Genomic DNA, 72089 nt, shown 5'->3' with positions numbered 1-72089 from the left:
TTTGATGGTGATTGCATTCTGCCAATAGAATATTTTAAGTAATGTGTTCATCTCCACAACACCAAGGAGCAGAACTTTCTATTTCTTTGTAAATAAGTAGCGTATATGATTACAATGCCAAATATCCATCTTTTCCTAGACTGCTGATTGGAGCATATAAGGCCGTAGTCTGTGTTCATTGACCTGCATTACCATCTGCTGTTACCAGAGTACTATGGGCAGTAACCTGAACGTCTCCAACACCGTTGCATGAGATTCCAACATGAAGAACACCACAGAAGCAACTACATTTGTTCTCAAGGGACTCACAGACAACACTGAACTCCAGATCATTCTCTTTTTTCTCTTTCTAGCAATTTACCTTGTTACTCTAATAGGAAATGTAGGACTTATCATTTTAGTCGTTGCAGATCCTCAACTGCACAACCCGATGTACTGCTTCCTCAGTGTGCTGTCCTCTGTGGATGCCTGCTACTCCTCAGATATCACACCAAATATGCTCGTAGGTTTTCTGTCCAAAACCAAAATCATTTCACTCCATGGTTGTGCGACACAGATGTTCCTAGCTGTTACATTCGGAACCACAGAATGCTTCCTTTTGGCAGCAATGGCGTATGATCGCTACATAGCCATTCACAACCCACTTCTGTATGTAGTAAGCATGTCTCCTAGAGTGTATGTGCCACTCATCATTGCCTCCTATGCTGGTGGAATTCTGCACGCTGTTATCCACACGGCGGCCACGTTCAGCCTGTCTTTCTGTCGGTCCAATGAAATCAGACATATATTTTGTGATATCCCTCCTCTACTTGCTATTTCTTGCTCTGAAACTTATGTAAATGAGCTCCTGCTGTTCTTCTTTGTGAGTTTTATAGAGTTAATCACCATCCTGATTGTTCTGGTCTCCTATGGTTTCATCCTGTTGTCAATTCTAAAGATGAATTCAGCTGAAGGGAGGAAGAAAGTTTTCTCAACATGTGGAGCTCACCTCACTGCTGTGTCCATTTATTATGGAACAATCCTCTTTATGTATGTAAGACCAAGTTCCAACTATTCGTTGGAGCACGACATGATAGTGTCCACTTTCTACACCATTGGAATCCCCATGCTCAACCCCATTATCTACAGTCTGAGGAACAAAGATGTAAAAGAAGCAATGAGAAGAGTATTGAAAAAATTTTCATATTAAACATTGAATTAAAATACTAAACTAATTTTTTAATTGCAAGCTCTTAAAAAGAGTTTCTGATATATTTTCTTATATTTTCAATTGTATTTTCAAAAGTCTTTAATTTATTCAAACATAAGAACAATGTTGCTTTTTACTTCTTATAGAATGTAAACTGGGCTACAATATTGAAGGTAATTGTAATTCTCCTGCCTTCATCCCTCATCTCAGCATCTCAAGCTGGAAGCACTGTGATTAGAGATGTCACTTGTCACCTTTGATTTTGTGTAGGTTCTAGGGATTCTAACTCACAACCCTACACTTGCATAGCAACCACCATATACTGAGCCGTATAACATTGCTTCAAATATTGAGTTTTGATGAACATTTGGCATGTGTAAAAGCTGTGCTCACAGATATTCCAGACAGAGCACTCACATCCAAATATGATGAAGTGGTTTTAGTAGTGTTTTAGATATAGCATAACACTACAACATATGCAAACCTTGTGTTTTTTCTATGTCTGGATATTAAATATCTAAAATCCATAACTCTGCATTGAAAATTGCTCTTAGGCATTTCTGTTTGGATTTCATATGTGAATCTTATTCAATGCCTTCCTTGGAGTTTTCTTTTTTCTGCGTCTTTTTTAAATCAGTTTTTAAGGGAATATTAAGTATATTGCATTAGTACCTAACTAAAGACTTCATTATAACTACATTTAAACGACTGTGTTTCTAAATGCAGATATATTACAAAGCACCAGGCGGTTACTTTTAATATTGAATCCCGTGTGTGTTTGTGTGCATGTGTTCATACAAAAACTTATAAGTATATGATACATATTCATGTGATTTTTGTTTGAAAAACAAAGTGCCTTGCTTCTCCAATGAAAAGAATATTCCGTTTTCTGGGTTGTAATTGAATAGTGTCATGATTGTACTTGACAAGCTTGGTGAAGTTCTGTCTAATAAAAAGGGAAGCAACACACACACACACACACACACACACACACACACACACACTACCTTCATGAAATCCCAGTCTCTGACTCCATTTCCTTTTGTACACTGTGATCTCCCTCACCACACAGGAGACTATACCTCAGGCATTCGTTACACATAGCAATCAGGGGTTTTAAGGCAACGATGCATTCAATGGCAGGAGGTATTCTCTGTCTATCCACAGCGATTAAATTATACCCAATGGTTAGCCACCACAGATAGTGTTTCTGTCTTCTTTAGTCTTCTAAAGTATGACTATGTTTTAAAAATTGTATAATGTAGAATATATACCTCATTCTTTAATTCCTCAGAGAGAAGAAAATCAGACATTAATATTTGTCAGGATTATATTAAACCTCAAAGAATCAAAATTAAAACATGCTTTATAAAATACAACACATGGTAGATTTTGCCCTTCCCTGCATTAGCCTTTTCCCACTTCTGTGCATGGACAATAATCTGGTCCCTGCTCTGGATATAGTCATGTGAGACCCATAGAAGTGGTGTCATCGTTCATTGTCTACATCCAAAGATGAACATACAAAAAGATCATTTAACTATTTTTCTTTTAAATAGATGTCATTTATTTAGCAATGAGATCTCCTCACTCAGAATTTAAAGCAACTGTGCTAAATATGCACATTCTTCTTCCCTCAGTTCCATCTGCCTTACTTTCTTTGATTTTTGTTTAATCATCTTTACTGTATTAATTAAAAGTGTATTCTGCTTTCTTAAAATTTGTGGGGAGTGGTATACATGCAGATTCATACTTAGGTATCTGCAACTGTCCATGGCGGTAAATTTGAATATCACTATGGAGACAACAGGTCAATTTCATGTTTTTTTTCATTTATTTTCTTCATTTTTTTTGTTTTTTTTTTTCAATTTCATGTTTTTTGATAATCACTTTCCACTTTCTTTTTTTTTGAGATAAAATGCTCAATAATTTTCTAGACTCACAGGAGAGTAACTCTCCAGAATCTTTCTGTTTCTCTCTCCTGAGCACTATAATTGCAGGGTTTTCCCACCATACCTAGCTTTTACATTCATGCTGGAGAGCCAGAGCTTCACATGGTTGTAAGTTGTTTTCTTTTTCACCATAGGGATTTTTTATTAAATATTTTTTTTTGCTTTTTACATATATATTTATATTATTACACATACATACAGTAAACTACCTATAGCAAGAAGAACCATGACAAAATCAGGAATTATATAAATGTTATATTATTAGTGTTTCAGCTATTTGTATTTGGCAGCCTTGAAGAAAATATCTTTTGTATCTTGGAGCATCTAAAATTCTGAATGTAAATAAATCTCCATCACATCTTGTCTTTATTAACTTAAAACATCTATCTAGACCTGAAAACATCTTAACTGCTAAACAACTAAGCTTCATTAAAAACTAAACTACCTGGTCTTCAACCCTATCGGAGGCTTGAGATAGAGTAAAATTGATTATGTGAGTATGCCAGGAGTGCTGGCCAGTAGCTTTCCAAATGTGAAGATGACAGAGACAGGGTGCTACATGAATAGTGACCCAAAACTCTTTATAACTTTAGAGCACTATCTTCAGGCTTCTGGCTCAATATATCGGAAAGGCATATTTGTGAGGCAGGAACTATTGAGGACTTGCTTACCCTGTCTGGCAGAGTTTGGCCATCGACTCTGCCTTCATTCAGGCTTGCCCTTTTTTGAAAACAGTTCTGTCTGTGGTAGAAATGAGAACATTTTTCCCAGTGGCTTGGTTTCCACATTTGAAGTCATCTCCCTAAGGAGATTCTTTGATGCTATCATCCTCTTTGAGGTAGGCTAAGTGTTATGGGAAGTTAACCTGTCTCATTGTCAGTGAATGTTTAAAAAAATAAAAACATTTTAAATGCCATATTCTGTATGTTTCTGAGACTTTTGAAGAACTTATCTATTTAACCTTAACATCTATAGAATCCTATGTATCTGTTGCACCTAAGATGAATACCCTTGTGATTAAAAATAGACTCATAATTGATATGACCATGATCTGGTCAACTAACAACAACTTGTGTAGCTTACCATGTTAAGCCTGAAATAGAACTTTCAAAGTATTGGAAGTAAACTTTGCATTATAATTGAGTTATATGGGGATAATACCTCATATTAGAGTAGAAATATATATACATATATATACATATACATACACACATACATATAGTGTATGAAGGGTAATCTTACATTTGAATTCTATACCACTGTATCTAAAATTAAACTTATTTTGCAACTATATATGAAATTCTATGCCAGTGATTTTAAAATATCCTTGTGAATCACAATTGAGGCATGAAGTTGAGGAATAGATTCTCTAATCTACTTTTTGTTCCATCTTCCCTATATATTTCTATATCCCCCTTCTTTCTTTTCAACCTCTATCTCCAAACCTAAGAATGTAAGATAAAGGAAAAGAGAGATATCTCTGATCTAAACTTGTTTTCTTTCTAAACAACACCAGTAATAACTTGTAACCAAATCCCATTGATAATAACCCTCTATAGCCCAGAAAGGAAGAAAAAACCTACCTCAACCCCATTAAATGAAATGGGACATCATTCTCTTAAGAACTCTTATGCATTACTATTAGAAGCCATTCTCCATATGGCATGAATGAAGATTTACAGATGTCTTTTTTCTATCCATACAAAGAGCAGAAAACAAGCCTCTATTGTTATGTGCATCACTCACACCTTATACACTTATAATTTCGGGACTGTATAATACTTCTGAGAAATTATATACTTTCTGTACAAAAAAAAACCAGACACTAAATTATATCAGATCTGATAGGAATCATTCCTTTCTGCATGTGTTTGATGCTAATGTTATACAAAAGATTATGTGTTTCATTTTGTAGAGTTTGGAGTGTTGAGATATGTACACGTGCTGATGTATCATACACTGGATGTACATTCAGAATTCCAATGGGTTTTTACCTTGAATTCCTGGAAGGATGACTCTGAGTCTGGACATTTCTTATAAGTGATGAGAATCTTGGAGGCACCTTACCGATTGGGGCTAATAGTGCTTTGGCTTTTGTATCCATTGGAACAGAGCAGGTGTTGGACTTTGTTGTATAAAAACTTGTTACAGATATAACTTATGATTCTATAGCTCCTGCAGTTTTGGAGAGATCTAAGGATAATTTAAAAAGTGTTCATATGGGGATAAGAAATATCCCAGACCTCAGAGTGGTAGTGCATGCCTATAATCCCAGCACTCAGGGAGCAGAGGCAGGGTGATGCCTGTAAGTTGGTGGTTAGCCTGGTCTAACCACCAGGCTAGCTGTGAGTTTAGGACAGCTAAGACTACACAGGAAAAGCCTGTCATGAAAGCAAAAACGAGAGAGAGAGGAGGAGAGAGAGAGAGAGAGAGAGAGAGAGAGAGAGAGAGAGAGAGAGAGAGAGAGAGATCTTATAGATTAAATGGAACTTTATAGACTTTGAGTTTTAAAAAAATCAATGAAACTGCACAGTTCGTGAAAAGCACTGGATTTTAGAAAGTACTGCTAAATTAGATGAGCGTATTAATATCTTAACTTAAATATTGAAGACAGGAAATGTGTTACATTGGGGAGGAAGTTTACATTTCTTTCCACAGGAGAATTAAAGATATGTATTCCTTTCAAACTGTTGAAAATTATATTTGACAGAGGGAGTCCCTCTGAATATCTTGATGACAGACAGGAAGAAGTACATGGAAAAGGCCCGTATATATAATGTACATGCTGACCCTTCTGCTTGGCAGTAGCTTTGATACTGGCTAAGACATGAATGTTTTCTCATATCTAAAAAATTTTGTTAGCTACAGAGTCCTCAACATTTATTATTACATGACATCTATTCATATGGCATGAATGGAGAGTTATCTACTCTGAAGCCAAGAACAAAAGAGAGCGAAAGGGAGGGGGAGGTGGGAGAGAGAGAGAGAGAGAGAGAGAGAGAGAGAGAGAGAGAGAGAGAGAGAGAGAAGAGAAAACAAAACAAAACAAAAAAACAAACCAAATAAACAAACAAAAACCAACAACCAACCAAACCATTTTATAACCCAATAACATAACGTCGGTACAAAATTTTTAAATCGATACAAATACAAAGTTTTTTGCTTACATTTATAAAGAATTTTGTATATTGATTCAATCTTAGGGTTTACATTGGCTTACATTGTGTGGGTTGATCTGGTTGCTGTCCAAATGAGAAGACTCATGTATCCCAAAGTGATGGTTGTAATCTTGCCTATAAGTTTATTCTTGTTTGACCAATAAAAATTCAACATATCTGGGCAGGGCAAACGGGATAGGCATGACTAAAGTTCTCAGGCTTTGGAGACAGAGAGGTTCTTAGGAAAGGAAGCTGTCAGAGACTAGAAAAGGATCTTGGGAAGGAGAGATGAGAGAGGAAGGGGAGGAGGAAGGGGGCTGCTGCCATGGATGAGGTAGAGAAAAAGCAGGTGGCCAGTGTGGATGGAGGATTTGCCTGAGATGATGAATATTAGCAAGTACTTGGGATTATGGATGGTAGGTAGCTCAATAGAATGTATTAAAAGCAGATGGCATGGGATTAATGCAGAGAGATATGGGAAATATTTGAGAGGATTGATATCTGCCTGCCCATGTGAACCTAGGCTATTTTAAAATACAACAGGTGTCTGTATTTGTATTCATTAATAGTGGGTTAGAAAATACAACCATAGTAATTATAGCCTAATAATAAACATTTCTGAGACCATACATTTAAATTAACCACAGTATTAGATTATGTATATTGATACAAATTTAAACTTACTTTGATACACATAATGTGTATATGCTTTAACTATTGAATAAGGTATTTATACGCACAAGGTTTAGTTCCAGTCCTTTAAAGCTGCTAATAAGTAATAAAATCAATAGCCTGTCAAATAAATTAATGGTCATGTCATATACTAGTCTAGATAATCACAAAAATATACATCCTGCCTTCAACAAGTTGTCAATAGCTAGAAGCAAGCAACATTTGCCTATTCAGATGTGCAATAGATAGGCAGATAATGATGATGATGATAGATAGATAGATAGATAGATAGATAGATGATAGATAGATAGATACATAATCTTCAAAAACCTAAGCAACCTATATAATATAGTAGAGGTCTGTCAGGACAGGGAAAGCAAGTCCTTTATAATTCCTATTCCACAGATGTGTCTCTCAGATATGCTGGGCCAGAAGACTGAAAATGCTCCAACATCATACAGAAATTTCGAGGAATCTCCATGTAGCCAACTGTCTCTTATTTCTATATTTTGGAAGTTGTTTGCCAGTCTTCCTACTTAATAGGTAATTTTATTCCTTCTCAAGTCTCTGATGGGGTTAAAAACCAATGAGATATAAACTTAAAATTAAGCTTAACTTGTTTAGGATTTAAGAAAATATTTTAAAATCTAAGTAGATATTTTTAGGTTGATTAATGCAAGCTAACAGAAAGTGATTAAGCACAGAACTCTGAACTCACCAAGACAGGATAGACAGTAGTCTATGGGCTGGATATTATGAATGTAATTCTTACTTGATAGATTTCATAACTATTTCTTAATTGTTCTTAATTTATACAGTTTACTAGGTAAGGGAAGGAGTGTTGTATTGGATTAAAGGGAGAGTTGTAGAGAGAATATATTGTCTATTTTATGAATGCAACATCTGTCAATAAAATCAGTTAATAAATGGGTTACAAGCTAAACTGGGACAAGCCTAGCTGTATGGCCTAAGTATTTATAAATATATTTTGAGGCTGAATAGCTATTATAGTGCTTGAAGTTGGGAGGAAAAAAAATCCACAACTAATCTTCTTGACTGTAAGCTAGGAACCTTTCTGTACCTTATACCTTATACAATAAAAAGAGCTGCCTCTCTGAAGGTGACCCCAGAAGTCTTGTCCATGGTGCTCACGAGCTGTCTGAACATCATAAGTTGTTTCTGCTCCCTTTGTCCTCATGGGTCATTGGCCAATTGAGAAGGGAGAACCACAGGTGGCATCCACACCGGAACTCCCAAAATGAAAAAACAAATATGAGTTTCTACTTTTGAGGGTAGCAGTATCATTGCTTGACCATCACACCTGAGGATTGAACATCTTTCCTTTCTTCATTATACTTTCAGTTTTTTTGCTGTTGAGTGCAGCTGGATGCAATTTACAAACTGTACCCTTTCTGTTGGGCCAGCAATCTAACAGTGCCCATAGATCTTCAAATTCTTTTTTCGACCCCACCAGCCCCTTTGGGTGTTGCAATAACCTTTTGGCCTCTCGTAAAATTCCAGTAATGCAGAAACCAGTTAAAATTCTCCAGGACAGGCGTCAGTCTCTTAAATCTGTCTCAATGCTTGTGATCTTTGTCTTTCAATCCCCTATGGCAACTTCCACAGGAGTGCTGTGCAACTCTAGCAATACTTCCTCCATTTTCTATATAGGGGAACTGAACATCATGTAAGTGAAACTCCCAGATTTACTTTCTCTAAGAAGCCTTACTTAAATCCAGAGGACTATAAATCTCCCAAAAATAGTTACTAGAATTCTGGCATGAAGTATTCCAATTCTCACATGTGTTCTGTTGGTGGATATTTGCAATTCTGATCTCTAGACCTGTGTTGCCTACCTGATTCATTAAAAAAAAGGAAGTCTAAGATGCTCTCTTCCTGACCTTTCCTTCCTTCCCATAATAGCTACCATCTGACAGTTCCTATGGAATAAGCCCAAGCCCAAGGAGGACCCCTAAAGGAATAAAACACGAGAGGAGACTTAAGTGAGGCAGAGTACCCTGAGGTTTGCAAAGTGGCTGACTTATCCACTCTAGAAAAGTCAAATGACTTAATCAGACAGAAGTTATGCCCCAATCCACAGTGCTGCTTCCCCCTTTACCAACCTCTTCCCCCCTACAATCCATCATTGCCTATGGAAGACAAAGACTCAAAACGTAGGAAAAAAAGCTATTGAAAACACACAGATAGATCCTCCACCTCTGTACAACCATCTGTGGCACCACCATGCATGGCCATTGAGCAGCTTGGTAATATCAGAGTTGCTGACAATGTTCCCAACACCTTAGCCACAATGGCCCATTGTTCCAGAACCTTTTCCCACTGGGACTTTCCCCATTATTATACACTTCACAAAACAATGTCTTCCGACTTAGTATCCTCTCCCTGCAACAGATTTTAAAATGTTGTGCTAATCAGTCTGCTTGGATGAAATTCATGCCTCATGGACTAAATCTACTTAAAAAGAGTTTCATAGCACCCTTCAAACTCTTGAAGAGATATACAATGACCTACTCCCTCTAGCTCTCTGTTAAAACATTGGGAGGCCCTATTTAGAATGAATGTCAGATGCAGCCGAGAAAAAAATAAATTACATAATCAATAGATAGGGGCACAGCAAGGTCAAAACTCTCCTGTTCAACTAATAAACTGGAATTATGATCAACTGCTCAGCTTGGTAACTTCTCCACAGTGATTCAGTAGCCTTTACTCTCCTCAGACTGCTTTAAGCAGGTCTACTTCTATGCACTCTGGGTCTGACCATGTAACATCCATGTCCATCTTTCTAAAATAAAAGCCAACAGAGACTCTCCAGGATTTCATACTAAGGTACAAGCCAGTTACTCAGAAAGATAACAGATTCTGCATCCAAAGAAAGGCTCCTGAACAACCTTATCTGGGAAGGAATGACCCAAAACAAAGGAAGGCATGTGAGGGACTAAAAATTGAACATTATGAAAATGGATGGTGACTTCTCATGATATTGGGACTGCTTCATATCAGGCCACCTCTCTCATCCAAGCCTTTGGAGCTAAAACTTGGTCCAAATAAACATGTTTTAACTATGGAAGGCTGGTCACTGGAAAGGACACTGAAGAAAAAATTATCCAAATTATCTAAAACCTTATAAATCTATTTGGTCTCACTGTAAAAAAGCCTTTTATTGGGAAAAGTATCTATAAATCCAAATATGCCAAAGAAGTAAATCCAATGCTACCATTCAACTACTTATGAAGAATCCTTCAAACCAACAATTGGGAAAAAAGCACACATCTACTGGTCAATAACATTAGAAAAATCTAACTCTAACCTTTCAATAACTTTTGACAATAAATGTTTTAAATGTCTGATAGACACAGGAGTGTATAAGACCTTCCCAAGATGAGCTGAGGGTCCTTCATATTGGATCCTTCTATTAGGGCCTAAATAATGAGAGTAGATGATCTCTCCTAAACATCTATTACAAAACACTTTTATAATTTGGAAGATGCAGATGAAACAAATGGGATCCTTAGAACCCTTGTGGATGATGTGATCATAATTTAGGATACTGGGTAGAGATATTCTGGAAAATTTCAATGTGGTCCTTGCTAGTGAAAAAGATGGAAAATGCCTCTAACTAGAGGATTATCAAAAGTATCAACATCTAAAGAAGACTCAATTTAAAGGTCCACTGTTTAATAACTTACTTTCCACCTCAAATCTATCACCTAAGATCAAATCTGGGTAGAAGAGCTGTCTCCAAAGAGGGAGAAATTCACAATTTTGCAATAATTAGCTAAACATCAATTAGAAATGGGAAACATTTGTCTCTCTAGAAGCTCATGATAAACACTTGACTCTGTAATTAAAAGGAAAACCTGGACCCAGAGGCACCTTCAGAATTTAAGAGCAATCAATAAAACCATGAAAATTTGGGTCTTACCTAGGCATGCCTCCACCTTGCCTCTGCCATACCTGTAAATACCCTGCTAGTAGCTCTAAACTTTAAAGATTTCTTATTTTCAACACCGCTCTGTGAAAAAGATTGCAAGCACTTTGTTTTTTTTTTAATACCCAAAGTCAATAATTCAGGGCAAGTAGATAGATGTAAGTGGAAAATACTATCTCAAAGTTTGTCTAGCAACTCTCTAAATTAAAACCCATCATTAATCATGCCTCATGTATACCATTACATGGCTGACAGATTAACATGGCAATATAAAAGACAGGACAAGTATTAACTTCAGAAAACATGAAGCAACAAGCCATAAATTCACTAGAAGAAGGAAGCTCTATAATAGCAGAGGATAAGATCCAACTCACTCCTCCCATCACATTCTTAAAGGCCCAAAATTACTCTAGCCTTAGTCTAGCCAGCTAAACCTGTGATTGTCTTTCCTAGCCTATTAACTCTAAGTAAATTTTATAGCTTCTTAGGTAATATTAATTGGTTTAGACCTAGGCTCTCCATCCTGACCAGTCAATTATAGTCTCTACTTGATTTACTTTGTGTGTGTGTGTGTGTGTGTGTGTGTGTGTGTGTGTGTGTGTGTGTGTGAATTTGTATTTTTTTCTTTTTTCTTTTTCTTTTACTCAAGTGTAACAAAGACCCCTCCTCTCATCACTCTTTCACCCCAACTGCCAAGGAGGTTCTTTGTTCTATTAACAACCACATTAAATATTCCTCCCTGACTTGTTAAGATCCACAGAGCTCAATACAAGTCCCTATGACAAATTCCTCCTCCATGGTAGTTGTAGCCCTATATCAACCTGAGGGGATCTGAAAATGACTCCGTACACCATTATGGGAAACAATTTGATTATTAATTGAGGTCAGTGCTTTATATACCACAATAAGGACAGGAAGAGAACACATCTTACAAATTATAGGCAAAGATCCTGAAATAATTGTCTTCCCCCTCCCCCCATCAGATATCCAAAGGCTCCTGAGAAACAACAATTGCTTTGCAAATTGCTTCATTGGCTCCCAAGACGAGTCAACAACCACTATCTGAAGGGCAGATTGCTGACAACCATCATGCTCCTTAGATGCCTTCCTCCTAGTTTATTTTCTTGATCCACCAGCCCAAAGACTCCCATTACTTTTACAGATGGGAGCAGGACAAGGAGCTGCCTACATGATATATCAAAGAGACCTGACTTTTAGTCACATGTTCCTCCTAACAAATAAATTTCCTCAATTCAAAAGGCTATATGCCATTTTTCTGTTCTAACATACCTAAAAGTAGAATTTAATATGTACTCAGACAGTATTTATACAGTCAACATACACCCGTGCCCAGCCCAATCCTATGTCAAGCTCACTGGTATTTCCATTTCTCTCCTACTAATAAAGATTTCAAAAACTCTTCGAACAAGAGCATGTCCCACTTATAAGTGAGTATATACCATGCATTTCTTTCTGGGTCTGTGTTACCTCACTCAGGATGATGGTTTCTAGTTCCATCAATTTGCCTGCAAATTTCATGATTTCCTTGTTTTAGCCAGCTGAATAGCATTCCATTTTGTAACTGTATCAAAGTTTCTTTATCCATTCTTCTGTTAAGGGACAACTAGGTTGTTTCCAAATTCTGGCTATTACGAATAAAACTTCTATGAACATAGTTGAGCAAATGATCTTTCAGAATGGTGGAACATTTCAGGTATATGCCCAGAAGTGAAATAGTTGGGTCTTGAGGTAACACCATTCCAATGTTCTGAGAAAGCATCAGATTGATTTCCAATGTGGTCATACAAGTTTACACTCCCACCAGCAATGGAGCAGTGGCCACCTTTCTCCATATCCTTTCCAGCATGTGATATCACTTGAGTTTTTGATCTTAGCCATTCTGAGAGGTGTAAGATAGAATCTCAGAGACATTTTGACTTGCATTTCCCTAATGGCTAAGGATACTGAGCGTTTTTTTTAAGTGTTTCTCAGCCATTAGATATATCACCTGAAAGACTCCACCCAGAGGGGGATCAGGATAGATACTGCAGCTTGCAACTGGACACTGGGAAAAGCTGTGAATTGTATGCAAGACATAGGGCAATAGAAGGATGGGGGTGTCAGGAGGTCCACAAGGAGACTACCAAGACTGATGGATATGGACCCTGGGGATCCTGTAACAACCAAGTACCGTAGCAGCAGGGGATCTGGACCCATGTTCAGGTGTAGGCAATGGACAGCTCATTCTCCACATGGGGAAGGGAGGAGGAGAAGGGCTGCCTTTGACTAGATGTCATTCTAATGGCTGGCTTTACCCTGCTCAACACAAATGGCCTGACTTTCCAATCATTCAATAGCTAGCTCCCACAGTTATGCCTGTGCTAATTCATCATAACATTGTTTTAAAGGAAAAGAAAATGGAGAAAAAATAAGATCAACAACATATTGGTGTAAATATAGTCACTATTTCCCTGATATCCTCCCATTCACCACACATGGTAAACCCTCACCCTAGGGTTTCTTTTACACCTCTGGCACCTACCCCTGCTTGCTGCAGTGCCCATGAATACTTCTGTGAAAATATGAATAGAGAAAAATGATACCTGTGTAGATGTTCATGGTGTCCTCCTTTTTTAATCAAATATCCAACCTACCCTTTAGCCTTTTCCCTAGGGACATGTTGCCAGTGAAACTGTTACCAGATTAACTTGTGCATTATCCCGTTTTTTCCTTTGGTATAAGGGAAAGATAATCTCCTGTATAAACATCCCCATATTATTGCATCCCTCCTGTGAGTATTCCAGGTTTGTCTTTACAAGGAAGTGGAGGTGACTATTGCCAGGAAGCAGACAGAGACAAGGAGATATTCCTTAATTTGCCAAAACTCTGACAGGGGGCATCATTAAAACATACCATTTGGCTAGAGACTGTTAGGACAAGCTTATAAGATGATGCCACCTACAACTAACAGCCTTAAATAAGCCCAGTGACAGCTAAACTCTCTTGTTGGAGCCGTGCCCCAGAACAAGAGACCACTAGACCTATTAACTGCTGAAGATGGGGGGACTTGCATAGTATTGGGAGAAGAATGTTGCTTTCATATAAATTAATCAAATGTTGTTGAGACTAACATTAAAATCCTCAAACAATTCTGTAACAATCTGCTCCCAAGATTTTAACACATTGAAACAGTAATTTGGTTCAATAACCCATTGTTTTCCTGCCTCTGCCCCTTATTAGCCCCCTAATTGTGCTATGTTTTATATTGACATTTGCCCCTTGCCTTATACAATTTCTACAATGACAGATTGCTACCAATGCTAAAATTACTACCAACCATGGTCCACCATCAGATCCTAAAACTGTCTGACACAGGTTATAAGGGTCACAAAACCTATCATGACACTTCTGCATTATAAAATAAAACAGGGGAACATGTTGAAAAACCCTTCTCTCAAGTATGCATCCCTCCCCTCCATGTCCCAATTGCTCTCTGAGCTTAGAGCAAAATGGAGGATTCCCTTTCTCATCAGGGTTTCCTCTGCTGTGCCTGACCTTATCTGAAGAGTGTCTCTAGGCATAGATGCTTGACCACATTTAGAATTTGACTCTGCACAGGAGTTACATGACTGAACTCATGAGTCCTACCCACTCCTTTTCCTGCCCATAGGATAACTAGTTACTATGTTATGAACAACCAGTCTTTCCTGCCTATATCCCTTAAAAAACTTTTCTATACTCTACCCCTGAGACAATAAAATGAGCTGTATCTTTGAAGTTGACCCTCGAAGTCTTGTCTGTCATACCCACAAGCCATCTGAGCACTCTTCAGAGCTTCTACTCCTTTGTTCTCCTGTGACAGTGAGCTGTTACCCCTGTGTTAAGATAGGACCACAGATAAGGGAGGTGTAGGTAACTGGATTGGCCTTTACAGCCTGATATGAAGCAATATTTTGACCTCAGCAGCATGGGCAGTTGCTTAAAGGTGATATTATTATTGACATTAAAAATCCATATGTAAGAGCTACCATATACAGGTGAAGATAGAAAGAAATAGACAAGAATAGCAAGTTTACATCAGGAAACAATAGGAATAGAGTTAAGTAGGATAGCATTGTTTTCACCTGGATTCTTGGATCGAGATTGGTATATTGTAAGAGGGACTTTTTAAGGCAGTCCAGGACTGGGGGTGTTTTTTTGTTTGTTTGTTTGTTTTTGTTTTTGTATTACCATTGTGATACATGCTTATACAGGACATTCTCCACAGTTGAGTGGAGAGTGGGGTATGACTTTCAGATGTACTCTGGTGCCTCATATTTGACCATGTCCCCTGGAGGGGGAGACCTGGTGGCACTCAGAGGAAGGATAGCAGGCTACCAAGGAGAGACTTGATACCCTATGAGCATATACAGGGGGAGGTAATCCCCCTCAGGAACAGTCATAGGGGAGGGGAATAAGGGGAAAATGGGAGGGAGAGAAGAATGGGAGGATACAAGGGATGGGATAACCATTGAGATGTAACAAGAATAAATTAATAAAAAAAATTTAAAAAGAGCTTGCATAAAATACACGAGAAAGTTTGGATATAGGGATTCTCTTTCCATTTTCTGATTGCTCACAGTAGTTCTAAAAGCCCCAAGTAATGATTGAGGGTGACAACCAAGAGTGTGTATTTGAATTGGTTATTTAAAGAATATTCAGGCCATAATTTAACTGTAAAAGTGAATAAATTTAGGGCCCTTCAAGTCAGGTGCCAAGTGGAGAGGCTAGATGTTTTATAAGGGAGAATGAAGGTGTGGATGTCACTATTCCGATGGAAAGGGATGAGGAAGTCTGTAGTCAAGGGCATCCCCAAAACTCAGGAAGGACAAAACAAGACCAAGATGTTTAGTGGTTCATCACTAAAAGCCTGAAGAGAGTCAGCACTGGGCACCAGGGCTTTCAAAGTAGGTCTGCAGCGTTGGGCACGCAGCTTCAGAGCAGGGTTGAGGTGGGGGATTGGAAAAGGAAGGCGAGATGAGGAGAAAGTGGTTTCAGTAGGGGTTTCCAGAAGGTCCTAAGGAAGCTGCAGGATTGCAACTATGAGGGTGAGGTAGATGGGGTCAGTAAAGAAGGCCAGAGGTAGCCTTATGGATCTATGGCTTGGGATACCTCCACCCCCAAGAATACCAGAAGGTGCTTGGAACTTAGGGGTCATTTTTTCAGACTCAGGAGGGTGCTTACAGTTAATGAAGGGAAACTTAGCTTAATTACTGATGGAATTCATGCACTCAGGTAAGCCTGTTGTTGGCAAGTAAAGATGATAATAGTGTCCAAGTGTGGCTCAGACCCTGCGGGGGAAACACAGGTACTAGGAGTGCTTCTATAAGTAATGATCCAATTTCAGGGCTTTTTGTTTGGTTGGTTTTTTTTCTTTTTTCTAGTAAAAAGACATATTGGTATTTTGGACTAAGGAACACCATAAAGTAACACCACACACAAAAGCAACACAAGAGATTTACTGGGGAGAAATTCATGGTGAAATCTGTCAATGAATGAGAGAAATCAGGGGCCTTGATCAAGGGAATTGACTTTTATGGGATTCTTGGGGCAGGTGCACTGTGCTAGTGGAAAAGTACACTGCAGCTGTTGGGTTTTGTTTTTGTTTTTGTTATTCTTGGCAGAATCACTGGCAGGGGGAAGGGGCATTTCCAAGACTCAGGAGTGAAGAAGGTCAGGAGGAGAAAATATCCACTAGAGATGGGGGAGGGAGGAGTCTCCAACAGCTGATTAGCTACAGACCTGGAGACCAGGCTCAGGACTGGATTCGGAGGAGCAGAAGGAGAGATGATTGCAGTTAACCCCCATGCTTCCCTTTCCAGGTTCGCTCTCGTTTCTTTCTTTCTTTCTTTCTTTCTTTCTTTCTTTCTTTTTAATTTGCATTTGTTTCCGTTCGGTTGGGACACTCATCATGTGACTTCTCTGATGCGTATCCCTCATGAACAAGGATCTTATTATAACCATTACGAACATAACAATTTCCCATTTGCATTTATGTTCTTTCATTTTTATATGCATTTATTCACTTAGCTAAGTTTCCTCTCATGCATTCTAAATGACATTTCACCAGTTATATAATCTACTAAATGGACTTTAGAGTAATGCCTGGGTCATATTGCTTTTATGTAAATATGCCCTTGGTGAGATGATTTATAATATAAACTTAACACTTTATAAGTCTAATTTAGAGATGTAAAATAGCTAACAATTTACTTAGATAGTTAATATTCTTCAAATCCCTTGGTTTTTATATTCAATTGCTTTTTCTTGGCATTATGTTTTCAATGTTCATGCTCTTTTTTACATTACTGAAACATACATTTAGTTTTAACTAACATTTTAAAGTTGAAATACAGAATGTTTGCTTTTATAATTACTTTTTCATATATATACTTATATATATAATGTAATTATACTTTGCCTGTATTTGTTCCCCTCTTCCACTGTCATTCCTACTTAAGTAACCCTAGAACATATAAAAATGTGTATATATTTACATATATACATAAATGTACATATATATGTATGTGTTTGGATACTTAGATATACATTATTCCCTTTATAGATTATATGTCAACAGCACAAGCCAGACAATCTATCCACCTGCCTTAATACCCAGCCACAAATTATAAAGAACCTTGACTAGTACAGATCATATTACTGAAAATGGAAGTATGACAGAGTACTAAGCACAATTTTTTTGTAGCTGGTTTGAGGTTTTTGGAAGCAATTATCTTAAAACAGCAAATCGTAATTCACTAAAGTGAGTACTAATAGTTTGTGGTAAGGTGTGGGAACGCAAACACTTACACTGTCATCGTAATCAAACACTGGTCAGTAGACCTGTAGTGGACAATACTTTAAAAATACTGGTTAATTTGTATATAACCAGAGTGGAGCAGCAGGAAAAGCTCACTGACTTGACATCTGGGGCATGTGCTACATAAAATCATGTATGCCTTAAGGTGATCCCCAGATCATCAATTGGTTCCTGAACTCACAGGGGAAAAAAAAAGATGGTGAGAAACATCTTCAGATCATATCCTTGAGTGGCAGACACAAGATAAAAATAGAGTCATCCTTTCATATACATCCCCAAATGACATATGGGGATAAAATATGACCATAGAGATTAAAAAGAAACATGTAATAAAATATGGATTGAACTTGGGACTTTGATTTATTTTGAGTGTTTTTATAAATAAAATATTCATACTCAGTTTAAAAAATCATAAAGAAAGAATATATCCATGTCCATCGAAGTTGATGAACTCTACTGCATGGAACTGCTGAAATGTGTTGTGATGGAAAAGGTCCCTGTGACATGAGCTGGCAGTCAATGAGACTGATTCACAATAATTTTTAAATTTCAATCTATTTCTAGGCTCATGCTCCAATGACTTCTAAAAGTATAAGTTATCTAAGTGTGCTTGACATCTAAACATGAATGGTGTCCATTTTCTTATTTGAACAGGTGAAAAAATAAGTCCATTCGTGTTATTAGATATAATATAAGAAGAGGAGCAGTGGTCAACCACACAGGAAGCTGATGTCCTATTCCCTTCAGAACATGCAATCTGTTAGAAGAAAGACCCCTTAGGTAGAGAAAGAATGTATGGAAGCAACACAAAATATAGCTATATAAAAGTCACAGCTTCTTAGAGAGGAGCAGCTTCCCTTTAAGCCTAGGGAAAGTGTCATGGTGGTAACAAACAGCCTTCTAATTGGAGTTAATACCCACTCAACAAGAGGTGAACCACAGCTCACACTGGAATCATGGTTAACTACTCGGTGCCAATGAAGCTACAGCTGCTGCAGAAGCTTCTCCTTGCAACCGATAGAGACCACCACCAAAACCAATACATAATAAAAATAGGGAAATGTGGAGTCCTAATTGGTGCAACTACGAAACATTCCCAAGTCCAAGGGTCTCATAGCATTACCGAAGTGAAGTGAGACAGATTGCAAGCCAGAAAATTGTGTTTATAGCAATAGTGGAAGAGAAGAATCGACTGCATCTGGGTCTGTCCTCTGACTTCCACCTGTGAACATGTAAGCACACACTCACAATGAACAAATGTGACATGTGATTTCAAAAGTAAGACTTTGTTTAGTTATAATGTTGTAGTAAGATTATTCTATTTATTTCAAAGTATAAAATAAGCCTAGGGGTAAAAGAGGGAAGTATTGGAAAACTGTAAATTTTTTCTTGCTATGCAAGTAGACAAGTATTAGAATAAAACTATAATAAGTAGAAAAATCAATAATTAGGTGGCTGTAACAGTATAGTATTTTTTCTTCATTCTCTGTCTTCTTTTTTTTACATGGACACTCATTATCTGGAATGACAATATATGGTCATGTATCATAGACACAGAGATAATAAAAACAAAGCTTCTAACTGAGAAAGGATCTAGTTCATAGATGTTCTTGGTATTAGTCTATGGTTTCAGCTCTCAGGGAAACCTATATTCATACATGGGCATAAATATACATACATACATATGCATATGTATGCATACATATATATATACAGACTCATATATACACATATATACATATGTGTAAGTGTACTTATGTGTGTATATACATTTATTTATATGTAAACAGATGTTTCTTTCCTAGTTTAAATGTCATGTGTTTTTCCAAACTAGGAGTACCAGTAATGAGAATCATCACACATATTATCACTGTGGTGAAGTAGGGACGAATGGGTCCAATCAACTAGTGTGCTTGTTGAGGAAAGAATTTTTTAGCAGAAAAAAATAGATGCAAAGATAAACAGAGAAACACACACAAAAACATCATGTTCAGAGTTTGGGTGGATGTTACTCTGTTAGAACTTTTCTGTGAGAAAATATCCTTTGAGAGTTCTTCCATAAGGATTATAGAATGGTGTCTAAGTTACATTGTGCACACTAACTGTTTAGCATGAGTTACATGAGAATCATTTCAGCTCCTACGTACACAGCCTCTACCTAGGAGAAGAAAAAGTCACTCATAAAATTGTGACCAAAACCAATATGGACATGCAAATATTTATTATAAGCTTCATCAACCCATTGCTATATAAGATAAAGAATTAGTTACTGATCTAAGATGATTAATGCTTTTAAAATAATTTCTAATATATAAGATACTATAATTTAATAATGGCACGTTTGTAATTTGCAACCATGTACATGTTATGTAAATTTGGATTCACAACTTAACTTCGTTTTGTTAGATTTTAAAAGTGTCCATTAATTATGAACCAAATTTTCTCCACAATTTCTTCATTGCCTCTTTTACATCTTTGTTCCTCAGACTGTAGATGATGGGATTCAGCATAGGTATCACAATGGTGTAAAATATTGATGCTACCATGTCATGGTTTGAAGCGTAGCTGGAGCTTGGCCTCATGTAACTGAAGAGGATTGTGCTGTGGTAAATAGACACTCCAGTGAGGTGAAAGCCACATGTAGAAAACACCTTTCTCCTTCCCTCAGCAGAGTGCATGTTGAGAATGGCAAAGAGGATGAATCCATAGGAGACCAGAACAATCAGGATGGTGACAATTTCAATCAACCCCACCAAATACAGGAGCAGGAGCTCATTTGTGTGGGTGTCAGAGCAAGAAAGAGCAAGCAATGGAGGGATGTCACAGAAGATGTGCCTAATTTCATTGGACCCACAGAAGGACAGGCTGAAAGTAGCCGCTGTGTGTATAGCACCATGCACAATCCCACCAGCATAGGAAGCGACAATGAGTGTCACATAGACTCTGGGTGACATGGTCAGTGCATACAGAAGTGGGCTATAGATAGCTACATAGCGGTCATATGCCATTGCTGCCAACAGAAAGCATTCTGCGGTCCCTAAGCTAACAAAGAGAAGCATTTGTGTTGCACATCCAAGGAATGAGATGGACTTATTTTCTTCCAGAAAGTCGACCAACATTTTGGGGGTAACAACTGTAGAGTAACAGGCATCCAAGAAAGACAGAACACTAAGGAAATAGTACATGGGGTTGTGTAGCCGAGAATCCCCAATGACCAAAACAACCAGTCCAAAGTTTCCTATCAGAGTGAAAAGATAGATAGCAAGAAACAGTAAAAAAAGGAAGACCTGCAGTTCCAAGTCGTCTGTGAAACCCAGGAGTATAAACATGGTGGCTTCAGTCACATTCTCTGCGGGAGTGCTGCGGATATGCATACGTGAAGCCATTCTTTAGAGCTTGGTTTGACTTATATACTACACATGAAAAGTCCCTTTTAAAAGCTGTCTCATTATGTCTTTGTTTGGTTCTTAGGGCATAGTGACATCCTTGGTAATAATGAGGTAGGCACTGACAAGTAATTTGATGAAAAAAACAGATTTCACTATATGAGGTTAAAAAAAAAAGATAATTACATTTACACATTAGATAGATTTATAAAGACAAAACTCCATCAGTAAAGTAGTTTTATTGTTTAAATAAATTTCTATCACTGTTCAAATTAAGCATTTTTCATTTTTCTGTTATATTATACTGCATTTTCTTTCTTGGAAATATTGTATGTATGTATGTATGTATGTATGTATGTATGTATGTATCTATGTTCATCAATATATTTAAGTGAAAGAGAATTGCATCTTGCTTTCTTCTCCTGTCCTCTCATTCCTTTTGGTTATCCTACTGAAAATTTCTTTCATGTCCTTGTATACACACTCTCAACTTGATAGCCTGTTTTTTTTTATTATTGTTCTCACAAATATAAATATGCATATACAAATTTTATAGTAATTTTAATAAATTAGCCTACAAAGTCAACTCACTAATTATACAAATATGCAAAATATACATTCATACTTAGAGAAATACACTTAAAATATTTCCGTTATGTCTCTTTTCTCCCTTCTCGTTATCTCTCAAGATTGTTAATGAAATTTATCCAGATATGTCTATTGAAGAGGGCAGGGACCAAAAAGAAATAATCAAATAAATGTAGGCATAGTAAAATAATATATATGCAAATAGCATTTTAAAATAGTAATAGTTTATTTATAAGCTTATAAAAATGAATGTTAATTTATATGCACATATATTGTTATTCATAATTTTGTTTTTTGTATAAAGCAACTGTAGAGGATTAAGGACTGCATTCAGAGTATACATTCTGATTTTAGAATCTCAGAGGAAGGCTCCAATGACAGATGGTGTGAACTTAGGAAATGATAATTAAGTTTAACATAGTTACAATCAACTTTTTAAATTTTTACCAAATAATCACAGACAGTTGCAGAAGAGTTTTATGGATGATCCAATAAGATATATTTTTTCAGAATAAAAGTTTAATAATTTATCAGATACAAATGTATAAAATAGGAATCCTAAATTGTATTCATGTAACAAAATTTTAAGGACATATAAAGTGATTACTCAAATAAAACAAAAAATTAGTGAAACACAAGCATTAAAAACATATACACATATATAGGATATCTATCTTCTCTTGAAATTAAATATAATAATTCTCTACATTATTATTTGAGAATTGGGAAGTCTAACTCTATGTCACTTTTCAGTTGGCCTTGGAATACAAGAGTACAATAATAATGCAATTATTTAAATTATTCTAATACTTTGACCAAAATAAATTTTAGTAAATATAGCTTTGCAAATATGTATTTGTACAATCTACAAATATAGATTGTAAAACAAGAATATATTTTCTGAGTTTGATGTAAATTTTATCTTCAATCACCTTCTTTTAGAGCATTGTGTGGGTCACTGTAAAAACTTTGAAATGACAGGAAATATTCCAAAGCTTGTTAGTGTTTTCTGATGTTAAAATAGAATAAATAGATTTTTAAGTCACACTTAAAGATAGTAGAAATTTTTGTGTGATAATATTACAAATTTTCTTCTAATTTCATTTTTAGAGTATCAAAATGCAAAATTTATGCACTAGGCATTTTATTTATTTATTTATTTATTTATTTTTATTTTATTTATTTTTTTATTAATTTATTCTTGTTACATCTCAATGGTTATCCTATCCCTTGTATCCTCCCACTCTTCCCTCCCTTCCATTTTCCCCTTACTCCCCTCCCCTATGACTGCCTGAGGTGGACTTCCTCCCCCTTTATATGCTCATAGCATATCAGGTATCAGGCACTAGGCATTTTAAATACAATAGTCTCAACTAAATAATGTATGTTACAAATAAATTTCTCACCTTTTATGATCAAATCTGTGACAATAATAATGGAAATGTTATAACCAAGATGGAAAATTATAGTAAAAATATATACATAAATGTGGAACAAATATAATAGTTTATAAATGATAAGTACATTTCTCTTACTTGATTTACATAATAGCTTCTGAAAATATGTAGTACATTATTACATTATACAAAAGGAAACTGAAGCTCATCTAGGCATACAATATACTCCTGTCAGATTATTTTCTAATAAGTTAAGCAGCATTCAGTACTTCAATTCCTTGCCAGTACACTGCATATTTTCTCTGTGATCATAATATGTCTTCATTGTCTACTACTGTACCTGAAAGTATAACTCTATAAAAATAGAAGACAATATTTCTCTTTGATTTATTAAATAAAAGATACTACATTTAAGCAAACTGTACGGCATAAAAGAAATAGTTAAAATTATATCTAAATATGTGGCCAGTAAAATGAATATAAAATGTTAACAACTAAGTTAGAAATCAAAGTTAAAGAAAACTGAGTGAGAAAAAAATCCATAAAAACTCATTGGAGGTTAAAATTTACTTTAATCAATTTATTTCATTTAAAACACAAAAATCATCTTCTAATGTATGGCCAGAGTTTGTAAATAATTCTTCCTCTTTTTACATTTCCCTTCTAACAGACATGTAATACAACACATTTAATAGGTTACTTTACATCATATTTAAGTATTCAGCCTTGTATTCAAACGTGAAATCCACTGTAGCATTTAGAAGATCTTATAATCCGTTTTTGTTACTTACAAAAAATGAGCTGCTGGTCAGTTAGGAAATGCTTCCGTCACAATGCAATGAACACTGGAAAGCACATCCTTCAGCACTTAAAGGCCACAGGGAAGCCCCTGGGAGCATCCGTGTTCTTCATGGTAACAGAAACGTCACTCTTTAAACCATAAACAAGTGAATGATCTTGGCAAGATGAACTAAACTCTGAAAATGATTACATTGAGGCTACTTTGTTGTTTAAAATAAATATTCACTTACACAGGAAAATCAATTCACTCATAAAGGTTGTAGTTCAATTTCTAATTCTAATTACTTGTGTGGCATCAAGTTCACATCCACCTGGACAATGATGTAACTGCACAGTGGGACCTTAGCATCTTTAGATATAGGTTACTTACGTGTATTTAGAGTATCATGCTTCAAAATGGTATGTGAGTTAGATGCATGCATATAAGGAGGTTATTTTGACTAATAGAAATTTTTTTCTTCTCCTTTATTAATTTATTCTTGTTACATCTCAATGGTTATCCCATCCCTTGTATCCTCCCATTTTTCCCTCCCTCCCATTTTCCCCTTATTCCCCTCCCCTATGACTGTTCCTGAGGGGGATTACCTCCCCCTCTATATGATCACAGGGTATCAAGTCTCTTCTTGGTAACTTGCTGTCCTTCCTCTGAGTGCCACCAGGTCTCCCCCTCCAGGGGACATGGTCAAAGGTGAGGCACCAGAGTATGTGAGAAAGTCATACCCCACTCTCCACTCTACTGTGGAGTGTTCTGTCCATTGGCTAGATCTGGGTAGGGGTTTAAGGTTTACCACCTGTATTGTCCTTGGCTGGTGCCTTAGTTTGAGCGGGACCCCTGTGCCCAAATCTGCCTATCATAATGTTCTACTTGTAGGTTTCTAGGACCCTCTGGATCCTTCTACTTTGCCATTCTCCCATGCTTCTCTCATCTAGAGTCCCACTAGAATGTCCTCCCCTCTGTCTCAGTTTCCTGGTAAGTGAAGGCTTTCGTGGGACATGCCCCTTGGGCTAATATGCAGATATAAGTGAGTATATACCATTTGAGTCTTTCTGCTTCTGGGTTAACTCACTCACTATGGTCATTTCTAGCTCAATCCATTTGTCCACAAATAGAAATTTTAATGCTGTAGTTGTCCAGTTTTTTGAGTGTAGGTGAAAAGTCTCCTGTCATTCTTGAAAATATAAATACAAGTTTAATTTTATAAACTGAGCATGTTTTACACACACACATACACACACACACACACACACACACACACACACACACATCTCCTTCTTCCTCCTTCTCCTTTTTCTCCCCCTTTCTTCTTATTCCAATTTACACTTTTATCTTACTGGTTACCCAGGCTGAAAATATATAAATGCCACATTTGATAAATGTTAAACACCATGACTACAGTAACTCTTATAAAAGAAAACATGTCATTGGGGCTTATTTATAGTGTGTGTGATATTTGTGTGTGTGTTTATGTGTGTGTGTGATATTTGTGTGTATGTTTATGTGTGTGTGTGTGTGTATGTGTGTGTGTGTGTGTGTGTATGTGTGTGTATGTGTGTGTGTGTGTGTGTGTGTGTGTGTGTGTATGTGTGTGTGTGTGTGTGTGTGTGTGTGTGTGTGTGTGTGTGTGTATGTGTGTGTGTGTGTGTGTGTGTGTGTGTGTGTATGTGTGTGTGTGTGTGTGTGTGTGTGATATTTGTGTGTGTGTTTATGTGTGTGTGTGATATTTGTGTGTATGTTTGTGTGTGTGTGTGTGTGTGTGTGTTACGGTTTTGAGGGAGAAGAATATAAGGGACAAATGATGTAATTATATGATAATCTCAAAATTTAAAAAAAACAGAAAAATGCACCAGAATACTGTATGAAATGCTCTTATCATTTATATAATTATTCACTTTCATGAGTATTTCACTTTTATAGCTCTCTTCCTTATCCTATAAATATACCTGATTCAACAATATCCCAATGGTATCACATCTTTCCTCTCCCATTTAAAACTGTAATTTTCTTCATGCCTCATATATTCTCTTTGAGCACCATTCACCATGAAATTCATATTACTGTGCTTTGTTGACCTTCACTCCTTTGTCAGACACATGAAAATTACTACTCAGCAAAATACCTGACTGTAAAAACTATTACTGTAGGAACAGCATTCTTTGCATTCGTCTTGTATTTGTTAAGTTAGACTGAAAGTTCCAGAAGGCTATTAAACCAAATCTATGTGACAACTTCAAGTATCTCCATACACACTTCACTTTATGTTCCTCGGTGGAATTTCTGTCTGGGTGCCACTTCCAAACCCTGTTAACTCACTGGAGCCCAGATCACTGCAGGTAATCATGTTACATTGTATTCACGTTCTCATCCTCTCCTCCTTCCTCCTTCTCCATTTCTCCCCCTTTCTTCTTATTCTTATTTACACCTTTATCTTACTGGTTACCCTGGCTGAAAATATATAAATGCCACACTTGGTAAATGTCATACACTATGACTACAGTAACTCTATAAAAGAAAGCATGTCATTAGGGCTTATTTATAGTTTCAGAGATTTATTTTAGTATCATTATAGCAGGAAACGTGTGCACACAGGGGCGTGGTGCTGGAGACGTCGTTTGAGAGCTCTACTCCATATCTGCCAGCCCCAGGCAGGAAAAGACCTTGGGCCTGGATTGGGCTTTCAAGCATGAACTATTACCTCCAATGACAGAAAGTCCACAAGGCACACCACACCTACACCACAAGGCAACGCGGCTAATCCTTCTCAAGTATTGGCACTCCATATTGGCTAAGCATTCAAATATATGAACCTACAGATGTCATTATTCAAACCACTACACTAACCAATATAATTATGTTCACATTGATTTAAAACTTCTAAAATGTCTACCAAATATATTTAAATTACTTTCTTCTAGCTGCTGACTTAATAATGCCATAAATAATTAATAATGGGAAACAATAGTTTGTAAAGATACCATTTTCAGTAATGTGTATTGAGTGTGGTATTAATCTGATATTATCATAATACTCACAGTTTCATATAAGTTTTCTCTTTGGCTTCTGCCTTACTAAAATTAAGAACAGAGAGAGTGGTGTACTCTTGCAGCTTAATTAGAGATTGAACCTTAATTAATTTTACTTTCCAGGAATTTTATTATATTCATCAGTACACCCTGCCTCTTTGTGCTATTCAGCAGCATACCATTTTTTTTTAAATCTGAGATGCTATTAAGTCATTTCTTTTTTAATAATTCATTTATTTTTTGTAAAAATTGTTCCTTAAAAGTACTTTGAATAAATATCCCATAAGTAAGTATTATTATTTTTTTGTTTTCTAGGATAAATTATTGCCTACTTATAAGTTTTAAATTTCAGCCATACTCTGTATTTCCATATCTTCCAGGGGAAATTTTTAAAAGGTTGCTCTGGAGATGTGCACAATTTTGCCATAGAGATTATGGGATAGGTCAGATGTAGGTCTGAGGGAACTGTATCTGAATTTAAACTTTGACCTAAATGTAACTCTTTTTTTTTGCCAACTAAATATATCTTAATAATTTATTCATATTATATCTAAATTGTTATTCCATCCCTTGTATCTTCCCATTCCTCCCTCCTTCTCATTTTCCCCTTACTCCCCTCCCCAATGACTGTGAATGAGGGGGACCTCTCCCCCTGTATATGCTCATAGAGTATCAAGTCTCTTCTTGGTAGCCTGCTATCCTTCCTCTGAGTGCCACCAGGTCTCCTCATCCAAGGGAAGTGGTCAAATATGGGGCACCAGAGTTAGTGTAAAAGTCAGAACACACTCTCCACTCAGTTGTGGAGGATGTCCTGTCCATTGGCTAGATCTGGGTAGGTGTTTGAAGTTTACTGCATGTACTGTCTTTGGCTGGTGCCATAGTTTGAGCAGAACCCCTGGGCCCAGATCCGCCCATCATAATGTTTTTCTTATAGGTTTCTAGGACTCTCTGGATCCTTCTATTTCCCCATTCTCCCATGCTTCTCTCACCTAGAGGATGTCCTCCCCTCTGTACCACTTTCCTAGTATGTGAAGACTTTCATGGGACATGCCCCTTGGGCTAGTGTCCAAATATAAGTGAATATATACCATTTGACTTTTTCTGTTTTTGGATTAACTCACTCATTATGATCATTTCTAGTTCAATCCATTTGTCCACAAATTTTGAGAATCCTTGTTTTTAATAGCTGAGTAGTAACTCTTAAAGGAATAATTGCCCTGATTACTATTTTAGTAGTACATTTGTACTAAGTGTAGCTCCCCACGTGGGGATGAATACTTCAAGGAAAAATATGAATTTTAAAAGACTCCTTTATAAATAAATCTTGGAGGAAAATGTACTCAGAGTGTAAATAAATAGGTACTTTATAGAGATGTCTTTAGAAATACTGACATACGCGTATGTATTAAAATGGAACATTGAAGAACTAATAAACATTTCATTTTGTAATATAACAAAAAATAACATTAAATTTAATAAAAGGAAAATATGTCCTCTGGATTCTGAAAACAGAGAAACACAGTCAGTGTTATTATTTATGTTTACTGAATTCTACATATGTACTTTACTTATAAAACAGCATCTCTTTAGGAGTCTTTTCACGGCCTCTTTTACATCATACTGTAGATGATGGGCTACACCCTGGGATTCAACTGGCATAAAGTAAGGACCCTATCACATCATGCAACACGGTATAGATGAAATGAAGTCTCACATACATAAAGAGGATTGTCCCATGATAAGTGGACATTCCAGTGATAACTGCCACAGGTCGATAAGTAGTTCTTGTTCCTTCAATAAGACACACCTTCAGGATTGCCAACAAGATGACTGCATGGAAAACCAGGATTGTTAGGATGATGACTAGCTCAATCAACTCCACAAAGCAGAAAAATAAAAGTTGATTTTTGTTTGTTTCAGAACAAAATGATATCCAGGGAGTTACAACGTCACAGAAGATATGTGTAATTTTATTGGATCCATAGGACAGGTTGAAAGTGGCTACTGTGTAGATAGTAAGATGCCGAACTCCACCAATACAGAAAGCAATGAGAAGACACACAAATTCTGGGTGACAAGCTGCTTTAGTACAGAATAGGTTTGTAAAATAAACATGTTGCAATACCAGGTGCTATACAAGATAGATTTAACTTTCTGAAAATGGAATGGGATAAGTAACAAAGAGATGCTGATAATTCAGATATATAATTATAAATATGATCCTTAAGAGGAGAATATGCATATAAAATTCATTATTACAATGCATAATAAACTGTAATATTATAGATAAATCACAATTTTAAATATCTGTCTTGTGTTGGATATTTAATGTGTTAAATTATAAAAATTTTTCTCTAATATTCATTCTTTCACTATTCATCAAAACATTTTTGATAAGGAATTATAATTAAAATGGATAATACATGTACTGAAAACCTTAAAGAAATTAATGAATTTACAGATAAAATTGATGAATTTTTAGATGTGTCTGGCTTCTGAACAAAAAGAAGATTGAAGCCATCATTTAAAAAATAGTTCTAATGATGCTGGTAACAAGATTTATCAGTTAAGAGTACTAACTTCTCTTACAGAGGAGTAGGTGTTTGATTGTCACCACTCACTTTGCAGGTGACAACCATCCAAACTGCAGTCCCAGAGGATCAAATGTACTCTTCTGGCCCTCATGGGATCCTAATGCACATGGTGCATAGGCATGCATACAGCAAAACCCACACAGATAAAATAAAATAATAATGAAAACTAACGCAGAGCTCCACCAGTACAGAAAGGAATAAAGAGACAGACAAACTCAGGATGACAAGCTGCCCTAGTACAGATGAGGGTTGTAGATTGTTAAACAGTGCTGTAAACTACTACCAACCAGAGAAACTATTCTGTGCTCCTAAAACAAGAAGCATCAGGGATGCACGGCCATAATCTGCAGTAGACTTGGTTTTGAATAGCAAATAAATAGCATGAGGAATAATAAGAAATGACAAAACATTGAAACAATAATGCAACAGATGTTGGAGCTGAACAATACAATCAGTGCTAAGTTTCCAATTAGTCTGAAAAGTTAGTGAGAAATGGAAAAAGAAGAGGAGTCAACGCTCATATTAATCACATTAAAATAAATGGTTTCTTCAGCTGCAGCTTGCATCCTTCCATGTCTGGAGACAACCTCATCATTTCTGTTTACATTTTGATAGAGAACAAATGAGGGGAATGTTAAAAAATACAGGACTGAGGGTGTCCATGCTCTCCTCATCTCTTCGATATCATACTTGAAGTCCTAGCTAGAGCAATATGACAATTAAGGAGATCAAATAGATACACATTTGAAAGGAAGAAGTCAAAATATTGCTACTTTCAGATGATATGATAGTATATATAAGTGACCCCAAAATTCTACCAAGATCTCCTACAGATGATAAATATCTTCAACAAAGGGGCTGGATACAAACTCAATTTTTAAAAAATCTTACCCCTCCTTATCCCTCCTTTATACAAAAGGCAAACAGGCAGAGAACAAAATAGGGGAAACAGCAGCCTTCAAAGTAGCCACAAAAAACCATAAAGTGTCTTGATGTAACTCTAACCAAGCAAGTGAAAAACATGCATGAAAAACTCCAAGTCTTTGAAGAAAGAAATTGAAAAATATATCAGAAGATGAAAACATCTCCCATACTGGTGGATCAGGAGAATCAAAATAGTAAAAATGACCATCTTACCAAAAGCATTTACAGATTCCATGTAATCCCTCTTAAAATTCTTACACAGTTATTTACAGATCTTGGAAGATCATTTATCAAGTTTGTATGGGAAAACAAAAAAACCCAGAATAACTAAAACAATCCTGTACAAAAACATTCTTCCAGAGGAATCTCCATCCCTGATCTCAAGCTGTACTATAGAGTAACAGTAAAGTTTTATTCCTTCTCAAGTCTCTGATGAGGTTGGAGATCAGATTGCTTAGTCTTACCACTAAGCTTAGTTGGTTAGGGGTTCAGATGTTTTCAGATCTAGATGGATGTTTTAAGTTAATAGCGATGAGATATGATAGATATTTATTTTCATTCAGAATTTTAGACTCAACAAGATAGGAAAGATGTTTACTTCAAGTTTGCCAAACACAAACATCTAAAACACTATGAATATAACATGTATATGATTCCTGATTGTTTTGTAGTTATTTCTGCTGTATGTAGTTTATTATTTATATGTAATAATATAAATGTATCTGTTAAAAAAGAAACATAATAAAAATTGAAAAAAAGGGCATAGTACTGGCATAAAAATAGGCTGGTTGATCATTGGAATCGAACTGAAGACCCAGAGTAAACCCACACATCTATGAACACTCAAGTTTTGACAAAGGAGCCAAAACCATAAAATGCAAAAAAAAAAAAAAAAAATAGTATCTTTACCTAACTGGATGTCTACTTGTAAAAAAATGCAAATAGACCCTAATTTATCATCCTGCACAAAAGTAAAGTCCAAGTGAATTAAAGATCTCAACATAAAACCATATACACTAAATCCATTAGAAGAAAATGTGGGGAAGGGCCTTCTGTTAATTGGCACAGGAGAAAACTTCCTGAACAGAATGTAATAGCTCAGGCTCTTAGATCTATAATTAATAAATGGGACTTCATGAAACTGAAAATCTTCTGTAAGGCAAAGGACACTGTCAACAGAACAAAATGGCATCCTACAGACTAGGAAAAGATCTTCACAAACCCTACTTCTGAGAGTTAACATCCAAAATATATAAACAACTCAAGGTATTAATCACCACCTAATCAAATAATAGCATCTTAAAAATGGACTTCAGGACATAACAGATAATTATCAACAGAGGAATATCAAATGGCCAAGAAACACTCAAAGAAATGCTCAATGTTCCTATTTATCTGGGAAATGCAAATAAAAATGACTGTGAGATTCCATCCTACACCTACAAGAATGGCTAAGATCAAAAGCTCAGGTGGCAGCACATGCTGCCAAGGATTTGGATAAAAGGAAATACTCCTTCATTGTTACTGGGAGTTCAAACTTGTACAGACACTTTGTAAATCTGTTTGTCAATTTCTCAGAAAATTACAAATAGTTCTATGTCAATACCTAGCTATACCACCCCTGGGAATGTACACAAAAGATGCTCCATAATAAAACCAGGATATTTACTTAGGTATGTTCATGGCAGCTTTATTTGTAATGGCTAGAATCTTGAAACAAACTAGATGTCCCTCAACAGAAAAATAGATAAAGAAACTGTGGTACATTTCTACAATGGAATACTATTTAGCAATCAAAAAATGAAAAAAAAAAAAAAGGAACTCTTCAAATTTGCAGGCAAATTGATGGAGCTAGAAAAGATCATCCTGAATTAGGTAACCCAGACCTAGAATTACAAGCATAGTATAGACTCACTTATTAGCGAGTGAGTATACTCGCTACAGGATAAACACAGTACAGTACACAGACCTAAAGAAACTAAATAACAAGGAGGCCCCTAGAGAGAATTCATAATTCATATTCAAAAGAACAATAGAATAGACAATTAAAGCCATTGAAGAGAAGGAACTGGAATTGCGACTAAGATAGAGGTCCTCTGAAAGACTCCATTCACACAGCTGGGGATGCAGTCAGATGCTGAGACTCACTGCCTAACTTCAGGGGGAACACATGGATTCTTATGGGAAATGTTGGGACTTGAAGTGCCTAGCGGGTTCTGGTGCTCCACAAAGATACCAATGGAGCCAACATATCCAGGTGGAGGAGGGGAGGCTGCTGCAGAGAGTAATGCAACAACCATGGACCTTGTATGGTGAGGATCAAGACCCTCTGCTCAGATGTAGTATATAGCCCTTTTGGTTCCTATAATATGGAAATTAGGTGCTACCTCTGACATAGAGTATGGCCCCCACATGTGGATCATGCCTCCTCGGTGGGGAGGGGCCTTGCCAGGCCACAGAGGCCACAGATGTAGGCAGTTCAGACAAGATTTGATAAGCTGAGGTCAGATGTTAGGGGAGGAGGGCTAATCGTTTTGAGGACTCATGGAGGAGGGGACATGAGGGAGGGAGTGTGGGAGCAGGAGGCAACGAGAGAAGGGGCTACATTGTGCTGTAAAATGAACCAATTTTTAAAAAGAAAAGATAAAGAAAAAAAGAACAAAATTATGTAGTTTTTAGACCTATAAAAGAAAAGAAGATGATTAGAATCATAACTCAGAAAGAGAAGAGGGGTTTGCAAACATTTATGTATTTACAAAACATACATAATAAATTTATCGATGTTCCTTAAGTAGTCATTTAAAAATAAAATCTCAGAGGATGGAGAAATGGATTAGGTTTAGGAGCACTTGCTTTTCTGGAGATGATTTATGTTTAGTTCCTAGAACCTACGTAAGTTAGATCAAACTTAATAATTTAGCTTCAAGAGGACTTGATATCTGTGGCTTCTGCAGGCTCCTGTACTCACACCCACAAATTATCATTCCTACTCAGAATAAAAATAAAATAAAGTTTGTAAACATGTACTGAATAATATGAATATAGAGTAAATTATTATTTTCCATTGCAGAAGACAAGTATATTCTACTCTAGGAGACCATACAAATGAGCTGTAAAATTAGCTTGAGAAGATGACTCAGGGGGCAGAGTGTTTATTACTTGATACATTATCCCATTACTCTGACAGTGACATAAGAGGGATAGAGACAAAATGCCACAGATACTTGTGGAACAATTAATTTGGCAAGTACGCTGTGGACTAAAGATGAGGGGAATGAAAGCAAGCTATTCCCAAGCCTTTCTAGCTCTTTCTGAACTCATGCTGGCTGGTTCAACTTGTCCCGGGCAGCCTCCTTGCCAGCAAGAAAGACGCGGGAACCAGGATCCTTCTGCAAACCTCTTTATTGAAGAATGAAGGAGGAAGACGCAGAGCACAAAGGGCGCCCTGCTTAAGGAGGTCCCGTGGCCCCAGGGCAGCGTGTGCGAAACGTATTGGCTATTAGGTCTTCACCAACTATGACGCCCCGGGCTGGGCGGTGATCAAGCCTGGCTGTACAGCTGTCGCATGCGCATTGACTCGTTTATTAGGCTCATCCCAGACAAAGGAGATAGGAAATTGGCGCCAACTCAGAGCACGGCTCTCCACATCAACTCTGCTCTTCTGGCCTAATCTCCTCACCAAGCTGACTGATTCAAATTGGCTTCTTTTGACTTCTGACTGAATTGCTCTGTCTCACCTCAAACTAATTCTTGCAATATGTTTTAAGCTTGTGGCTCATTCTTATTCTCTAGTTTGTTACATATTCACCTTTTTCTAAACTGTTCTTTATGCAGCCTGTTTTGTAACACTATACTGGTAATCAACTCTCAGCAAAAACTCCTCTTTTTCTGCCGGCAACTGCTCTTAAGCACCCTCTTTCCTGTCTTGTTCTAGGGGGAGTTGGTCATATCGGATCTCTTACTAATTCTGCCAAATCTTTTTCTAAGTCATCATTTTTTCTTCCCCTTAATTAAATGACACTTTCAAACATGGCTTCTTCCTTCTATAAACTAACCTACCTTCATTGTTTGAGATTAAAGGTGTGTACTAACTGCCTATGAGTATTCCAACCAGATAATAATGTAATTCAGAGTGTGTCTGCAGGTCAACTGGATCACTGAGGCCTGGAAGAACTTTGAATGTGGTCCCTAACCAAAGCATCCAAGTTGCTGGATTAAAATTTCTCTACATCTTACACTTTTCTGTTGAAGATTAAAAAATTGGGCTATTTCTCTAATTTCTTTCTCAGCCTGTTTGTCTTTTGTACAGGGGAGGGAGACTGGTTTTTAAAATTGATTTTGTATAAGTCCACTTTCTGAAGGTGTTTATCAGCTATAGGAATGCCTTGATAGAATTCTTGGCGTTACTTATGCGTACTATCATATCATCTGAAAATAGTGACACTTGGAGTTATTCCTTTGTGCTTTGTTTCCCTGTGAACTCCTTTAGTTGTCTTATTGTTCTAGCTAGGATATTAGCCACATAATATAAGACAACTACATTACAATAAACAGACACAAAGAAACCAAATAACAAGGAGGACCCTAGGGAGAATGTTTGATTCTCATTCAGAAGGACAAATAGAATAGACAATGGAAGCAGTGGACTAGAAGGAACAGGACGGGAGCCTAAGATGTAGGTCCTCTGAAAGACTCCATCCATCTGGATATCCAAGCAAATGCTGAAACTCACATCCAAATGTCAGGGTGGATCACAGGAAGACTTATGGAAGGACTTGAAGGACATAGAGTGTTCAGAAACTCCACAAGGAGACCAGTAGAGCCAACAAGTCCAGGTGGAGGAAGGGGGTGCTACACAGACTGATGCACGAACCAAAAACCATGCGTGGTGAGGACCTAGAACCTCTTTCAGATGTAGCAGATAGGCAGTACAGTCTCCTTGTGGTTGCCACTATATAGGGAGTAGGGAGGGACGACTTCTGACATGGACTCTGGTACCCACTCTTTGATCACTTCCCTCTGGAAAGGCAGCCTCGCCAGGCCACAGAGGAAGAAAATTCAGGCAGTGCAGATGAGTCTTGATAGGCTGAGGTCAGATGTTAGGGGAGGAGGCATCCCTTTTTCTGAGGAATAGGGGATGGATGGAGGGGAGACTGGGGGAGAAAGCATGGGACTGGGAGGCAATTAGGGAGGGGGCTACAATCAGGCTATAAAGAGAACAAATTTCTAAAAACTATTTTAAAAATTGTACACAGCTTAACTATAACAACAGAAACAGTTATCAATGCAAATGTCCTTTTTGAAGATTTGTTGATGCCATGATCCTTCATAATGTTTGTGTTCAGAGGCAGCCTCACAATGCAGTCAGACACCTATCTTATTCAGCTATTGATAGTTTATGAACCGACACCCCAAGACTGATTGCAATCAGGAATACAATCCATTCTTAATTTGTACCTGTTGCCTAGAGACAGGTTTCTCGGTGGCATGATGCTTTCCACTTCATTTGGATGCTTAGCCAATGTTCTCTTGAGGCTTGTTTATCTGCATCTATCAATTCAAGGTTGATAAACATGTGTTCCCACGCCTGGGTTCTCATGTACATCTGAGACGTGTGAAGTAAAGTCCTTACACTTGCAGAGCACAAAGTACCCACTCAGCCATAAATTTAGACTGCAAAATGTGTGAGTGGAAAATGTATTTAATAAAATATTATTTTCTTTTATCCTTTCATCCTCTCTTCATGTCTTTCTTCTTTCCTCTCTTTCTTCTTTCTTCTTTTTTTTCTTTTTGAATAAATTCAAACTTCCTCTTGATCTGTTATCTTCTTGCCTTCATCAGTGATACAATGCCTAAACATACAACCTGGAAATGTTAAAATTTAGAGCATTTAAAACTGTTATATGCTTCCATAGGTCAATGTTAGTAAATAACTTTTAGGAGTATAGCAATCATGATTAATATAATTATGTGAAATTATACTACATATTTTATGTAAATAGTTTAACATTTGCCCTTATGCAAATCAACATTGTCAAAACTTGTGCCCTGATGCCTATTAAACTAACTGTTCCCTTTCCCCGCAGCCTTCTGTTCCTGCTGATCCAGTTTTCATCCATATATTTTCCTATCATAGAAGTTCACATAATTGACTCTCCGTAAAGATGACCTTGATATCTTGGATATGTTTAACTGTTTCAAGGTTCAAGACCTTGAAACTCCCACAGCATAACCTGCTTGAGACAGTCGTGTGAACCTACCCCAAGGCAGTGGGTAAATTACAAAACTTTTTTGAAAATTACTAACAAGGAAGGCTAACGAGTATATACTTTTACGAAAACACAAAGTGCATGTACCAAAAACATATCCAATTTCTACTAATGGCTTAGTCACACCTGTCCTTCCACGGTCCTTCTGTAACAAAACTGCAAGTACTGCTTACCCTCCCTGCAATGCTGCTACATCCCAATGGCTTCAGCCAGAAAAGCTCCAACAGCAGTTTAAGATGCAGGGAGATGTAAATCCACAAAGCCCCATTATTACCACATGGGTTATATTGGGACAGGTTTTTTCTACGGTAGATGAAGAAACCAACATGAATAGATATGTTGTTCTTGGCCTTAGGTTCCAGGTGTCACTGTAAAATGTAAAATCCTACTAATGGAATACTGATACCCTTCTCGTAGAGAGATAATGTAAACTATGGCCTTAGTAGAGACCTAACATTACAGTTGAGCAAGTTACCCAGATAAGAGACCAAACCTTCGAAGCTGAGTTCACTTCAGCTATGGGAAAGAGACAGATTGAGTAATTATTCTTTAATGAGATGCTGTACTTCTCCTTCCTCAAATTTCCACCCCAAAAACTGTCCCTAAGAGAAACCAGGAAGTTAAACAAGACCCCTCTAAGTATTCATTTTTTTCTGCTGTCTTTTTCTTTTAGATACTGTGTGGTGTCTTGTTGTTGTTGTTGTTGATTTTCTTAAATGGTGCATTTGTTTCCATACAATATCTCTAAAGCCTCTCTCCCCTCCATCGGACTCTTTACTATGAATCTCACCTCCTGGTTGTCTTAGCATGGCTTTCTCTCTTCCTCATCTTTGTCTTCATTTTTGGGGAGAGGGGATAAACAGGTGTTCAGATTTACATCCCATATCTTCGCTCCCATTTCTAAATTTAAATTCTATTTAAAAGTCAATTCATTTTTAGTTTGTTTTTAAGAAATTTTATTGATAGCATTAAGACACCTAAGGAAATCCAGTTTCCCTTTTTTTCATCAGCATTCCCTCCAGTGACAGGTTCTTTCTGCAGATAATGGCAGATTACCTCATTCCTAATGTACCCATGAAGACTGATTTATATGGACAATACAATCTAGCCCCTCTTAATGTAAGTGCTCTGTACATAGAAAAGGGCTTTTTTTTTTTAGAGACATGGCAGTATATACTTATGCCCAGTTTCTCACAGGAAACATACAGATATATCTTAGTATAATAGGACTTCACTTATATTTTTGTGAATTTTATTGTGTTAATCAAATAGATATTTTTAATATTTTAAATACATAGCACAGTACTATGGACAGAATTCTTTTTTTTTCCTCCTTTATTAATTTATTCTTGTTACACCTCAATGGTTATCCCATCCCTTGTATCCTCCCATTCTTCCCTCCCTCTCAATTTCCCCTTATTCTCCTCCCCTATGACTGTTCCTGAGGGGGATTACCTCCCCCTCTATATGATCATAGGGTATCAAGTCTCTTCTTGGTAACCTGCTGTCCTTCCTCTGATTGCCACCAGGTCTCCCCGTCCAGGGGACATGGTCAAAGGTGAGGCACCAGAGTATGTGAGAAAGTAATATCCCACTCTCCACTCTACTGTGGAGAGTGTTCTGTCCATTGGCTACATCTGGGTAGGGGCTTAAGGTTTACCGCCTGTATTGTCCTTGGCTGGTGCCTTAGTTTGAGCGGGACCCCTGTGCCCAAATCTGCCTATCATAATGTTCTACTTGTAGGCTTCTAGGACCCTCTGGGTCCTTCTACTTTGCCTTTCTCCCATGATTCTCTCGTCTAGAGTCCCACTAGAATGTCCTCTCCTCTGTCGCAGTTTCCTGGTAAGTGAAGGCTTTCGTGGGACATGTCCGTTGGGCTAATATGCAGATATAAGTGAGTATATACCATTTGAGTCTTTCTGCTTCTGGGTTAACTCACTCATTATGATCATTTCTAGCTCAATCCATTTATCCACAAATTTCGGGAATTCCTTGTTTTTAATAGCTGAATAGTATTCCATAGTGTATATGTACCACAGTTTCTTTATCCATTCTTCTATTGAGGGACACTTAGGCTGTTTCCATGTTCTGGCTATTATGAATAAGGCTGCTATGAACATGGTTGAGCAAATTTTCTTGCTGTGTGCTGAAGCATCTTCTGGGTATATTCCAAGGAGTGGAATAGCTGGGTCTTGAGGAAGCCCTATTCCCATTTTTCTGAGATAGCACCAGATAGATTTCCAAAGTGGTTGTACTAGTTTGCATTCCCACCAGCAATGAAGGAGTGTTCCTCTCTCCCCACATCCTCGCCAGCATGTGGTGTCGCTTGAATTTTTGATCTTAGCCATCCTGATGGGTGTAAGATGGAATCTCAGCGTTGTTTTGATTTGCATTTCCCTGATGATTAAGGAGGTTGAGCATTTCTTTAAGTGTTTCTCAGCCATTTGATATTCCTCTGTTGAGAATTCTCTGTTTAGTTCCATGCCCCATTTCTCGATTGGGTTATTTGGTTTGGTGGTATTTAATTTCTTGGGTTCTTTATATATTTTGGATATTAGACCTTTGTCAGATGTAGGGTTGGTGAAGATCTTTTCCCAGTCTGTAGGCTGTCACTTTGCTCTCTTTACCGTGTCACCTGCCTTACAGAAGCTTCTCAGCCTCATGAGGTCCCATTTATTATTTGTTGACATTAATGCCTGGGCTGTTGGTGTTCTGTTCAGGAAGTTGTCCCCTGTGCCAATATGTTCCAGGCTCTTTCCCATTTTTTCTTCTAAGTGATTTAGTGTCTCTGGTTTTATGTTGAGGTCTTTAATCCACTTGGATTTGAGTTTTGTACAAGGTGACAAATATGGGTCCAGTTGCATTTTTTTACACATAGACATCCAGTTAGACCAGCACCACTTGTTGAAGATGCTATCCCTTTTCCATCGAATGGATTTGGCTTCTTTGTCAAAAATCAAATGACCATATGTGTGTGGATTCATATCTGGGTCTTCGATTCGATTCCACCGATCAACCGGCCTGTTGCTGTGCCAGTACCATGCTGTTTTAATTACTATTGCTTTATAGTACAGTTTGAGATCAGGTATGGAGACTCCTCCAGAGCACCTTTTATTGTACAAGATTGTTTTAGCTATTCTGGGTTTTTTGTTTTTCCATATGAAGTTCAGAATTGAACTTTCAATGTCTTAAAAAATTGTGTAGGTATTTTGATAGGGATTGCATTGAATCTGTAGATTGCTTTTGGTAGGATGGCCATTTTTATTATGTTAATTCTCCCTATCCATGAGCAAGGTAGATCCTTCCATCTTCTCATGTCATCTTCAATCTCTTTCTTTAGGGTTTTGAAATTTTTTTCAAACAGGTCCTTCACTTGCTTAGTAAGAGTAACTCCTAAGTACTTTATATTGCTTGTGGCTAGTGTGAAGGGTGTAGTTTTCCTAATTTCTTCCTCTGCAAGCTTATCATTTGTGTATAGGAAGGCTACAGACTTTTTTGAGTTAATTTTGTATCCAGCCAATTTGCTGAAGGTGTTTATCAGCTGTAGGAGGTCTCTGGTGGAATTTTGAGGGTCGCTTATGTAGACTATCATATCATCTGCAAATAGGGATAATTTGACTTCCTCCTTTCCCATTTGAATACCCTTGATCTCCTTATGTTGTCTTATTGCTCTGGCTAGAACTTCGAGTACTATATTGAAGAGATATGGAGAGAGTGGGCAGCCTTGCCTTGTTCCTGATTTTAGAGGAATTTCCTTAAGTATCTCACCATTTACTTTGATTTTGGCTATTGGCTTCCTATATATAGCCTTGATTATGTTGAGGAAAGTGCCTTGTATTCCCGATCTCTCTAAAACTTTAAACATGAATGGGTGTTGGATTTTATCAAATGCTTTCTCTGCATCCAAAGAGATGATCATGTGGTTTTTTATTTTCATTTTGTTTATGTGGTGGATTACATTGATGGATTTCCATATATTAAACCATCCCTGCATGCCTGGAATGAAGTCTACTTGGTCATGATGAATGATATCTCTGATGTGCTCTTGTATTCGTTTTGCAAGTATTTTATTTAGTATTTTTGCATCGATGTTCATCAGAGAAATTGGTCTGAAATTCTCTTTCTTTGTTGAGTCTTTGTGAGGTTTAGGTATCAATGAGACTATGGCCTCATAGAATGAGTTTGGTAATGTTCCATCCCTTTCTATCTTTTGGAGTAGCTTGAAGTGTATCGGTATTAGCTGGCCCTTGAAGGTCTGGTAGAATTCTGCACTGAAGCCATCTGGCCCTGGGCTTTTTTTGGTTGGGAGACTATCAATGATTACTTCAATTTCTGTAGGGGAAATGAGACTATTTAGCTTGTTTATCTGTTCTTCACTCAACTTTGGCAAGTGAAATTGATCAAGAAAATCGTCCATTTCCCTTAGATTTTCAAATTTTGTGGCATATATGCCTTCAAAGTAGGATCTTATGATTCTTTGTATTTCTTCAGTGTCTGTTGTTATGTCTCCCTTTTCATTTCTGATTTTGTTGATTTCAGTACTGTCTCTCTGCCTTTTAGTTAGTTTGGCTAATGGTCTGTCTATCTTGTTGACTTTCTCAAAGAACCAGCTCTTGGTTTTGTTGATTCTTTGGACTGTTTTCTTAGTTTCTAATTTGTTAATTTCACCCCTGAGTTTGATTATTTCCAGACGTCTACTCCTTTTGGGTGTTTCTGCTTCTTTTTTTTCCAGGGCTTCCAGTTGTGTCGTTAAGGTATTTATGTGCGATGCTTCCAATTTCTTTTTAAAGGCATTTAGTGCTATGAATTTTCCTCTTAGCACTGCTTTCAATGTATCCCACAAATTTGGGTATGTTGTTCCTTCATTTTCATTGAATTTCAGAAACTCCTTGATTTCTTTCTTTATTTCTTCCCTGACCCAGGTGTCATTTAGCAGAGAATTGTTTAGTTTCCACATACGTGTAGGCTTTTGGTTATTTCTGTTGTTGTTGAATTGCAGCCTAAGCCCATGATGATCTGATAGGATACAAGGTATTATTTCAATCCTCTTGTATCTGTTGAGGCTTTCTTTGTGAACTATAATGTGATCAATTTTGGAGAAGGTTCCATGGGGTGCAGAGAAGAAGGTATATTCTTTCTTGTTTGGGTGAAAGGTTCTATAGATATCTGTTAGATCCATTTGACCCATGGCATTGGTTAATGATGTTATTTCTCGGCTTAGTTTCTGTTTCGATGACTTGTCCTTCAGTGAGAGTGGGGTGTTGAAGTCTCCCACTATTATTGTGTGGGGATCAATGTGTGGTTTAAGCCTTTTTAGCAGATCTTTTACAAATGTGGGTTCCCTTGTATTGGGAGCATAGATGTTCAGAATTGTGATGTCATCTTGGTTGACTTTACCTTTGATGAGTAAGAAGTGTCCATCCTCATCCCTTTTGATTAATCTTGGTTGAAAATCTATTTTGTTCGATATTAAAATGGCTACGCCTGCTTGCTTCTTGTGTCCATTTGCTTGGAATATTTTTTTCCAACCTTTTATCCTGAGGTAATGCCTATCATTATGGGTGAGATGTGTTTCTTGAATGCAGAAGAATGTTGCATTCTGTTTATGCACCCATTCAGTTAGTCTGTGTCTTTTTATTGGCGAATTGAGATCATTGATGTTGAGAGATATTAACGACCAGTTATTATTAAGAGTCTTAGATTTGATGTTGGTTCCAGTTGAGCGTTTGTGTAGTTGTGTTTTTGCCATGGTATAGTTATCTATTTCCTGAGTAGTTTTGATTGTAGCTTGACCCTTTGGGATGGAGTTTTCCTTCTAGTACCTTCTGTAAAGCTGGATTTGTGGATAGGTACTGTTTGAATTTGGTTTTGTCATGGAATATTTTGTTTTCTCCATCAATGTTTATTGATAGTTTTGCTGGGTAAAGTAGTCTGGCCTGGCATCTGTGGTCTCTTAGGGTTTGCAGGATCTCTGTCCAGGCCCTCTGGCTTTGATGGTCTCTGCTGAGAAGTCGGGTGTAATTCTGATAGGTTTGCCATTAAATGTTACTTGGCCCTTTTCCCTTGCAGCTTTTAATATTTTTTCTTTGTTCTGTATGTTTTGTGTTTTGATTATTATGTGACGGGCAGTTTTTCTTTTCTGGTCAATTCTATTTGGTGTTCTGTATGCCTCTTGTATGTTTATAGGCATCTCTTTCTTTAGATTGGGGAAATTTTCTTCTATGATTTTTTTGAGAAGTGTTTCTGGGCCTTGGAGTCTGATATCTTCTCTTTCTTCAATGCCTATTATCCTCAGATTTCTTCTTTTCATGGTGTCCTTAATTTCTTGGATGTTTTGTGTCAGGAGTTTTCCAGATTTGGCATTTTCTTTATTGGTTGCTTCAAGATCTGTTATTGTATCTTCTAGACTTGAGATTCGTTCTTCCATGTCTTGGATTCTGTTAGAAAAGCTCAGCACTGTGTCATTCGCCTTCTTCTCTGAGGCCTCACGTTCTCGTTTTTCTTCTGTCTGTGTGTTTATCATTGAATCCATTTTCATTTTCATATCTTGAACAGATTTTTTAATTTCTTTCATCTGGTTGTTTATATTTTCCTGAAAATTTTCCAGTTCCACTCTATGTGCTTCTTTTATGTCTCGCACCTGCTTTGCTGCTTCTTCCTGCATCTGATTTCGAATTTTATTTGTTTCCTCCATTAACATCCTCATTACCAAGGATCTGAGGTCATTTTCTTGTGTTTCTATTGTATGTGAGTTCTCCGGGTTGTTTTCTTTGGGATAGCTGGGAACTGGAGACGTCACGTTGTTTTGGGGTTTTTTGCGAATGCTTTTACGCTGTCCCTTAGACATCTTGCTGTCTCTGTGTTTGTTGGGTAACTTCCAGAGTTGAGTGGAGAGAGTCTGATGATAGATTCACTTGTTTTCTCACGATTTCCGTAGGCTGGAAGCCCTGATATTTCACTGGTGTGGATGGCAGGAGGTTATTCCTGTAGTTTTGGGCTCTCACCACCAGTGATCCTCAGCTCCTCTTTGCTGTGGGTCCTGCAATCGTTCTGGGTCTCTGAATGATCGTTGGGTCAGGCCAAGGTATCCACAACCTTTTGGGTCCCCTGCCAAGTCCAGCCAAGGATACTGGGCCTGAGCTACGCGTCAAGCTCAGCTAGTTTCTCAGGGCCTGAACCGTCTGCCACAGCAGGAGAACTTCGACTGCACTGAGCAAGCACCTGGTGGAAGTGAGCGCTCCGCCCAGCTTGTGTCACAGCAGGAAAACCAAGGCTGCGCTGAGCAAGCACCCAGGGTATAACTGAGCACTCCGCCCAGCCTGCGTCACAGCAGGAAAACTGCTGCAGCGCTGAGCAAGCACCTAGGGTAGAAGTGAGCTCTTCATCAGGCTTGCATCACCGCAGGGAAACTGAGACCATGCTGAGCAAGCACCCAGGGTAGAAACGAGGGCTCCGCCCAACTTGTGTCACAGCAGGAAAACTGCGTCTGCGCTGGGCAAGCACCCAGAGTATAACTGAGCACTCCGCTCCGCTCGCGTCACAGCAGGAAAACTGCGTCTGCACTGGGCAAGCACCCGGAGTATAACTGAGCGCTCTGCCCCACTCGTGTCACAGCAGGAAAACTGCATCTGCGCTGAGCCGGAGCCCAGGGTAGAAGCGGGCACACTGCCTAGCCTGCGTCACAGCAGGGGAGCTGCGCCTCGGGCAGAATTGCCCGCCGAGCCGAGCCAGCCTCTCCACAGCACAGCTTACTGAGCAAACCCAGGACTCTGGGCCGAACCGTCCGCTGAGTCCAGCCTGGGTCTCAAGGCACCACGTGACCCAAATCCTGTCCAGAGTCCCCTCTCCCACAGCAACTCCCACCGTCCACCGCACTAATCGCCTCCACTGTAAGGCTCTGAGCTGCAAACCTCAGGCATCGCCGCTGGCGCTGCCAGAGCCGCTGATGGCACTGCTGTCCCCACCGCCACCGCTCTGATCCGAGAAAGTCCTCGCTCCTCCCGTGTGCAGGGGACAGGCAGGTCCTCCGCACCTTGGTCCCTCCGAACCGTGGAGCACTTCTGCTGCCGTGGTGTGGGGACCTTGGTGTTCCTGGCTCAGAAATCTGTGCAATTCCCTGAATTGTTCGCTGGAGCTTTCAAACACGGTCCACACTGCTCGCCACCATCTTGGATCTCCTGGACAGACTTCTTACCACATAGTTGCAATGCATCTTTGTATAACTGAGATTCCATGTATATATATAAAAAATAATCATTTCTCACAGCCCCTTCTTTGGAACTCCATATTTGATTCTATAAGACTGTATTTCATTTTTCTAGACTTCTCAGAAAGGTGACAGCTAGCAACACTTGTCCTATAACTGATATACTGCACTCAGAGTGGTGTCCATAAACTTACTTTTGTTATTACACATGCCAGGACAACTTGGTTTAAGCTTAGCAAAAAGTCTGTTTGAAACTACCAATATTTTTGGATAAGACTCAGAAGCAGGTTTTAGGAGAGAAAGAGAAAAAGAGAAGGAAATTCTATGCAAAATTGTTCCTGACAATTACTGGACCATCTGAAACACTCTAGGGTAATCAATGAGTTTCTCAGCAAGTCCTTAGGGAATTCTCTGAAGTTAAGAAACAGTATAAATTGTCCTAAAAATTCTAAGTTATGGAATAAATTAAAGTATTATGAGAGAACAAGTCTTATTCTAGGTAACAAAGAGATTCTTTCCTGATGTTCTGGGTGTGGAGAGTGTCACTGGTAACAGCCACCTGCGACTGTGGCCTTGCTGGGTAGCGTAAGTGCCTGTTTCTAACTCAGTCTGTGGTGTCTGCTGTTCTATGGAATGGAGCAGTAGGCAGACACATCGGCTCTATTTTCCATTTTTATGGGTTTTAATCTTCTACTAAGTTAACAGAGGAAATGCCCACACAGCGTGGAAAAATGACACGTTATTCCAGTGTAGATAATATTTGTGTGTATATCATTTTATATAACAAAAATGTGACAGAAATGAAGGAGAGGAAGCATTGATTAAAATACATAGATTGCATGGTGCGATTGTTGTTTGATTATTTATATTTGTTTAGGGAGAAATTAGGGAAAAGAATATATGTAAAAGAGTACATCATTGTATTCTGTAAACACTGAAGTCTATAGACTTTTGCTGCCTCTCATTTATTCTGCAAGTAAATATTATGAGAAACTCATTGCTAATTTTCTTGAAATACACATGCTTAGTATCAAAATATGTTTTTTAAATATCCAAGTCTGTGGTAATGGCACCATGTCATTTGTTTCATTGTGGGAACTAACTATATATATAAATCATAGTGTTAAAAAGAATCACAAGTGCTTTGTATGAACGAACAATGCATCTCTTTCCATTGAACTTTAATATAGCTGAGATGAATTATTGTCATCTCATTTTACTTAGGACACCATAGCTGCTTATTAGAGGGAGCTAAGAAGAGTACTGTGTTTTATGATTAGAAACCAATCAGTAACAAGCACCAAAGAGTAAGACTTAAGCCCTGTATAACGCTGTATTTATTCAAGGTACTACCTCAGTATTGTAATCTGATATGTGTTCAATATAAGGAAGATGCATAGATAGGGCCAGAGTGCAATATAAGGCAGTATTAGTCATATAGACAATGTTCTATGAAATGTAATTTATATATAACAATAATATATATAAATTATGTATAAATACAATTGTTTAAAATTGTGTAAATGTTTATACACAGACAGATTTTCATCCAATTTCTTTGTGAAGTGCATCATTAAAAAATTTTGAGGATATTGATGGTTATAATTTTTGACATTGAATAATAGCTATTTTACAATGATGTAGTTTTCTGGCATCATGCTATATTTAATAACTTCTGTTTTATTAGCTGTATTCAGATTTTTTCCAGAAAAAAATGTGCTATAAAAAGTAGACAATTTTTTGTGTTATACTACACAGAGGATTCTAAAAATATCTTAGAAATTCATATAAATGAATGTTATATGAATAGAAATATATTTATGTAACATTTAATGTTTAAACATATTTAATATATTATGTTTTATTTTTATAATAATGCAATATAGATTTATAAGATATATTATCAAATGTCAAAATTTTCTTCATTTTAAAATATTCTTACATATAAAAGGGATTTTATTAGCCTTAATTTTGTAACAACAAAACCAGTGGTCTCTCTTTTTTACTAATTTGCTAAAATTTCCCGTTACTAACCGAATGAAATTCATATACCTTACTGTACACAAGTGGGCAAAGTTTCAATTAACATGAAATTGTATATTGGTGGGAATAATATGTAGAAAATTCATATAGAGATAAGTTACCCTGAAATTATATTATGAAAATGCTTATATAGAATCTAAATGACTGTCTAATTATAGTCAAGCTGTTAAGAGAATGGATAGTTTAGTAACAATCTCACAGTGATGACAGAATTTATCCTGTTGTCCAACACTAACCACCTGTTCTCAATTTATTTAACGATACAAATCTTACAGTAACCTCTCATTCTCACATACACAAACACACATACTGATACACCTGCACAAACACATAAATGAAAGCAAGTGAATCTTTTTTTCTGTTTGTGTGTATGTAATTTCACAGAAAACTACTTTGGGGTGGACAACCAATGAAAGGACTCACTTCCCTCAGCAATAATTAGATGTCTGTAATTCTTTGTGTAGAGATAAGACATTGTAATATTTTTCTTCTTCCACATTGATATGACACTTTTCAGGCATAAAGTAGTTAATGTTCAAATATTCTCTTATTTTTGATGTGTAAACTTATTTACATATCATATATTTTAACGTATTTTATTTATCCATTTTATATAGCTACCATATACCATATACAAGTATATAATATATATATATACACAGATAGATAGATAGATAGAGAGATAGATAGAGATATATACTTACCTTACTCAGTTTTTCAAAACACATAAATATTTATAATTCAGATTGAATTTTTCTTGGATACCATGTGATATTCAAGGTCTTATACACCCTTTGGTTATTATATGCCAATTGAATCTTCCTTCTGAGTGTCATATAAAGATATAGATATAAATATAATATTATTATATACTGAGTCAATTTTTCTTGTTGAACATCATTCACCTAAACACTGTATGTCTTTAGTTGTGGATATTGTTTAACAAAAGTACAAAGTTTATGTTTTCAAACACACACACATTTGTACATAAACACAGGAACATGAAAGTTATGATGTATCATATTTTTAATGGTGTTGCCCAATAAATGTTTTGGATGTCAAGTATCTGAAAGCTGTTCTCTGTAATTTGTCTTTAACAAAAACTGTATTTTTTTTTGATACAGGAGAATGAAGGAACACAATGTCACTGTAATGACTGAATTTATCTTAATGGGCATCACTGACAGCTCTGAGTTACAGGCTCCATTATTTGGGCTGTTCCTTTTCGTATACTTGACCTCCACGGTAGGCAATTTGGGAATCATTACTCTCACCACAGTGGACCGTAGCCTTCAGACACCCATGTACTTCTTTCTGAAACACCTGGCTATTACAGATCTTGGATACTCTACAGCTGTGGGACCCAAAATGTTAGAAAATTTCATTGTAGATGAAAGTACAATATCAGTTAACCTTTGTGCCACACAGCTAGCTTTCTTTCTTGTATTCATTGGTAGTGAGCTATTTATTCTGTCTGCAATGTCCTATGACCGCTTTGTTGCCATCTGTAAGCCTCTGTCCTACACTATTATCATGTCACAGAGAGTGTGCTGGGTTCTGATGGCAATGCCCTATCTCTACTGCACATTTGTGTCTCTTCTTATCACAGTGAAAATTTTCACTTCATCCTTCTGTGGCTACAATGTTATTAATCACTTCTACTGTGACTGCATCCCCTTGCTGTCCCTACTCTGTTCACATGCACAAGAAATCTCATTTATTGTTATGATCTTTGCAGCTTTTGATTTGATTGTGTCTCTACTTGTTGTTATAGTGTCCTACATGCTTATCCTCACAGCCATCCTCAGGATGAATTCTGCAGAGGGCAGGCGCAAGGCTTTCTCAACTTGTGGGTCCCACCTCACAGTGGTGACAGTGTTCTATGGCACCTTAATATTTATGTACGTGCAGCCACAGTCCAGTCATTCCACAGATAGTGACAAGGTGTCTTCCGTCTTTTATACCCTGGTGATCCCCATGCTGAATCCCTTGATCTACAGTTTGAGAAACAAAGATGTAAAGTTTGCCATACACAGGACTTGGAGAAACATTTGCAAAATATTTTCTTAGAGTTTTCATGCAATCTGAACATTTCTTATTGGGGGACAAATGCGAACCACCTCTAATAAGAAATTAGAGAAACTGCACAGGGCTCAATCTATAGTTAAATTTTGTTGCTGTTGGCTAAACTTGAATTTATATATATCATAAACACACCACAAATATCCATGAAAGAAATTTGCCTTCCTTGAGTACAAGTGATGTTTTATGGTATAATAATTATCGACAACACAAAATAGGTTCCATGTCTCAATTTCATAAAGAAGAAACCAGAGTTGTATACAGGGTTTCAATAAGGTACATTTATAGGTATAGTAGAGCAATAACAAATTATGTGCTATTTGTAAGTGCTATTGTATACTCATACAGTCTTTTCTGTGTCTACATTTGTGTTTTCTACATGTTTCGTCTAATGGATCATCATTCTTTTTGAAATCTCAAACTTACAAATTCTTACTTAAAATATAATCTATTGGTTATTTTACATTTGGAAACACTTGCCAATATCACACTTTTTAAATTGGCATCAGAATTTTGTGGTCCAATAAACAAAGAATTTGACTCAATAATATTTTATATTAAGTACAGTAGTGGTTCAGATACTTGAATAATTTTAAAATACAATTATAAATAATTTAGAAATGATGAGGATGTTTATAGAAACATATTCTATGGTCATAGCTTTACAACATAAACAGTGGGAAATTGCTGTTTCCATTTCAACGTTTATTAAAAATATTTAAAAATTGTTATGAATAGGATCTTTTTATTAAATATTTTATTTTTACATATACATTTGCATTATTACATACATGCATGTACAATCATATATATGAATATATGCTTATATCAAGAAGAACCATGGAACAGACAGGAATTATATAAATGGTATATTCTTAGTGTTTTGGCTATTTGTATTTGTCAGCCTGGAAGAAAACATCTTTCTATCTTGGTGCATCTAAAATTCTGAATATAAATCAATATCTATCATATCTCATCATTACCAAATTAAAACATCTATTTAGACCTAAAACCATCTTAATCCCTAAACGACTAAGCTTAACTCTGAAACTAAACTATCTGGTCTTCAACACCATCAGAGACTAGAAAAAGAATAAAATTAATTACTTGAGTATACAGAAGGTGCAGGTTAGCAGATTTCCAAATGAAAATGACAAAGACAGTTTGCTACCTGAGTGTTCACTCAAAACTCTCTATAATGTTGACACACTGTCTTCAGCCTTCTGTATGTGTCAGGTTTTTGAAGACCTTATTTAAGTATTTTACCTTATCTTTCTATAGAATCATATCTATTTGTTGCACCTAAGATATATACTCTTGTATTAAAAATAGACTAGTAATTGATATGACAATGATTACATCAACTAACAATTACTTTGCATAACTTATTTATCCTAAAGTGCCTGCAATAACTTTCAAAGTATTGGAAGTAAACCTTGTATTATAATTGAATTATATGGGTAGAGTACCTCATATTCTGTGAATAATAATCTTACATTTGAATTCTATGCCACTGTATCTAAACTTAAACTTATCTTGTATCTATATACCAAAAAACTATGCCAGTGAATTTAAAACAACCTTGTGAGTGACAATTAAGGCATTAAGTTGAGGAGTAGATTCACTATCTTCCCTCTATATTTCTATATTCTATCTTCTTTCTTTTCAAGCCCTGTCTCCAAACGTAAGAGTGAAGGATAAAGGAAAAGAGAGACATCCCTGAGTCCAACCTTGTTTTCTCTCTAAATAAGACCAATAATAACTTATAACCAACTCCCACTGAAAACAACCCTCCATTTCTAAGATAGGAGAACACAAAAAATATTTACATTTCAAAAGATGAAAGATGTCGCAGGGAGAGAAAGAAATAGGCTAAGTATAGGCCCATATAACACAGGAGAATACTTCAAAGTCCTATAGTTCAATGTATAGCAAGGGTTTGTGGTGGCCTCTATGAGATCCCAACGATCTTACACAAACTTTATATTTCAGTTCTAACATTCAGAGTATCTTTTCTGAGTTAAAACCAATTCATATAATAATAACTATAATTTCCTTTGTAACCCTTACACGATCCCAGCATTCCCCAAAACCCTGAGCTTAATCTCAATACACCTACAAAAAAAAGACAAATATTTGTTTTAACGGTGGCCACATTTAATCATGAATAACTTACTAAGAGTTGTTATGGAGGATCTACAACAGTAATGTTTCCTCAATATATAACTTAGCATTATATGGATGATATTTTGCTGGCTGATTCAATAAAGATACCTTAGAAAATATGTTTGAGGTAGTACATAAAATTGTGCCTTCCTAGGGTTTACAAATTTCTCCTGATTCTCTATTACAAAAGATTCTCTATTAACTATCTAGGATACAAGTTAAGTCGACAGTGAATTTGACCACAGAACATACTCAAAAGAGACCAATTATGAACTTTTAATGATTTTTAAGAAACTTTGTTGACATTAATTAGCTAATGCCCAAAATTGGATTAACTACTCAAGAGCTAAGTACTTTTTCTGAAACCTCATAAAGTAATAAACACTTACATTATAAACTGAGCCTGAAAAGGAATTGGATGCAGTAGAAAACAAATTACAAAATGCAAATATAGATAATTTGGATCAAAAGATGCATTGTATTTTAGTTGTCTTGCAATTTACTCATTCTGACACAACAATTCTTTCTTTCATTTATTTATTTATTTCCTTATTTATCTAATCACTTTACAGTTTGATTCCAGTCCCCTCCCTCCTCTCCTACAAGTCTCATCCTCATGCCTCCCTCCCTCATTCCCCCTCTCAGTCATTTCGGAGAAGTGTAGACCCACAAGGGATAACAACTTACCTTGGTATTTCAAGTGCCTGAGGCCAGACAAAGCAGCCCAGCTAGGGAAAAGTGATCCAAAGGCAGGCAATATCATGAGAGACAGCCCCGACTCCCATTGTTAGGAGACACACATGATGACCAAACTGCACATTTGCTACGTATATGTAGGGGGTCTAAATCCAGCCCACAAATGCACTGTGGCTGGTCGTGCAGTCTCTGTGAGCCACTAAGGGCCCAGGTTGGTTTACTCTGTGGGTATTTATTTTTGTGGTATTCTTTACCCCTCTGCCTCCCTCAATCCTTGCTCCCACTCTTCCACAAAACTTGATGAGCTCTGTCTAATGTTTGGCTGTGGGTCTTTACATATGTTTCCATCAGCTGCCTGATCAAGTCTCTCAAAAGACTGACTCCTGTCTGAAAGTATAGCATAGAATCCTTAATAGTGCTGGGGATTGGATCTCTCCCAAGGGCTGGGTCTCAAGTTCAGCCGGTCATTGTTTTGTCATTCCCCAAATCTGTTCAGTCTTTATCCCTATACTTCTTATAGGCAAGACAAATCTTGTGTTCAATGTTTTATGGAAATCATCAAAATGACAAAACTAAGGCCAACAAAATGGGAAAAGATCTTCACCAATCCTACATATGATAAAGGGCCAAAATCTAAAATATATAAAGAACTTAAGAAACTGGGCATCCTTTTCTGACCACGTCCCCTGGATGGGGAGGCCTGACAGCACTCAGAGGAGGGATAGCAAGTTACCAAGAGGAGGCTCGATATCCTAAGAGCATATATAGGGGGAGGAGGTCTCCCTCAATCACAGTCATAGAGGAGGGGAAGTGAGAAGGAGGGAAGAATAGGAGGAAACAGGCGAAGGGCTAACAATCGAGATGTAATATGAATAAATTAATAATAAAGAAAAAAGAAACTGGGCATCAAGAAACCAAGAAACCCAATTTTAAAATGGGGTACAGATCTAAACAGAATTCCCAACAGAGGAATGTCTAATGGATGAGAAGCATTTAAAGACATGTTTAACATCCTTAGTCATCAGGGAAGTGCAAACTAAAATAACTACGCAATTCCATCTTACACCTTTCAAAATGACTAAAATAAAAAAAAATCAAGTGACAGCACATGCTTCCATGCATATGGTGCTAAAGGAAGATTCCTTTGTTGCTGCTGGTAGTGCGAATTTGTACAATCACTTTGAAAATCAATTTGCTAGTTTCTTAGAAAATTGAGAGTAGTTCTACCCCAAGATATAGCTATACAACTCCTAAGGATATACTCAAAAGATGTCCCACAAGGATATTTGCTAAACTATGTTCATAGACTCTTTGTTCATAATAGCCAGAAACTGGAAACAATATATATGTCCCTCAACCAAAGAATGGATAGAGAAATTTACACAATGGAATAATATTCAGCAATTAAAAACAGTCATAGGGGAGGGGAATAAAGGGAAATGGGAGGGAGGGAAGAATGGGAGGATAGAAGGGATGGGATAACCATTGAGATGTAACAAAAATAAATTAATAAAAAAAAGAAAAAAAACAAAGACATTATGCAATTTGCAGACAAATGCATGGGACTAGAAAATATCATCGCTAGTGAGGTAACCCAGACCCAGAAAGATGTGCATGGGTGGTTATCACTTATAAGAGAATATTAGCCATAAAATACATGATAACCATGCTACGAATCCACAGACTCAAAGAAGCCAAAGGAAGCTGCTTGAATCTCACTCAGAAGGGAAAATAAGATAGACTTCTGCAGTAAATGGAGGGGGGGAACTGGGTAAGAGAGGAAATGGGAGGATAATGGGGGTGGAGATCATGTTTGGGGAGAGTAGAGGTCGAACTGGAGGGTAAGCGACAGGACAGAGAACAGATGTCAGTGGTGAACATCTCTGGAACAGGGTAGTCTGTGAAGGTTACTTTAGATATGAATCCTTGTGGTGGTGGGTGGTGAGGGGCAGAGATGAAGCCTAAAGTCCCCTAAAGCCAGGTAAGACTTTCAACAGAGGGTCGAGAACACCAACCCACTTATACAACCTTCACCCCAAAGTTTGTCTTGCCTACAACAAGTGTAAGCACACAAAAATCTTATGCAGAGAGGTTATATAGTAGAATGGATGTTTTTAGCACAGAGAGTGAAAAATTATAAACCTATATATAAAATATTTTTTAACTGATTCTGAAAGGAAAAATGGGATGCCATCAGTTAGCAGGAATGGATCCAGAAGATATTATGCACCTTTTATTAATGCTGACATTGCCTTTTTATGGGTAGAAAATTAACATTTGCAAAGGCTTGCAGTTATTTTTTTTAGAGAAATTAACAACAAATACCCAAAAAGCAATAAAGCTTCAGTTTATGAAAAGAACTAATAGGATTCTCCCTCACATAATGAAATGGGAGACATCAATTCCTGGACCATTACATTTTATTCTGATGCAAATAAGTTAGGAAAGGCAGCTATAAGTCAGAATAGACAAGTAAAGTGCCTCACAGCCCTTATGACTGAGTTCAGAAATCGAAGCTGTATGACATTCTTATGGTATTATATTTCTCAGAATCTCTTAACATATTTACTGAATCTCATTATACAAAAAGAGTTGTTTTACATATAGATATGGCTGAACTTATTGAGGATAATTCACAATAACTTGTGGTTTTTATCAACAATAACAAGCAATCAAAAATAGAAAAAATATCCATTATATATAACATATATCAGATCCCTTATGGGCTTCCCAGGCCCTCTACACAAACTAATGATTAAAAACATTAGTCTTAGTAGTAAATGAGCTAGAATCTTCCGAGTTTCTCAAGATACTCAATGTTAACAGCAGAGGTTTAAAGAAAGAGTTTTCTATCACTTGGCAATAAGCCAAGGAAATTATAAGGAAATGTCCTACTGGTTCTTCATATAACAAAGTCCATTACCTGTAGGAAGTAACCCTAATGGTACCCAAAGGAACAAAATTTGGCAAATGGATGTGTTTCATTTTGCAGAATTTGGTAAATTGAAATATGTGCATCATATTATAGACACATGTTAAGCATTTCAACTGGCAACTGCTTTAAGTTCTGAGAAGGCTGACACTGTAGTTACTCATTTATTAGAAATTCTGGAAAATATGGGAATATCTGTGTAAATTAAGACTGACAATGCTCCAGCATATATCTCTAGTAAAATGAAACAGTTTTTGCATGTTATAATATAAAACATATTATGGGTATACCACACAAATATGTAGGACAAGCAGTCAAAGAGAGAACTAATTATACTTTAAAGAATATGCTTAACAAACAGAAATGGGTAACAAAGACAAAACCAAGGATAGATGGCACAGTGCTTTATTAACTTTAATTTTTAATGCTAATGAGCCAAAGCTACAGCTGCTTAGAGATATTAAAATATGAAGAAAAAACTGCTGAATTAAAACATTCTGTGTATATTAGCAATGTCTTTACTTTTGAATGGAGAAAAGGAAATGTGTTATGCCTGGGGTAGAGGTTTTGTATATGTTTCTACAGGAGAAGAAAGGCTACATACTGCATCCAAATTAATAAAAAGTGGATACAATCAGGGGACACACCATGATGAAGATTTTTACTATAAACAGAAAGAAATTGATCAAGAAGACCAACAAAACAAGCAACATCAGAACTGATTTCTCTATATAGGAACAGCCCTGAAACTAGCTGAGACATGGAAAATGTCTCTGCATCGCCAATAAATCATGTTGACTACAGAGTGCTCAGAACTTATCATGCCATTTTTTATATGACTTAGATGAAATTTCGTTACAGTTTGGTTATGCAGTCCAGATTGGCTAATGAACAAAAACAAATGTTTTTCACCTGCTCAAACAAATAGGAGAAAATCAATTTCATATAAATTGTGCATACTACAATTCCATACATATGTTTATACAAAATTGTATGTTACCTGTGAAAGTTTGTAAGTTTACAGGACAAAAGAACCAGACACCATTGAAATCGGACCAGCCCTCACAGGACTGATCCTGAAAGATGCTGAGATTCTGAGAAATGTTTGTTCCAGGATCCTGCTTAACCCATTACAGACTGATTCTTCCAAAATCCATATCCAGAAAAACATCTAATGACTACTTAGATTGTACAGAGCCACAGATTGTCCCAGTCTGAACTTAAATTAAGCCATTCACTTTCCCAGCACACAGAGGAGTGGTGCACAAATGACACATCTAGTTCTCCTAGAATTTGGCCATTGTTCCAGTTTTCTTGGGATGCCCCCCAAAACAGCAGAAAGTAATTTTAAAGAACATGATGTTCTCATTTCCAAAAGGTGGGGCGAGTTATTTTTAGTTGTTCTATGAGTGATAAATACTTGTCTTAAAAAGGGGTTAGTTGCAAGTTGTTTTATGCTTTTGGTCAGGGAGGAAGCAAGGCATAGGAGCTTAAACTCATGGAATTATCTCTTATCTCTTCTGTTGTCTTTCCTATATTCTTCTTTCTCCCTTATCTAATGTTAAGTGGAAAAAGAGTAGAGAAAGGAGGAAAAGAAAAATGCAGGGAATATATGAATAATAAGATAATAGTGTAGATTATTTAATCTACCATTAATAAAAAATCAACTATTAGTCTCAAATATTTTTACATTGAATAGATTATTGTATATTGATATAGTAGTTATTTTTGAAGAACATATTGTATATGCATTTCAACTCTTGTTCAAGTTATTGTGCCTTTGAAACTCATTATATCGTGCAATCTAAAGTTCCAGTCTGTTTGAAAGCTGCTATAAGAAACTAGGATAAGTTAGAAACACAAGTTAACAATCAGTCAACCAAGTTTATCGTCATGTTTGATAGTAGCTTAGTTAATTGCAAATATATGTTTCCTATGTTAAACAGATATTCATAGCTAGAAATGAGCAATGGGTACCTATTCATATATACTAAAGATATATAAGTGGTTTTAAAAAATCTCAGAGATCCACAGAATATGGCATTTGAAGGTGTTTTATTAATAAAATTATCCTTTGACAGTGATACATGTCAGCTCCTGGCAGCATTCCCAGGCAAAAAAGATGGGCATTGAAAAACCCTCCATGTGGAGTAAACTTCAAAAATGGCAAGGTAGCTACTGAGTAAGAAACTCCCCTTGCTTCAACTGCAAACAACATGCTTTCCAAACTTGGATAAACTATGCAGTGAATTTGACTACTGAACTTCGAAAGAAAAGACAGACAGTCCTTCATAATTTCTGTTTCTCAAAAATGTCTGTTACATACTGGGCCAGAAGGCTAAAGATGATGCCACAACATCTCTGTTGCCTCAAGACTCTGATATGGTTGTAGACTAGATAGTTATCACCTCACAATTAAGCTTAAGTTGTTTAAAAAGATATTTTAGATCTAAGAAGATGTTTTTAGGTTGATAAATACAAACTATAATAGAAAACAATTGAAGTACAAAACTCTAAACTTGCAAAGATAGGATAGAAAGTAGAGTAATTTCTCCAAAGTTTCCAAACACAAATGGATTGGATATTGTGAATGCAATTCTTACATGATACTTTTCACAATTATTGTTATTGTATATACTTTATTTTTATAAGAGAAGGAGCCTTTTGTTGGACTAAAAAAGAGAGATGTTCGAGGTTGTTCTAGTGCACTGTGTATTCAGATACTTAATTGTGTACCTGAGATCTGCTTAGAGTCCAGACTTGAGCATTGCCACATTCATTGATTAATGTTGTGTAAACATTGCACCCCAATTATGCTTGATTGGTTAATAAAGTTGCTGAAAGCCCAAGACTAGCCAGAGAAGATAGAAAGGTTTTACTTTTGATCCAGTGGGAGATCTCAGGTAGGGACCACAAGGTAGATGAAGAAAAGAAAGAGGATAAGAAAGAAAAGGTAAGCAAAGGACATGGCAGGGGGACCCTGACATGATGAAGCAGAAGCAGCCCAGGCAGGACCAATATGGAAAGTACCACAGGGCACATGGTTGGGAAATAACAAGACTGGCGTACATGGATTAGAATAGGTGATTATCTGCCCAGTCGCAGAGCCTAAAGCTTAGTAATAAATCTGTTAGGTCTCTGTGTAAGATAATCAAACCCCTGAATTACTCAATTTCATACCTGACTGTTCTAACATGTGTCTTCATAGACTTCACCCTATCCAAAATCAAGGTCTTCACATTTGACCTTAAAATTTCTTCATGCCTCTTAAGATTTGTTTTTATTTTCACTTCTCTTTGCTTCAGTTTCAGCATTAACTCAAAATATCTAGACCACACTCTGTGTGACCCATCACTTGCTCAGTTATTCCAACACTGCAAAGCCCAATAGTCACAGGCTATGTCGGCCTTTGCTAACCTACATATGTGCTTATCACTTATTTATGCACTTGGGAAAATGCAGTTATCATGCTGGACCCAAAAGTAAAGGGAGACAAATGATGCTCTTACAGACTCCAAATTATATGAAAATAATTGCAAACTATTTCCAAAATTTATGGGACTTTAACGAACAGGTTTCTAATCATAGAACATCCAACCACACGCATACTTCTTTGGTAGCTACAGCATTTCTGTGATGTACCCTTTCCTTAACTGAATTCCACCAGACAAGTGTACCCACCTCTATGTAATATCACCACTACTGTCAAACCTCTTTCTCATCATGGATTGTGTGAGTCAGCTACCCGTAGCACATTTATGAGTGCCCATTTTCTATCCAGGGCCACATATTAATGAAGGCAAGTGCAGGACCTGCTTCTAACTCAAAAAACTTTAAGACCACACACTTTTTTTTTTTTTTTGGTTCTGGGAGCCAAACACTCATCTTCAGAATTGTACTGTGTAGTCCTATCTGTTAAAGTCCAACCCCTCTCCCTCCAAAACAAATGAAAACAAAACAGTAGTATGAACTATGAAATCAATATTTTTTAATTTATTTTACAATAGGTAATAGTATCACTTCACATTCACAATTTCAAATGTAAATGCAGGTACATGGATTTGAGGAAAGCCTTTGTCTTTATTTTTTTTCTCTTTTACCTAAATGAGTTACTGTATTTTTATTAGCCACTTCTCATCTCCCTACTCCCACATTTTGCTAACATCACTCTCGTGCCGGATTGTAAAAATTTAAATATTGCATATACATTTGGACTTGTGTAGTATTTTTCCTCTGTCTGGTTCATATAGTTTACTGTCATGTTTTTCAGTTTCATTGTATTATTGCATATGTTCATAGTTCATGCTATACGTTCACTCATTTACCAATAATCAGATCAGAGTGCTAATATCTCTTTGAGAGCATTTCATGATTTTTAAATTACAATCCAGAAGTTTGCTAATTACTGTACTTAATACATAATTCAAACTTAAATACAAATCTCCCTTGTAATTGGTGGACAATCTTTAAGGAAATCAGCATGCATGGCAATGCTTTAGGGATAGTCAACAAATAGCTTTTAATTCCACAGGGACTATTTCAGAAATTAAAACATAATTCATAAATCATCGCTGGGAGTGCAATACAAAGAAGCACACAGGAGGATGAAGGCAATGCTTTATTATAGGTGAGAAAGGTGAAGACTGCTTGAGTTGTTCCACGCCACCATAATCCCCAGGAAGGGTAATATTTTGCTCTCTTTTTGACATCTACAAGACCATTTTGGGTTTATTTTCTATGACATTTTTATCATCATGCCTGAACCACAATAGCAACAGGTCCTTTCTCCATTACTTAGAAATAATCATTTCATATGTGTATTTCAAAAACTAAATTGATTTCAAAATTATACTTAGAAAATGTACTCTACATACATTTACTTATATAGTTAGCACATTCAAAAATAAGAGGAGAATGAAACATAACCAAAGGAAGTTAACAGTTTTAATTCAGAAATGAAAATATCAATGAATCAATTCACATGCAGCCAAATATTTAGGTATTTGGAGTAGCAAAACTCCTGTGTGATGCTCTCATTTGTTACATTAATATGTAAGTGAATTGTTAAATTAAATCTTTCATTAAATAATACATGACTTTTCACATCTTTGTGTGTGTGTGTGTGTGTGTGTGTGTGTGTGTGTGTGTGCGTGCGTGCGTGCATGCGCATGAGCGAACTGGTCTTAAAGATTACATTTTATTAAGTTAAAATGTCATTTTACAGTGAAATTTGATGAAATATTCCATGGTAAGCATTAAACAATAAATATTCAGTGATGGTATTGCAGGATAATAAAGCAATGTGTCATGTTCCCTTGAACTGAAAAATCATGAGAGGAAACAGCAGTTTGTGGTTGCAATTACTTAAAACATTGTCTAATATTTTAATCCCACATATTTAAAATTCACTACTAGAAGTATGTCTCACTGGGACATCACTTGGGTATCCACTATAAAAATACATTGACCTGAAGTAAGTTTAATTCACACATGACAAATTTTATACGTATGTATATATAGTCAAATTATATGATTCATTTAGCTATTAAATTAGGTTTAGTCTCTCTCTCTCTCTCTCTCTCTCTCTCTCTCTCTCTCTCTCTCTCTCTCTCTCCTCCTCTTCCTCCTCCTCCTCCTCCTCAGGAACAATTTGTAACATGCCATGGAAACATCAAATCATACAAATATCTTTTCTCTTTCCAGACAATACTGCAAAGGATATCTTTGTTTTTAATAAGACTACAGGGTTTTAGATTTACTTTTGCCAAGTGTATCCTTTGCATACATTAAGTAATATATTGTTTATCATACATGTATGCATGCTGTATAATATGCTTGTATATCTGTTTGTGGATAAACAATTTCACACCTCTGAAATTACTTATCAAGAATGCTGCCACATTCTACTGCAGCACCGGTAAGTATAAGGGTTTTAGAAAACTTTATTTTTTCTGAAATTTTTAACACAAGTTCTTCAATATCTAAGACTGTCTTCAGGATTGTTTGATAGCTGATGATGTCCTTTAAATTCACATTTTCTTATTTTCACTTTCAGAATAGTAGTATTATAGGGATATACTACATATTTTAGGAAACCCTAACCCTGGTATTGGTGAATGCTACTGAAAGTTCTCTTAATGTGGTAAATGATAGGGCTACAGAGACCTAGCATTGAAGAGCACTTGCTGCTCATAGGAGTTCATGAACATCTTTACATCTCTCTTTCTAGCATACATCTATCCGTAATTTATACCTCTTATGTAATTGGTGTTACAGAATTTGCCAGTTAAGGAAAACTTATTGATGTAATCATTGTTTGGAGCTGGAAGGTTTATAGAGCACGTCAGGTCACACATTAGCTTACTTGTCTTAACAAATCTTTGTCTATATCAGTTCCTCCCCACATTGAGCCAAATTGTCTTTATATACCGAAGTACATTTTATATCACTCAAATCACATTACATGAGTACCATAGTCTACTGTTTATATATATATAACATCAAATCTTTATGTATATAAAAGGTATTTATTTGAAATAACTATTATCAATTTCAATATATATTATTATAGCAATATTGCATAATGAATAGTCCTCTTCTGATGACACTGGATGACATTAAAAATATAATGAGAATAAAATTGTTTCTATCCAGGATAGATTCATTTCTATGACTGTATGGAACAACAGAACCTCACAGTGGTGACTGAATTTATCCTGATGGGCATCACTGACCGCCCTGAGCTGCAGGCACCATTGTTTGCACTGTTTCTCATCATCTATCTGATCTCACTGGTGGGCAACTTGGGCATGATCATCCTTACCACAGTGGACCCCAGGCTGAAAACACCCATGTACTTCTTTCTCAGACACCTGGCTGTCAGTGATCTTGGCTATTCAACAGCTGTGGGACCTAAAATGTTAGAACATTTTGTTGTGACCCAGAACACAATATCCTATTATCTTTGTGCTGCACAGCTAGCCTTCTTTCTTCTGTTCATTACTTGTGAACTTTTTATTTTGTCTGCCATGTCCTATGACCGGTATGTGGCTATCTGTAACCCATTGCTCTACAGTGCCATCATGTCACAGAGGGCATGTTGGGTACTAGTGGCAATCCCTTATCTATATGGTTTATTTTTGTCTCTTATAATTACTTTTAAAATGTTCACATTAACATTCTGTGGCTACAATGTAATCAATAATTTTTTCTGTGACTGTATCTCTCTGATACCTTTGCTGTGTTCAAACACTCATGAAATTGACTTGACAGTGTTACTCTTTGCCATTTGTGATTTGATTTCTTCTCTTCTGGTTGTTTTTGTGTCTTACCTGCTCATCCTCATAACCATTCTGAGGATGAACTCTACTGAGGGCAGGCGCAAGGCATTTGCGACTTGTGGATCACATCTGACAGTGGTCATTGTCTTCTATGGGACTTTGATATCTATGTATTTGCAGCCTAATTACAGCCACTCCTTTGACACTGACAAGTTGGCGTCCATCTTTTATACCCTGATTATTCCCATGTTGAATCCCTTGATCTACAGCTTGAGGAACAAAGAAGTGAAAGATGCTGGACAGAGGCTGTGGAAGAAGATACACAAGTGTTGAGGCACTCTCCCAAGGAAAGAGTCCTGGACTTGATAAAACTGAGAATAGAACCTGATCACTAAAAATTATCACTAATGCCACATGACATGGATAGTCTGTGGCCAGGACTCTCACACTTCTCCTCTGTGGTCATGGCTCCATCATTACCATAAAACACGGAGTCCCCCGTAACTGGGACTATAATCTGAAATAAAGTACTTGTCTCTCAGTTTGCATTTCAAAATGTACTTTGTCAAGAAACAGGAAAAGTAGAGAAATCAGTGGGATGTTTAACTTTTTATTTAGAGAGTGGTAATGAAATCCACATTTCTAACTTCCTGGGGGTAAAACCATGAGACTCCGAGGCTTTGTAACCTACAAACTTCAGGAATTCTGATTTCCTTCTATATGTTACCTATGAAATAAATCCAATGCAGAAAACCCTAAAACTTTATAAAAAGATGCACTTTGAATTCTTCAGGGTGTATTTTGGAGGAATAAGTACTTATATTAAAAAAATTTTTCAAAAAGAATTTTTATAATAAAAGAAAAGTATATATTTTGATAAATTGACTCATCCATAATGAAAACAGACATATAGTGCAAAGGTCCATAAATGAAGCACAGGTGAACTTTCAAAAATGTTGTCTATTTATGTTTATGGAAAAATACTTCGTGTTGACCAGGTGCATTAAAGTGATAGACAGAGCAAGGAAGAATTAAGTGATATAGAATATTGAACAAATGAGAAGGGTAGCAGTTTAATTGTTAAGCAAGCTTTATTTGCCGCACATATTATAGTTTTAATAAATGTGTATGTTAATTTACCCTGAAGTTAATAAATCGCACTTTAGAAAAGATGTGATGATAAGCTATATGAAATTAAATTTTAGGAAATATGATCATATGAAGTTAGTTACTTTTATATGATAATATAAAACAGTGGGCTTAATGTCATATTAAAGTCCTTATAGGAAAAATACCTGAATATAGTTTTCCAATATAGTCAGTAATTGACCTAATATCAAGATTTTCTACTTTATAATAAAGTCCAAATTAAAGATGTATTTTAGTAATACTATGATTGCTTTTAGGATTTTGGTAATATATGCTTTAACTTTCATTTATTTATTTATTTGGTTTTTTCAGACAGGGTTTCTCTGTGTAACAGTCCTGGCAGCCCTAGACTCGCTTTGTAGACCAGGCAGGCATTGAACTCACAGAGATCTGCCTGCCTCTGCCTCCCAGGTGCTGAGATGTAAGGCATGAGCCATCCTTCCCAGCAAAACCTTTTAATGTTTTAAGAAGCATATGACTATTTAGGCCTTTAGGTTAGAGCCAGTTTTGAGTAATTCTCTCTTGGGTTCCCACAGAGTTGATATAATTCCAAAGAATATGCAGTGGTATCTCATAGAATTGGAATATAGATTCATCCTGTGTGAATGTCAACTCATGTATATCCAGTCAGAGTATAGGGAGTTCTACCGAAGTAGGAACCTTACATTTTATTCCTATGTGTGGTAGAGATCTTCCATATTGTGAAGATATTTTTAAAATCCATATGACAGCTAAAAGTATGAAAAATATTGTCACCCATTCATGCACAAACATATATCCCAAATATTTTTTATACCATACATACATACATACATACATACACACACACACACACACACACACACACACACACACACACACACACATGAGAGAGACCGAGAGACAAAGCGGCAGAGAGACAGAGAGAAATATTAGTACAATTCCTTGAGTTTAATAACTTTTTAGACAGTAAACTTCGAACCCCTACCAAGACCTAGCCGATGAACATGATATTCTCCACCATTGAGTGGAGAGAGAGATCTGACTCTCACAGGAACTCTGGTGCCCCCTTTTCTGACCACGTCCCCTGGATGGGGAGGCCTGGTGGCACTCAGAGGAAGGATAGCAAGTTACCAAGAAGAGACTTGATACTCTAAGAGCATATAAGAGCATATATAGGGGGAGGAGGTCCCCCTCAGTCACAGTCATAGGGGAGGGGAGAAGGGGGGAAGTAGGAGGGAGGGAGGAGTAGGAGGATACAAGGGAAGGGCTAACAATTGAGATATAATATGAATAAATTAATTAAAAAATTAAAAAAAACTTTTGGAAAGCTTGGGATGTGTCTAAACAAAAATCCCATTACATATTAAATTCATATAAATACAAAAATATGATAACATGACTTATAGATGTTACTAATTAATTTAATAAAATTAAAAATAGTAAAGATTTATTTTATTACATAATATATTTTAAATTAATGTTTCCGTGTCATGTTTTGTACTGGTTTGTTTCACTCATCAACATACTGTCCAGGATCATTCTTGTTATCCCCTATTGCACTCTTTTAAGGATGAACAATATTTCCTTATTTGTATTTACATCTAATTTATATAGTCGTATGTCAATAAATAATGTACTTTTCATATCTCAAACTTTTAACTATCCTCTACAATGTATATAAAAATATTAACATCTTATGGTATCAGTAAAGTTAGGTCATCCTACTGGAAAACAATATAGTGATAAAGAAGATTTAATAAAGCATTTTGTCTCCTAAAAAACATAATTTCTTTTGGACAAAACCCAAAGGTTGGCAAGCTGGCATACACAATTACTAAGTGCACAGATTCATAGATGAATACAGCTTACTTCTGACAATTAGTGGCTAACCTTTGGGCATTTCATTAACATTTCAAATGCTTTAGGGATAGTCTACAAACTGTGTGGCATCTCTTGAGGGGGAGTCTCAAAAGGTAAAGAACAAAATGTTTAAATTGTCCTCAGCAGTTCCATGTTAAAGAACTCATGGAAGAATCAGGAGCTTCATGACAAGTCACAATGATAGAAGGTTACCTGCCTACAATCTATGACATCATATGTAGGTTATCACTTGTGATTAACATTTGTGATCTCTGTTTCCCCAGGATAGTGGAACAACACCCTGGAATTCTCTCCTTTTTCTTTAATGACTACCATTTCAGAGTATATTTGAATATATTGAAATAGGATGGGACAGTGAGCAACATAGTATACATTGTCTTAGAAAAGGAGTAGTTTTGTATAGATGTTCATATGTCTGTGCTTATAAATGTAAAATATTTTGTTTCTCATGACAGCAAAAAACAGGGAAGAGATGTGCGTAAGTGTCATGTATTTGTGTTTGTAAATTTAGATGTGTCTTTTTGTAGATAGATAAATAGATGCATACATTGCAAAAATTTAAAGTTACAGACTTTCAGCCATTCATTTTCATATTTTTACAAATATTTGCCTTATGTTCTTTGATAGTCATTTAAAAATAATAATTTTGAAAGTTTAGTGTGCTTATAGGATTCTCTGTATATCTGAATGAATGTATACCAGTTTCTTGTGGTTTCTTGGGCTCCTTTTCTTCCATTTGTTTGTTTTGTCCAATTCTGTTGTACTGGATTTTTATCTTATTATATTTTATTAATATTGCTTAGAAACCTGCTTGTTTTCTAATGTGAGACTGACAGGGAGTTGATCTCAATGGAAGTGGAAGTCAGGGAGGAACTGTGAGAAGGAGAAATGGTAAACAGATATATTAGATGAGATATAGTTTATTTTCAATAAAAGGAAAGAAAAAAGGAGAAATAATTTTCAACCCTTTTTTTCCTTTGAAATATAGCACAAAAAGGAATTTCAGGAGTCTTTGCTGCAATGAGCTCGATTTTCCTAACTTGTGCTCTGATTTTTCATACTTCTCAAGGTTCATATATATGAATGTATATGCATACATATGAATATATATTTATATATGTAATATTTATTAAAAATACCCAAATGTTTGAGGAAATGTTAGATTTTATTTTTTAAGACACTGCCCTGTTCTGGTCATCCAGTGTGGGAGGTGGGTTTGCTGCTAGCTATGGACATAAGCTGCATGTATTACCTGCCTCCCGTGTGTGCTTTGTTGCAGTCCGGACAAGAATATAAGCATCCCTCTGTAGAATCATGCATGCTTACGTGAATATGAAGATGGTTTCTTCAGAAAGGTTCCTGTCAACTTGAAAATATAGAAAACCAAGAAACATTATGTGCTTCATGGTAGAGAACTGTGCTTAAGAGTCGCAGGTATCTGAATCACTTAATCATCTTTCCTGTTTCTGTACAACTCTACAGCAAAATGCTGTCACTTTAGAATGGAATCAAGCATTTCAGTTAATCCTTTGGCCAAAAGGTCAGTGAGTACACTTAGTAAAGACATAGTATAGACTTTATAAGCATTCACTCTCATTTGTCATTTTAAACAGGTTCATATAAAGACAGTGTTCATTATAATCCCTTACACTTTTCTTTATTGATGCAGCTAATTTAATTTTATATTGAATGTAGATTTTTCACATAAAATATATTCTGACTACAGTTTCCCTTTGATGGGGAGTGAGATCTACACTTATCTGTGCATATAAGGATACATATTTAGAATGCAGTTAGGGATTATACAAGTTTATTTTCTTCCCTAAGATCCATGGCCACACTAGCCACATGTAGTTGTCTGTGACTAGGGTTACAGTACAGACATGATTTCCCTTCTGTTAAACAGCTTAGTTACAATTAAACAGTTATGTTTACAACCAGGATACAAATGATGCTATTGCAGCATTAGGAGTCCCTTGCCTTGCTGGTCATCATGCTTCCTGGGCCTCACAGGTGGTAGCATTAATTGGTGCTTTGATTCCTTAGCAGCCTGCATGCTACCTTCCAATGATATAAAAGTTAGTCCTCATGGAGGAGGTATTTGGGTCAGTCCCAGCTTAAACCTTTGAGTACTGTGTAGAAAGTGCATGTCTATGGCAATAGGGACTTAATGTCAGCTTCTGGAAGGCAATAAGCAGAAATATCAATAGCTGTTACTCTTTTGGGAGTTTCATGGACTCCCCTGATTGGCAGTTTTAAAGTGTTGGGTTCTTCCTTCCTTCCTTTCTCTCTCTCTCTCTCTCTCTCTCTCTCTCTCTCTCTCTCTCTCTCTCTCTCTCTCTCTCTCTTTCTCTCTTTCTTTTCTTAATGGCTGGCACTGGGGATTTGATGGATTGTTTATAACTCATAGTGGGTACTTCTATACTGTTTTGGCTGCTATAGCATTCTAATATGTTATGAAGATTAATACTTTCACATGCATTTATTTATATTATAATTTATTTTTCTATTTGAGAAACTTTGTAGTTCTTTATAGCTGAGTAATAGTCCATCGAATACACACACCACACTTTCTTCATCTGTTCTTCGTTTAAGAGATGCCTAGGTTTATTTCGTGGTTTTGGTTACTATGAATAAAGCTGCTATGAATATAGTTGAGCAAGTGTCCTTATGGTATGGTGTAGCATCTTTTATATCTTGGAATGATAAAGCTGGTTCTTGAGGTAGAATTATTCCCAGTTTTCCGAGAAACTGACAGATTGATTTCAAAAGTAGTTGCAACAGTTTCCACTTCCAACAGCAATGGAGGAGTGTTTATCTTTCTACACTTCTTCCTCAGCATGAGATGTCTCTTGAGCTTTTAATCTATGCAATCCTGACAGGTGGAATCTCAGTCACTTTGATTTGTATTTCCCCAATGACTATGGATGTTGAACTTTTCTTTAAATTCTTCTTGTCCTTTAGAGATTCCTAAGAGATTCTGCTTAGATCTGTACCCCATTGTTGATTGGGTTACTTCACTTGTTGATGTCTAATTACTTCATATATTCTTATATATTTTGCATAACAGCCCTCTCTTAGATGTAGACTGAAGATGTCGTTCTGTATGTTGCCGTTTTGTCCTTTTGACAGTGCTTTGCCTTACAGAATATTTTTAGTTATATAGGGTCCCATTTATTAATTGTTGATCGTAGTGTCTAAGTGGTATTGTGTTCTGGAAGTTATCTTTTGTGTCAGTGCATTCAATGTTATTCCTCATTGTGTCTATCAGATTTGGTGCATCCGGTTTTAAGTTATAGTCTTTGATCCACTTGGACATGAGTTTTGTCAAGGGTCAGAGATATGGAATTATTTGCATTCTTATACACACAGAGATCCGGTTAGATCAGGGACATTTGTTGAAGATGTCCTCTTTTTACTTTGTATAGTTTTGCCCTCTTTGTCAAAAATCATATTTTTCTTGTGTGTGTTTATTTATCAATATTCAACTAAATTCCATTGGTCAACCAGTGTTTTTTATTACTATTTCTCTGTAGTAAAACTTGATATCGAGGATAGTGATGCCTCCAGTACTTTATTTATGGTATAGGATTCTATTAGTTATCCTGGATATTTTTTTATTTTTCCATATGAAGTTGAGTATTGTTCTTTCAAGGTCTGTAAAGACTTCTGTTGGCATTTTGCTGGGTACTGCATCTAATCTGTATATTTCTAAGATGGCCATTTTTTCTTTACTGTGCCAATTCCAATGAGCCATGAAAATGAGAGATTTTTTTCCATCTTCAGATATCTTGTTTCATTTCTTTCTTCAAAGGCACTTGATGGTCTTGTCATACAGATATTATATTTGCTTCATGAGAGTTAACCCAAATATTTTATGTTATTTGTGGCTATTATATTATTTGTGAAGGGTGTTGTTTTACTAATTTATTTCTCAGACCCTTTATCATTTGTATACAGGAGGGCTACTGATTATTTTTCATTCAATTTGTATCCACCCACTTTGTTGAATGAATTAATCAGCTATAGAAGTTCTGTGGTACAATTATTGGAGTTACTTACATATCCTATCATATCTTCTGGAAATAAAGTCATCTTTACTACTTCCTTTCCAATTTGCATTCCCTTTATCTCCTTTAGTTGTGTTATTGCCTTTGCACAAACTTCAAGTACTATACTGAATACAAGCAGAGAATATGGAGACCCTTGTCTTGGCCCTGATTTTAGTGGAATTTCTTTAAGTTTCTCTTTATTTAATTTAACGTTGGTTATTGATTCAATCTATACTGCATTTATTGTGTTAGGTACACACTTGTATCCTTGATCTCTTTATGAGTTTTATCATGAAGTGTCCTTTTTCAAAGGCCTTTTTACCATCTAATGAGTTGACCATGCGGTTTTTCTTTTCTTCCAGTTTGTTTATATGGTCAATTATATTAATGGATTATCATAAGTTGAATGATCCTTGAATCCTTGGGATGAAGCCTATTTGATCATAGTGGATGATGTTTTAATGTGTTTTTGGATTCATTCTGAAAATATTTTATTGAGTCTTTTTGCATCAATGTTTATAAGGGAGATTGATCTGAAATATTCTCTCTCTCTCTCTCTCTCTCTCTCTCTCTCTCTCTCTCTCTCTCTCTCTTTCTCTCCCAGTCTTTATGTGGTTTAGGTATCAAGGTGACTGTGGTCTCATAAAAGTTTCTATTTTTGGAATAATTTGAGGGGCTGTTCTTTGAAAGTCTGTGAAAATTGCATGTCAAAACCAACTGGCTCTGGTCTTATTTTGGGGTGGAGATTTTTAATGACTGCTTCTATTATCTTAGAGGATATAGGTCTATTTAAATTGTTTGTCTACTCTTGCTTTAACATTTCGATAAATGGTATCTATCAAGAAAATCATCCAATTTGTTCAGATTTCCCAATTTTGTAGTGGTTAGTGTTTTAAAGTAAGGCCTAGTGTTTCTTTGTATTTCCTCAATGTTTGTTTTTATGCCTCTCACCCATTTTACTTCTTTTTTTTTTTTGAAGTTTTTTTAAATTTTTATTTATTTTTTTAAATTTATTCTTGTTACATCTCAATGGTTATCCCATCCCTTGTATCCACCCATTCTTCCCTCCCTCCCATTTTCCCCTTATTCCCCTCCCCTATGACTGTTCCTGAGGGAGATTACCTCCCCCTGTATATGTTCATAGGGTATCAAGTCTCTTCTTGGTAACCTGCTGTCCTTCCTCTGAGTGCCACCAGGTCTCCCCCTCCAGGGGACATGGTCAAATGTGAGGCACCAGAGTACGTGAGAAAGTCATATCCCACTCTCCATTTTGAATATTTGGACGATCTTTCTCTGCTTTTTAATTAATTTTGCTAAGGGCTTTTATATCTTCTTGTTATCTCAAAGAATCAACTTTTGCTTTAGTTGATTCTTTGCACTGTTCTTTTTGTTTCTAATTTGTTGACTTTTTTTTTTAGTGTATTTTTGTACTTTCAAGCTGATAGTTTGATATCTCACTAAAATCTTTTGAACGTGCTTAGTGCTATGAAATTTCCTCTTAACACTGCTTTCATTGTGTCCCATAATTTTGGGTATGCTGTCCATTCATTTCCATTGAATTCTAGAAACTCTTTCATTTCTTTCTTTAATTCTTCCTCAGCTCAGTAGTCAGTGAGTAAAGATTTGTTCAGTTTTCATGAGTTCTTAGGCTTCCTGTTGTTTCTGTGGTAGTTGTTGAAGTCCAGCTTTAATCCATGGTAGACTAATAAGATATTGAAGTATTTTCAGTTTTCTTGTATTTGTTGAGACTGTTTTATGACAGAGTATATGGTCAGTTTTGGAGAATGTTCCATGATTTGCTAGGAAGGTATATTCTTTTGTGTTTGGGTGAAATATTCCATGAATATCTGTTAGAGCCATTTGAATAATAAAGTCTGTTAGTTTCGTTATTTTTCTGTTTAGTTACTGTCAGGATGACTTGTCTATTAGTGAGAGTGGGGTGTTTCAATGTGTCATTTAAGCTTTAACAATGGCTCTTTTCCAAATATGGCTACCCTTGTATTTGGAGTATAGATAATTCAAAATTGTGATGTCATCATTGTGGATTTTTTCCTCTGATAAGTATGAAGTGTCTTTACCCTTTTCTTTCTATTACTTTTTATTGAAATTTTATTTTTACTAGATATTAGAATAACTAGTCAATTCTGTTTGTTTGTTTGGGTCAGTTTTCTTGGCAAACCATTTTTTAGCCCTTCACTCTGAGGTCCAGGGTTGAACTGTACTTTTTATATGTAATAGAATGATGGATTTTCTTTTCCTCTTTTTCATTGGGTAGCCTATGAATTCTTATTGAGAAATTTATTGCATTGACATTAAGATATATTAATTACAAGTGACTATTACTTTCTGATTTTTGGATATTGGTAGTGGTTACTTGTGAGTGTGTGTGTGTGTGTGTGTGTGTGTGTGTGTGTGTGTGTGTGTGTGTGTATGTGTGTGTATGTATACCTTCCTTCGGTTTTAATGGTGTGTAATTATTTATTTCCAGTGTTTTGTTAGGTGTAGTTAACTTCTTTGCTGGACTTTTCTTTCTAATAGCTTCTGTAGTGATGGACTAATAGATAGATTTTTAATGTGTTTTGTTATGTGATATATTGTTCTCTTTCCTTTATGGTGAGTGAAAAACTTTCTGGGTAAATTAGTCTAGGCTGGTATGTTTGTTCTTTTCAAAATTGCACAGAATCCAGCCAGTCCCTTCTGTGTTTTAGAGTATCTGCTTAGAAGCCAGGTGTAATTTTCATAGGTCTGCATGTGTACGTTACTTGACCTTTTTCTCTGGCAGCTCTTAATGTCTTTTTTCATTCTGTACAATTAATGTTTTATTATGGTGTTGGAGAATTTTCTTTTCTGGTACAATTTAC

General features: G+C 36.5%; 4 protein-coding genes across 4 annotated transcripts; 3 read left to right on the top strand and 1 right to left on the bottom strand.

Moving 5' to 3' along the window:
* Positions 1 to 262: 262 nt before the first annotated feature.
* On the top strand, positions 263 to 1189 carry LOC311606863 (olfactory receptor 5T18; the record flags this gene model as incomplete). The annotated part of the gene is made up of 1 exon (XM_084798268.1): positions 263 to 1189. One exon carries the CDS (start codon positions 263 to 265, stop codon positions 1187 to 1189), a length of 927 nt encoding a protein of 308 aa, XP_084654394.1.
* Positions 1190 to 20205: 19016 nt separating this feature from the next.
* Positions 20206 to 21108, bottom strand: LOC311606873 (olfactory receptor 5T3-like; the record flags this gene model as incomplete). Its single annotated transcript, XM_084798277.1, has 1 exon — positions 20206 to 21108. One exon carries the CDS (start codon positions 21106 to 21108, stop codon positions 20206 to 20208), a length of 903 nt encoding a protein of 300 aa, XP_084654403.1.
* Positions 21109 to 27956: 6848 nt separating this feature from the next.
* Positions 27957 to 62497, top strand: LOC311607361 (olfactory receptor 8K3-like; the record flags this gene model as incomplete). Its single annotated transcript, XM_084799013.1, has 2 exons — positions 27957 to 28048; positions 61539 to 62497. Exon 2 carries the CDS (start codon positions 61562 to 61564, stop codon positions 62495 to 62497), a length of 936 nt encoding a protein of 311 aa, XP_084655139.1. The 5' UTR covers positions 27957 to 28048; positions 61539 to 61561.
* On the top strand, positions 48100 to 49078 carry LOC311606820 (olfactory receptor 8K3-like; the record flags this gene model as incomplete). Its single annotated transcript, XM_084798230.1, has 1 exon — positions 48100 to 49078. The coding sequence occupies exon 1, from the start codon at positions 48137 to 48139 to the stop codon at positions 49076 to 49078; it is 942 nt and encodes a 313-aa protein (XP_084654356.1). The 5' UTR covers positions 48100 to 48136.
* Positions 62498 to 72089: the final 9592 nt, after the last annotated feature.

The sequence above is a fragment of the Acomys minous genome (genome assembly GCF_964271855.1).
Source record: "Acomys minous genome assembly, chromosome: 10".
Classification (NCBI taxonomy): Eukaryota; Metazoa; Chordata; class Mammalia; order Rodentia; family Muridae; genus Acomys; species Acomys minous.
This window is presented reverse-complemented; position numbering and strand designations above follow the sequence as displayed.